The following is a 53394-nucleotide window of genomic DNA, read 5'->3' on the forward strand; positions in this document are numbered from 1 at the left end:
AAATTAAAAGCTTATAGTTGTGTTGTCGTTTCTCAATGGTCTTCATTTCTGCCCGTCCAGACTAAAATGTAGCCCTGCAGTTTTCAGTCAGTCGTATTTTCAACCTGCTCAGTGTTCAAGCATCAAAAGGGAAGTTAAGGCTATCAAAAATAATCGCTTCTATGATGATTCCTTGTCAACGTCATCGATTATAGTGATGTAACGTCTAACTGTGAATGCAGGGAAAATACATCTTACCGTTAATCACATAACTGTCCGACGGTTCGCTTGACAGACTTCAAACTTGGCTGGTGACTCTACTAAGGACAGCAGCGTGTGCAGTGCGTGCTTTGACGTTATTTGGATAAGAAATGTAAGAGATATCTTTAAAAATGTGACAGATATATCGCTAAAAGAGCCATTACTGTTTCTTGGCTGCAGAAACATTAGTTTTAACTTGAGGAGGGTGCATTTGTATAGAAATTATGAAATTCATATTTATCTGACTTTTAATACTGGAGTCTAATGGAATCGTGGGACCAGTGAAGATGCTCAGTCTAACAGGGACATGTGGACGGCAGAGCAGAGCTGTTGCGTTTTTAAAAGATTAAAAGATTAGTGTGGATGTAGCTTCGTTCTTCATCAGTGATTTGTGTGAATGAGTCCGGAGGAGAAAGTCGGAGGTCACCACTATGGCACACATGCGTGTTAATTGGCATGTAGGATGTGCAAGGTACGTGGTGCAGTGTTGATGTCGGATTGAACATCACTGTGCTCCTCAGGTCCCGTCACAGTTACGATGGACCAGTTCTCACGTTTGAACCGTCGCTCCGTCACTCACCTGTGAGTGCCTGTGGAAGAAATTCACTGTGTGTTTGTCTTTTGTGTGGTCGTTTCTAGTGTTCAGTGTGTGAATGAGTTGCCTAAAGAGTTATCACAGTGCCGTCCTCCTCCAGGCTCCTCCTCTCCATTGCTCTGTCTGGCGACGGCGTGGTGGGAAAGTTGCTGGCGTAGCTTAGTGACCCGCTGCTGCCGCTGTCTGGCAGTGTCCCGTTGGCATTGATGGAATGAGCAGAGGCGGACATGGCGGCTGCAGTGGTGCTGCGGAGGTTGAGGTGCGGCTCATACCGAGGCACTGGTGGAAAGCTATAGTTGGAGGATGAGAGTCTGATTGACTCGGCCTCTCCTCCCACCTCAATCACCAAGTCCTCGTCGTCCTCGTCGCTCTCCAGCTCCCCGATAGGGTAGTTCTGGATGATGTGCATTGGCATGGAAGGTGTGGCGCTGGCGCCGCTATGCGATGAGTAGCCATAGTAGCTGGCTCCACTGTCTGACGAGCGCCCTGAGCTGCCAGACGCCGCCCCCCCTCCTCCACTGCGGACGACATTATTCCGCTGGTTAGCTGGCTTCACGGTGATGATAAGGTTGTGGCTGTTGGCGATCATCATGTCCGTCACCTGGTCCAGAGACTTCCCCGCCACCTCGATGCCGTTCACCTCCAGCACCTCGTCGTTGACCGCGAGAAGGCCCGTGCTCTCCGCCAGCCCGCCAGGCACCATACGAGAGATGAATATCCCTGGAACCTTCTCCAGACCCTGGGGAGTGACACGTACGCTGGAGCCATCACGGATGTAGAAGCCCAGTGGTTTCTCCTGGCCGTGCTTGTACAGGCGAACACGTCGGTGCGTTTCAGGCAGGATGTCGACGTCGATGATGGAGGACACGGGGCGAAAGTCCTTGGGCAGGCTGATGATGACTGGTGGCTTTTTCCTGTTGGCATCAGGCCGCAGCAGAACGGCAGAGAGCACCGTGTTTTTCTTCCGGGTTAGCGAGTCGGTACCAAAGGTTGAATAATCAGCTTCCTCTGCAAAAAACAACAAAAGAGAGGAAGGAGGAAAAGAGAAGAGGAAGACAAAAAGCAGGAAGAAGAAGAAGAGGAGGAGGAGAAAACAAAGGATGGTTAATTTTCCACTGATGTGAAACACGGCTCGTTACACACTGAGCTGTGATTCAGGCTGACATTCTGTTGCATCATGGTGTTTGAGGAAGACTAAATAATGCTTTGTAACGGAGCAGCTCTCTCAGCCTCAGGTGTCACCGCAGGGTGTCTGTGTTTAACGCTCACACCAGACACTGATCTCCACAGCTTCCCCTCAGGTCGTACTGACGCACAACACAGCGGCAGCCAAACACTAGACCTGTTTTCAACTCAAAGTTCTTCATCGGCACTCTGACAAACACAAATTAGTCTCCATATGCTGTGCACAGTCTCGCAGGTGCAGATGCTGCACAGGCAAGCTGACTTATAGATTGTGTCTGGTTTGTTTATGTGGATCGTTGAATCTCTGCAGAGATTTTTCTTTAAAGAATTCTGGCTCCAATGACCTAACAATTTGTTTCAAAATAGATGGATCTGTCCATTATTTTCCAGATTATTCAAATAGTTCTTTGTAGGGCAGAAACACTGATCAACATTTTCCGTCATTTTATGGACCAACAAGCACTCGAATAATTGAGAAAATACTCGACAGATGAAGGGAGAATATGAAAATAATCATTAGTTGCAGCTCCAGAGGAAATGTTCCACATTTAAGAGTATACTATTAAAGGGAATTCACCACAATGAACTCGGTGAGAGGGCTTACTATTTACTACTATATTTGATATAATCCAGTTCTAGTCAGACTACAGTGGATTTACACAAAAACAGTACAAACAATATCCAGTGTGATTCACAATGACACTCACCAGAGGGCTGGGGAGGGAAAACCTGGACCTTGACTCCAACGTAATAGTTAACCAACATAATATAAGCAGCTAAACATTAACATGACTTTCTATTTATTTTTCTTTTCACTATTGGCAGCCTGATCAAATCAAGTCTCTGATGTTATTTGTAGTTTTCTACGTCTTTTAAATATAAATCTACTGAACTTTCATTTTTACATTTTTGCATCACTTTCTGTTTTTAGATGAAAGTGATCTATAAAAAGATCTCTGGCAGTTCTACCCTGAATATATCTCTCTTTGGTATGTGTCTCTCCCTCTTCAGTGTGTGATCAAGGAAAAAATCCACTCAGGTGGCTGATAAAGAGTCCTGGCTCTCAGGTTCTGACAGGTACGCACCCCACCACCACCACTCCTCCTTCTCCTCCATCCCTGAACCCAAAACAAAGCATCAATTGTCCAGACAAAGAGCGACAGTGTCACATTTCAGTTCCCATGAGGCACGAGTCGAGTGTATACACACATTTGTTATAATGTTTGCCCTGAACTCAATGTGGGCCAAATACAGCGCGGAAATACAGCAACAGTTAGTTCTGAAGCGTCTACATTTACATTTACATTTACATTTACATTTAGGGCATTTATTAGACGCTTTTGTCCAAAGCGACTAACAATAAGTACATTTGTCACAAGAAAGAAACAAAGCAACATATCTCGGCTTCTGAAGGTTTTATGAGGTCAGAAATACCAAAACATTAGTTTAATCTCACAAGCTTTGTTCCCAATTCAAATTACATGTCCATAAATATGACCATAAAAAAGAGCAGAGAGGGCGTAGAGATTCACAACAAAAGCATGTGCACACAGACACACAAACGTCTTTATACAGCACACAGTGAAGATACTCACAGACATAATGCGTTCACTTACTTTTACCATAACAACTAAATGCCTAATCCCAACCTAAGCCTTTTTTTTTTAACTCAAAACCTACCTGTTTAAAATAGCCTATTCTTTGTAATTCCTCTCCTTGAATCCAGGTGATCCAGTCAAGGCCCCTCGTCTCCAGTGAGGGACAATCTTAACACTTGGGTATACGAAGCCATTTTGGACAATGCTATACTTCTAACCTTTGTTGGAAAGCAGTTTGAGAAAGATCCTTTTCAACATGACTGTTTCCCAGTGCACAAAGCAAGGACAAAGAAGTGGTTTGACTGGGAGTTTGATGTTTGGTGGAAGAAATAGACTGGCCCACACAGAGCCCTAACGTCAACCCCATCAAGTACCTTTGGGATGAACTGGCCTCAGTGCCTGACCTCATAAATGCCATACAGAATGAATAGACACAAACTAACAAGGAAACCTCGTGGAAAGTCTTCCAGGAAAATCGTCCAAGAAGTATGGAAGCTGTTATAGCTGCAAAAGGACCAACTCTTTATTAAAGTACTGCATATGTATTTGAATACATCATTACACTCCATGTTGGTGTTATGGTCAGGTTTCCCAATACTTTTGTCCATATAGTGTAAACGTACACAGACGCAGCTCTTGGGGTGTAGACATGCATCAAGCCCTCTACATCTCATTTCACTCTTCCATGACTTCTTTTCATCTAAACCAACCCTCTATCTCGAGTTTATGAAAAGGCCGGACATTATAATAGAGTCACAGTTGAGGAAAAAAGAAAGTGACGTCCCTGAGGGCCACACACAAACACACACGCACAGGATAAATAGAAGGACTGGCTATTTCCTACAACCTCATGATACCAAACACAACAATACTGCACAAACAGATAAAAACAGACCCACACACAGAGGAGTTCACTGATCCTGTTGGACAGTGAAGACCATGTTATAAGATTTCAGGTTAGATCAAAAGATAATGTTTCTCGCTATAGAAGGTCACCATTGAAAATGGAGCTTAGCTTTATAGCTTTTTGTTTTATATGCTGCTCTAACAGGGATTATTATTATTATTATTATCGTATCCACCGCAAAACTGGTCAACTCAATAAAGTTAATTTGACGTAATTTAATTCCTGTGACTCCGTCTGTAGATATTTGACGTATAATTACAAAACTGAAAATTAGCAAAGTATAAAATTTAATTTTTTTGCATACCCTGTGGCCCACCAGGGGGCTGCAGCCCACACTTGAATGTCAGGATTAAGAAAACACTTTTCACCAGATAATCTGACTTCAGCAGATTAACAGGACAGAGACAAGTCGAAATTCAATCTAGTCTAAAATCCATGTCTTTATGGCGTTCATAGTTTGTTGAGGAATGCAGCAGTGTAAAAACAGATTGCACAGGTTTGTGGCAGGTTTAGCTAATGATTCATTAAAATACAATCTGAGGTCAAAGGTGACAAAAGGGGATATAAAATCTGTTTTAAAGAGTATATGTATCACAACGACTGATGTTTGCACTCAACATTTATGGGCCAATTTGTTATAAAATCCATGACAGGAAGGAACTGTAACTAAACAGATTATTATTATTATTATTCCAATAATAACAAAGTGACCACACAAACAATCTTGTATCAGCTGCTTCCAGTTTGCACCACGTTACCGTTACAGGGTATTTTATTCAGTGTTTAAATAATTTATTCTACTGTATTTTTAACTACCAGTCTACCAGTTTACTTTATTTGTATCATTTTATTTACTATATTTCTACTGCTTCCATAAAATTGAGTTAACACCAAGCTCAAAGAATTTCACAACTAGTGATTACGTTGCATTGTTTCTCAGTCCATAACAATAAAGAATTATTTTTGCCAGAAAAAGCTGCCTAACACCAAACATATTCTTAAGATAACATACACTTAAGCAGGTGTAGGTTTTGTTTAATGATACAATTAGGGATGGGACGATACCACTTTTTGAGTCATTTTAGACATGAAAGAATGAGGCCGTTGAAACACTGTGCCGAGTCATTTCAAAGACATAAGTCTACAACTGTGCAATAAATATTGTTCTCCCAAATAGGACAAATAAAAAGCTCAAACATGACCCAACTAAATTGATTTAGCTGACTTTTCTTTACATGTTTACAGTCTATGCAGAGTGAAGCATGCAATATATATAGGATTATTGGATTGTATCAGATTCATACATTTTTATCTGTCCAATATCCGATCCAGTGATGGACCGATCTGTGTCCCGTTGTTCTCTCTTTGATCTGTGTTCTCGCCTCAGTCTTCACCGCTCATCACTTTACTCAAGCTCATGTAGCACAGAGTTTGGAATCATCACTGTGTTAAATTAGGACTGGTGGTAAAGGTAGCAGGTAGTAAATGTGCTAATATTTGCTGCTTACATGAGTGAAGTCTTGTGTAATCTGTAAAAATATGTCAAACATGAATGCAGTTAAAAAACAAAAATTTTGTGAAACAAAACAGCGTGTTAGTAAGCAAGTGATTTAGTGTTATCTTCCCTTACTCTTGAACAATACTACGACCCCTGGCTCACTTAAAGGTCCCATATTATACCCTATTAACCCAAGTTAAACTAGGTCCTGATGCCCTAATGAACATGTCTGTGTCATGCTTTAGTCAAAATATCATAAGGATGAAGCACAATAGCAGTTCAATAACTCTGCCAAAATAGCCTTTTTCAAAACGCTCGGTTTTGTGCCTGATCATTTACATGTGAATGAGACCCAGGTAAATACACATCCACCGCTTCCAGGGGAGTGTCGATCTAACTGTCGCCACTTATCACCTATTGTCATGCAGCGTCGCCCTGAACGCACCAGTGTAACTGCTGCTCCAACTGGTGTGTGGATCAACAACACGAAGGAGAGAACTGGAAACACGACAGAAAGGCAGCCTTTGGTTGTGAAGAAATGTAGGACAACATCTACATCTTTCTGCAGTGCTTTCAAACGCGTGCTCCTCATATCACCGATCCACACACGCCACTCGCTAACCGCAGGCACGTAACTGGTGCATTCAAGGTGTCCCTCCAGCATAGGAATTTACATACGCGATCAACAACAAAGGGCTTGTGAAGCTTGTTCGTGTAAAACACTGTGCTCCGCATTTCCTACCTCGCCTGCAGTCTCGATTTCACAGGGACAAGGGGGGGCTACGAGCTGTTAAGTACTCTGCCTGGCTGGGTGCCAACATTCACGGTGAATTGTCCGCACTGTCGTCACTTGGTCGGGAGGTGTAAACATTGCATGTTTTATCGCCTATACTTACACAAAGTGGAACCACTAAAACATGACTGAGTCTTGTTTTTTCACATTTTGGGGACTGGTATGGCCCCCTGAGTCACAAATATCAGTACTAAAAGATCAAAAAGTAGAATTTTCACAATAGGGGACCTTTAAAGCTCACAGAGTGGTCCTGTTGCACATATATGTTAGTTATGGAGGTATACTTACATACATTAACTTGGCCAAAAACCTCAGAGTTGCTGTAAACGAGCCGATAGAAATCTGTCCTTATTGAAGCTCTTGTCAGCCACGCTGTTTCAGACAGAAATCTTGCCCCGAGAAGACTATTGACCAATACCCGGAAGTGACATATTCAGCACACCCGCTCTCAGAAGCGCAGCTCCCCCCTCTGGAACGGTGGATGCACTGCATCTCATTATCAAAACATTGTTTTAACAATGTTTAAAAATAGTTTTGTCACAACTCCCCGCCACAGTCCCTTTTATGACTTTGACCCGGAATCAGACCCAGAGTCAGAAGACACTGTCGCTCGTGAAACACCTCCACAACGGACGTTATTCTTCTGTGGTTCAATGTACGCAACCGGATGTGCCCGGACTAGTGCCCGGAGCAGGAGGATCTGCTGTTCAGGAGGATCTGCTGTTCAGGAGAACTGCTGTTCACAATAAAACACAGCGTTCTCAGCAATGGCTGAACTGTTTGTTTCGAAACTTCAGGGCTTCGTAAACAAGGTAATGACGCAGATACACACTAAAAAACAGCGTTAATTGTTAATTGTCTTGCATCAATATCAAATCGAATCAGTACCTACCTTGTGAATTGGAATCAACGAAATGGAACTGCTGAACCTGAGGCAAATCCAACAAAGGCCCCAATAACAACACACAAGGAATTTTATGTCACTTTCGTGCTCAAGACATCAGTCGCCTTCTATATTTACACAAGTAATATTTGTTTCCTATGAATATTGGTCCTTAAAAGGAATTATTCACAAGGTAAACTCTTGTCATAGTTCTACACAGGTAAGGGGATGCCAGCTTTGAAACGGCACCTTTTTATTTCCCCCACACACACTGAAAGTAACCAGTGAGGAGCGAAGGAACTGAAGCAGTGGTGGAGAAAATAACAATGCATTGTCACACATGATGCACTGTCGAGTCATTGCTCTGTGTACTGTGTAACTGAACACAAACAAAAAACACACACACACGGTGACCAACTACTGCATCTCCATCCCGACATGGAAGGGATTAAGACTTATTCTACGTTAGGAGAGGAAGCTATTGTGTGAAGTAGCATGGGTTGGTTAAACACATGGTCTCCTTCAGTGATCTGTGCTTCACACACTTTGGATGTATCACACTCAAGCTGTGGACTTTGACTAGAGAAAGTGGAACGTGTAGGTATTTAGACTAGAGCACACGGCAGCTGCTCGCTCACATTATCTCTGTCCAGAACAACCAAAACAATTTATGGTTTATTTATCATTATTATATTCATGATTATTATTATAACTTTTTCTAGTATCTAGGGCTTTCCCCCACATCCTCACACTTATTGACATTATTTATTCAGGCTGCAACGAAAGATGATTTTCCATTGTTGACTAATCTGTCAATTATTTTATCAATTAATTGTTTAGTTGTTTGGTTCATTAAATATCCATAAAATGTCGAAAAAGTGTGTATCAGTGTTTCCCGAACAGTTGTTGTGTTTTGTTGTTATATGGAGCAAAGACACCTAGAAAATTGGAGAACTGAACTAAATCCAATTACTAGGCAATTCATTTAGTAATTTAATAATTAATGATTGAATGTATTGGGCCAAAATGCCAGGGCCGATTTTCTGCCCCTGTCCATAAATAACTCCCCTCAACCAAAGTTCAAACAGATTTATTTAAGTGACAGCTCGAGTAGAGCCACACCTGTTTCAGGTGACAGCAGTGTACAGACATCTTTAACAACACACCATCAATATTACACCTCTGCTAATACAGTATCACATGTACGCTCTCAGTTTTCTCGTAATGCGATGACTCTTGATGACAATAATAACACCAAGAATCCATGACTTCCTGGTGCTTGTAACAAGGGCTGCCTTCAGGGAAAGCTGACACTGTGACACAACATGATCACCATGAAGCACTGAGACAGTCACTGTACTACTACTACTAATACGAGTACTACTACTGCTGCTGCTGATGTGAGGATGAACCCAACAGTAGAATATAACAATTCATATTGAAATGAAGGTTTACTGAACGTAGCCCGCTGTCATTTACGTTTTTAGTCTCCATTGAGTTAAGTTTCACTTCACCTGCCAGTCAGTCTGCGTGAGAAGCCACGCCCACATGAAAGAACAAGATAGGGAAGGAGGAAGAGAGAGAGAATGCTCTGGTGAAAGACAGTAACAGTTTGCTGCTATGAAATGACAAGTGCATGAAGGTCAACACTGCATCGTCATTGTTACATGACATTTTTTTCATTAATAATATGATATGACAAAGTCCCTTAAATCTGTGGTTCGCAAAATGCGGGGTGCATCACCTCAGGGGGCATGGAATCACAGTGAAGGGGGTGCCCAGCTTGCAAATATACCCACACAAACAATGTCATCAAACATCTGTAAACTGGATGAAATTTGGGTAAAAACATCATCTGATCTTTGGTAACAGAAAAAATTCCCTTATTTGGAATCGGTGCCTTCATACAAAAAAATAAAACAATATCAAAAATGGTTTAATCTGCGCTAAGGGGAGGGGGTCCAAAAGAAAAAAGGCCAGGAACCGCAGGTCATCTTCACCACAAGCAGAGTTGCCGTCATGTGACACACGTCACACATCACTATAAACTATAAACAATTGTATTGCAGTTTCAGCTGATTAACAACAAACAAAAGCCTCATTGTTTTTTGTTTTATTGTCAGTGTCGTCCAATTATTACAAATTATGCTTCTACATTGTCAGTTCTCTTTACTTTCTCAGAAAATATATTATTATTGCAAGCAGTCAATACTACCAACAATTATTATGATTATTTCAAATGTCTTAAATAAAAAAATTATTGAGTTTTAATGATTTATTTGTTATAAGGTGCAAAGTAATGAATAAAAGAAAATCACATTTAAGAAGCTTAAACAATCAGAAATCTTGTTTTAATCAGGAGAAAGCTCTAAACTGATTTATTGATTATCAAAATAGTTGACAACTAATTTAGTAATTGATTAATTGTTTCAGCTCTACTTAACATAATTATTTCACGAGAACTTGGAATGATCTTCTCTGAGTTCCACCAGTATCTAAGGTCTGGTGGTGGCGAGTTCTGTGGAGATGTTTCTGCGTTTAGTAATCTCACTTCAACAGGAGTTTAGGAACAACAGGCATGTAGTGTGAAACTCAGTCTGCATTTCGTTGTCCCTTTACTGCCCTCAAACATCCACTGACTCCTGTTTGTGATTTAGCTGTGGTTGCATTTTTTAAAGAATCACAGCATTAGCAGGAAAGAACAAGTTTAAGGGAAGATGAGGGTAAAAGAGGAGAATCTGCAAGACCCAAGAGGGACAGAGAGAGAGAGGTGGAGATGCAGAAAAGACTGCGATGGAGAGTGTGTCTGTGTCAGCATAACAGAAATTGATGGAATTGCTTCACGCCGCAGTGACGAGATGCAAACGTGTGCACAGGAAAAGTGAAGAAAACTTTTTTTTAATTTGTAACCAGTTGGAAAGTGAAGCTCTCCCGCACGAAAATCCATAAAGAAAAACAGGCTGTAAAGATTAATTGATAATTAATGAGATTGGTTTGAGTATTTTCAGCTTCTCAAATGTGAATATTTTCTGGTTTCCTTGTTCCATATAACAAAGAAATCATTAAAATATATTCGATATATAATTCTGATTTGTGGACAAAATAAGACACCTGAAAACATCATAACTTTGAGATTTTGGAAAACACTGATAAACTTTTTCAACAGTTTCTGTAGGGCTGCAGTTATTTATCAATTACGGAATCAATCATCAGCTATTTTGATCATTAATTCGCATGGTTTGAGTGTTTTTTATCAATTATTAAAATAAGCTCTCTCACAAAGAAATACAATTAATCAATTTTGGTTTGTGAACAAAACAATTATGAAGTTGTTGTTTTTTTCACAGGTTCCCAATTATTGGAGAAAGTAGTCAACAGATTTATAGATCATGAAAATAATCATAATTTTCTGCTCTACAGAGGATTGCAAGCAAATCAAAGTCCTAAAAGTGTGCATGTGAACTCAATGATGGAGTGTTTTATAAAAGCAACACAAACTAAAGTTTCCATTTGCAAAGGCTGTGTAACAACGAGATAAGGTATGAGTTGGCATGTATTTTATCAGGTGAACCTTTTGGCTAAAATCAGCATTGTCCCTTGAGTGCATTCTGTTCTCTGTGCCTCATACAAGCTCACTTCAAAACCCTCCTTTTGGTTTCTCCATATTTGTTTTTGATAAATGACTTTTGCCAAGACAGAGTAATAAAGCAGGAATGATGAGCTTCATCGAGAATTTATGAGTGAGATTATACGAGGAGGCCATGTTCATGACTGGAGTCTCTTTAATTATGGATTTAATTAGTAATTCATCAAACTGTCGCCTCAGCCACATACCAAGACTGTCTGTGCAGCTGCCACCCCTCTCTCTGACACGTCACTCATGTTATTGTTAACACTAAATTGGCTGCATGTATCTTTTCTCGCTGCTCTGGTTTTTGTGCATTCTTCCCTTTTGACCTCACTCCTTCCACTTCTTTCTCCTCTTATCAGCAGAAACTAGGCACTTTTTTTTATCTGGGCTCTGCCAGGGAGGTTTGCTCACCACACCAGGAATAGTAACCCTCTGGGAATGTAGTCCTTTGAAAGTATTTCTGCATTCTGCTCTCTACCTCTCATTCCTGCTTGTTCCACATCTTTTTCCTTTACTCCACCCCTGGTTTTTATCATCTGCACAAGTCCTCACTGTGACAGGTAGACACGCACGCGCGCACGCGCACGCACACGCACACGCACACGCACACGCACACACACACACACACACACACACACACACACACACACACACACACACACACACACACACACACACACACACACTCCCCCTTGTGTATCGTTCTGTGTCAGGAACACCATGGCACCGACTGTGTGTGGTGAACATCCGGGCTTGTCATCAACAAACCTGACTTTTTCCAGAACACCACAACCTTCAGCCGCTTGTCTCTCGTGTTTTTCTTCCCGTCATCGTTGGGATGTTGTGTTCATTTTGCTTGGATAATGTTAACTCATTCACAACATTTGTTATTCATTATAAACAAATTAATCTTTAGCACTTTAGCACACATGCGTACTAACTAATATGGAACAGGTTAACATACAAAGTTAAAGGTACAGTTTGGGTTATTCTATGGCTGCAGGCGATGACAATTTTTAGAAATCAAGTCAGCTGATGGCTGATAATCGAGTTTCGATATGAGGTATGAAGCAGGTATTAAGTTGTTCCAAAATAAATTGCGTAACTTTGATATCAGTAACCAGTTACTGAACAATACTAACACTCTGTCTCTCCAATCTAAATTTTATAACTACACTGCAGGGCAAATCACATGGGTATTTTCAACAAAATATCATACACTTAATGTTAAATATTTAAAAAATATCGGGGCAGGGATAATTTACATGATTAATTGATTATTTTGATAATGGATTATTCAGTTTTAGTGTTCTCTAAGGAATTAAATAAATCATTACACACAAATTAATTTGGTTTGTACGGAGCCCCTAAAGGGACAAGAAAAAAAAAAAAAAAAAAAACGTTTCAGGTGCTCACCCGATACGATCAGGTGCTCACCCGATACGATCAGGTGCTCACCCGATACTTTCAGGTGCTCACCCGATACTTTCAGGTGCTCACCCGATACTTTCAGGTGCTCACCCGATACTTTCAGGTGCTCACCCGATACTTTCAGGTGCTCACCCGATACGATCAGGTGCTCACCCGATACTTTCAGGTGCTCACCCGATACTTTCAGGTGCTCACCCGATACGATCAGGTGCTCACCCGATACGATCAGGTGCTCACCCGATACTTTCAGTGCTCACCCGATACGATCAGGTGCTCACCCGATACTTTCAGGTGCTCACCCGATACTTTCAGGTGCTCACCCGATTGTATCAGGTGCTCACCTGATACGATCGGGTGCTCACCTGATACGATCGGGTGCTCACCTGATACGATCGGGTGCTCACCTGATACGATCGGGTGAGCACCTGATCGTGTTAGAGGCTAAGCTAAGCTAACCAACTATGTGTGTGCGTGCGTGTGACGTCAGTGAGTGAAACACTGTCATTTTCACACAGAAACACAAACCGAAATGAATGCAGTGGATGATCTCACGGACATCATGCCCGCATGAAACTACTTTCTGATGAGCACGAGAAAGTATTGTTAACAACGCCAATCCGGCAGTTCCCTGAACCGCAGTAAAGGGACCGCTAACTCCTTAGCTTGGGTTAGCTCGTTCGGCAACAACACAACAACTGCGGGACTCCATCTGCGTTGAACACAGCACTTTATTTCATTACAGCAGGGTGATGCACAGCCTCTCTGGGTAAAATGAGTCTCTCTCGTAAAGGGGAGAACATAACAAAGCAACATTATGAAGCGTGACAGTCTCTCGCTGCGGCTCTCCAACATAAACAACCACACGGCGCACACACACTTCCTGTTTCACTCACTGACGTCACACACACGTACACACATAGTTAGCTTAGCTTAGCCTCTAACAGTATCAGGTGAGCACCTGAAAGTATCGGGTGAGCACCTGATCGTATCGGGTGAGCACCTGATCGTATCGGGTGAGCACCTGAAAGTATCGGGTGAGCACCTGATCGTATCGGGTGAGCACCTGAAAGTATCGGGTGAGCACCTGAAAGTATCGGGTGAGCACCTGATCGTATCGGGTGAGCACCTGATCGTATCGGGTGAGCACCTGATCGTATCGGGTGAGCACCTGAAAGTATCGGGTGAGCACCTGAAAGTATCGGGTGAGCATCTGATCGTATCGGGTGAGCACCTGATCGTATCGGGTGAGCACCTGAAAGTATCGGGTGAGCACCTGAAAGTATCGGGTGAGCACCCGATCGTATCGGGTGAGCACCCGATCGTATCGGGTGAGCACCTGAAAGTATCGGGTGAGCACCTGAAAGTATCGGGTGAGCACCTGAAAGTATCGGGTGAGCACCTGAAAGTATCGGGTGAGCACCTGATCGTATCGGGTGAGCACCTGAAAGTATCGGGTGAGCACCTGAAAGTATCGGGTGAGCACCTGAAAGTATCAGGTGAGCACCTGAAAGTATCAGGTGAGCACCTGATCGTATCAGGTGAGCACCTGAAACGTTTTTTTTTTTTGTTTTTTTTTCTTGTCCCTTTAGGGGCTCCGTAGGTTTGTGAATGAAACAAGCCATTTGTAAAACACTGATCATCGTGTTCAGGTTTGACAAACATTGATCAACTTTTTCAAACGATTACTCTTTTAATGGTGTAAATAATCGACAGATTAATAAATTATAAAAAAATAATTGTTAGTTGCAGCTCTAATGTTAAGGTCATAGACAGATGACTAAAGTTATCAGTCCTGGCAAGCTGCTTCTCAGAATGTGGGGTGATGTACGGCTATTACCGCTGTTCTCCTCAGTACTGACTGAGCTTCAGTACATTCTTCAAACAACTCATCACCGAGAGATTTCTTCACCAGTTTCCAAAACCTTGGTAACAGAAACCTCCTGAACAGATGTAGGTTCAAGTACATGACGGAGGTGGAGTCTGGGGTGTGGTTGTTAATATCTGGTTCTGATAAACCAAACCTTCTAAACTGCACTGCTATATAACCTCCAGGGGAAGACAATAGGAAGAGGGGAAGGAGCAGCAAAGTGGGGAGAGGGAACACAAGTCTGTCACTCATGAGTCTGAGTCAGGGATTTGGTTCTGGAATGGCCACCTGCAGTCAGATAGAGCCAGTGAGGCAACTTCCTTGTTGCCTTTGTTCAATTTAACCTGAATGCAGCAGAATGTGAAGCAATTCAATTAAAACATCAACACTCAATTTACAGAAGGTGTGTTGTAGAGTCTACAACTACAAATAATTGTTGGATAATACCCAGCGACATCAGCTGTATCAGTATTAACATTACAAAACAGAAGAAGAAGAGAAGTCTAAATTTAAGTGTTTGCCATTAGAATCAGCTGCTACACACTGGCCCTTTACAGTTTTGATTGTATCTTGTGTTAATACTCACATTTTGAACATATTCCAGAGTAAATACTGATGTGAAGCCGATTTACAAAAAACTAATTTATATAACACTAATCACAATATATGTCAGGAAAACAGTAATTTAATGTTTTTCCCCCAAATCTTTCAGCCCCACTGTTAAAAACAACACATTATTAAAGGCCAAATCAGCTTTAATGAGGTTAAATTACATGATAAACGCAGTATAAATTTAGCTGATAAAACTTTTAATTGTTGAGTCAAATGCATAACTCAGAATTTGACACGGGGTCAATCAATTATAGGCTTTGTCGGATATTGGGGGCTGTTATTGGGCATTTTGAAAATTGTCGGTGTCTGCCTTTTATTGTAACGATCATTAATATTATTACCGAAGCTCTGCTGCCGTCTCTTTCTCTGGGACATTTGCTTGTTACCCGCTGCTTCAACTGACAGCGAGTCACTTACTACGTTGTACCATAAGGTTGTAGCATTATTTATTGCATATTACATATAATAATTGGTATCAACATTGGCCTAGAAAACCAGAATCAGTCGACCCCATAATCACTTCCACTGGGAGAACTCTGGACTGAAAACAACCTTTTAAAAACATTTTTGGAAATCTTTATATGTAGAGAGCATCAGGGGCTAAACGGTTGCAGCAGTTAAGCAACAGTGTTTGGGAGTAGCGTGTCAGAGCCTGCTGGCCTCCTGGTTTGTAGCTAGCCAAGATAAATAAGCTGGAATGGCAGACTGAAAAAAAATCACAGATAAGTATATCACTAATCAGACATTCTATCAATATCTCTCTGCAGCACACGGCCCGAGGCCAGAAAAAGAAACAAGGTGTTTGTTTTTGATTAAATGTAAGCAAGAAATACTGTTTTCAAGTCAAAACAAAAATATATTACACAACCTAACTCTTTTAATCTATCATTAAGAAAGGTTGTTATCAAAGTGTGAAAGGAAACCAACTGTAACCAACCATGATTTTCACACACTTAACTCTTTGAAACCAGTCAAAATGCACCAACATGGCTACAAACAAGGGTCTAACTCTGAGAGTTTCCTCAACAACAACAAGATATCAGCTGATATTTATGACATGCTTTCGAGTTTCGAGGTGGCAAAAGGCATTTCCTTCACTCCCCTGTATTCAATCACTCACTTTCTCTAACTGATGAATTCTGACAAAGCAGCAGAGGCAGGGCAGAGGCCCCGTTCAGACCTGGCATTACCATCCGCAATGATCCGAGTGCAAAACAGTCGGTAGCAGTGTTTACACTTGACATATAACTGTATTCATCTCCTGTGACCACATGTGATGGTATCTCACTTCCCCTGCACTGTATGCAAATACACACACAGACATCATGTCTGTTCAATATTATGTTTTTAACCCGTTTGACTGGACAGATAGATACTATTATTCGGTATTGTGTTCAGACCTGTAGTTAGCACAGACCAGGTGTGAACAGGGGGCCAGAGAGCCTGGACAACCACCATGTTCTCCATGCTCTAAACTGACCTTCCTCCTTTTTGTTTCAGCCGGCATTAGGTATTAATGAGCCTCACTTCGAAGGAGGTGATGTTTTCATCGGCGTGGGTTTACAAGCAAGTTTGTCCTTCTGTTAGCAACTTCTATAGTTATTGACAGATCAATCTACTGCTGCTTTATCCTCCACATGAGGGCTGTGGGGCCACAGGAGCCAATCCCAGCTGACATAGGGTCAAAGGTGAGGTCAAAGCCTGGACAGATCACCAGTCCATTGTCGGGTCAACACAGACGAACAACCATTCACTTTTCATTAAAATTTGGTAAGAATCTAAACTGATGAGGTCACCAAAAATTATCAAATGTTTTTAGAAACCTCTTCTCCTTATAACAAATTGCAGAAAGAAAATTTGCACAAACACACTTTGTATTACCATAATTACATGACGGTTTGCGCCCTTCGGAAAAATGTTGATGGTTTCTGAAAGCTGAGAAGTTGCACATCAAAGCCGACATTAATTTCAATCGCACAGGTGAATCAGCATCAAAATATTATTTGAAATATGTTTTATACTGTTCAAATTTCAAACTTAACATGCAAATGTGGTTTTCTCAATAAAACTTTGTTTTTCTTCATTTTAAATTGTTAATACACTATTTTAACATGCAGTAAATTGACAGTTGTTCTAGAAAATGGGCAAAAGCACTTACTCACGGGACATTTTATGACACTTTTATGGTTAAAGTAAGCACAAAAAAGATGTTACAGGGTTAAAGAGGTGTGTATATCTCATCTAGACCAGGATGAACTTTGTCATGCAAGTTCTACAAACATCCAGAGGATTAAAACGTAAAAATGTCAGGTGCCGATGTGTAAAGTGCAGGTGACAAAGTGTTGAAGCGTTGGTGGAGGTCTGTGCTCTCCAACTAATGTGGTTTTAAATTTTCTGTCACTCTCCATTTCCTTTTTTCAACTTCACCTTCTTTCCTCTGTCCTTCTATAGCACTTGCTGACCGAGTGCAGATCTAGAGTCCAGTCTGGCCTGTTGTCCTGTCTAATCTGGCCAGCAGACGTGATCAGAGGCTGGCCACATTCCACCCAAAATGCTCCCTCCCTCTCTCCCTCTCTCCCTCCATCTCTTTATCTCTCTCACTCTCTTCCTCCCTCCCCAGCTTGGGCCTCATTCTGCATTCCTCCCTCACTAATGCTATTCCTACTATCCTCTCTCTCTCTCACTCTCTTTCTCTCTCTCTTTCTCTCTCTCTAGTTGCATTCCTATCACACTTACGCTCTTACACACTTATACATTACTCTCGTCTTTAATATGTGTTTACTTTTGTTCAGGGGCTGCAGATCCTTCAAACAACACCGTTTTCATTACACACTCATGACACTCTATGTTGCTAGTATGCACCTACATACAGTACGTCTCCACTTCATGAGTCACAACTTAGCAATGGCGACGGTTGATAAGTGTGGTCACTGTCAGCACTGACCAAAGATCCAGCTTCACGCTCGTTCTCACTGAAAACATTGTGGGGACACAAGGAAAAACAAACCTAATATAAAATCTAGGTGTATTTCACTGTTTGGTAAGTTTGTGTCACTGTAGAAAATCTGAACATAGGATTTCAACACCGTCACAACACAAGTCACAAAACAACATACTGTATGTGATCTCACAGGAGGAGGCAGCAGGGGACCAACAACAAGCTGTGTGTAGTGATGTAAAATTGTTGATTTTCTCTGTGGACTAGTGATGGGTCGGTTGCGAACGAGAGCCGGATTAGAGCTGGCTCTTGGAAGTGAACGACAGGAGCCGGCCCGTGATCGAGAGAGATTTTTTTTTGTATTGTCTTTTAAAGCCGCACATGAACAAGATGTGTCACAGCGTATGTGTGATTACAGTGAGCAGGAGGGAGGAGGGGAGGGGTTACAGCCACAACAGCACAGTGAGCAGCACACGAACAGGGGGGAGAGAGACGAGAGCGAGAGGAGAGAGCGCGAGATACGAAGTTGAGTGACAGGAAAGTAAAGTTTGGACACATTTTAACATGTTAGACTTGTCAAAGGCAGAATGTACGGAGTGTGAAAAGTAAACATTTCTTATAGAGCAAACAACCACAAACAACCTGCACAGGCACATGATAACTGTTCATCCAACAGTGAAATTAGTGGAGAAAAGACCAGCAAGGAAGGCTGCTATGAATGAAGTTGCTAGTATGTCTTCTGCAACTGTTGCTGCTCCTACTATGTCTACATCGTCAGCCAGTATACCACCACAACCACCTAGACCTACATCCCACCTGCACATTTAGAAACTAGAAAAGCACTCGCAGAGCGCAGACCTCCACCAAGTCAGCTAGTCCTGGAGCACAGGACAGATAGTCACTGGACTGAAATACAGCGGCAGGGTTTGTAATGCCACTCGCGATCGTCATTGCCGTCTCGCTACATACACCGGACTCCTCTGTTAAATATTGAGACTTCAGACATTTTCCTGGTAATTGTTGGAGATTAACCCACGTTTTTAGGATTGTTATGTCTTTTTAACTGATCTACAGTTCAGCATTGTTCGGCTTGATTCTTGTGTTGGACGTCTCTTCCTGACAGAACTCCAATCAGTGGCGGGCAGTCTAGCGACGTCACGCATAGTATTGCCTCAGCTTGAATGGAACCTCGCCAGAGCAGGTAGTAAAAAAAAAGTACAAGGTACCAGGTACTATGCTTGTGGAAATGCACCATATCTTCAATGAGCAGTGAAGTATAGGCTGTCTTGATTAGAGTGAAAAACTAATGATTAGCCATGGTCCAAAAAATTTACAGAAAACGTAGAAATATATTGACAAGTGTTTCCCAAACCTTGAAATGTTCCCAAATGTTTTGTTTTTTTCCACAAACCAAAATTATTATTATTATTATATTATTACCATTTTAATTATTTCCTCTTGTTATATAGATGTGGATATGGCACTTAATTAAGTTAGTGGGTTATTGGGGTTAGGGTAAGCGTTAATCCCCTAACCTCTGATAGCAAGATGAAGTGGTGAACATTCCTAAGGTGTCATAGACCTGTTGAAAACCACTCGAGGAAAAACCTTGAACTCTCCCTTTATTAATGGACTTTGTACAACTCTGTGCTGCTGTTATCCAGCTCCACTGCTTGCTTTGCAGGGTGGGTAGAGTTTGTCTATGTACATTTCCTTTTCTGTGGCTGTATGACTCACGCACTGGTGACTAATTACAAAGACAGTCCCTGCTGGGATATGCAAATATACAAGCATTCCTGGCCCCTCACTGTACCTTTCCCCACCACTGAACCGGTACTCATAAAAAAAGCTGATACTGACACACAAACTTGGAAGTCAGCTGGGAGTGAGTCATATGTGTGCAATCTCAAAATAAAATTAAAAAAAATAACAGATACAGGTAAACTTAATGGAATCACCTGCTCTGAGCCATGTGTACAGCCAAACACATACACGGTTGTGTCCAACAGTTTCCCCCAATGTCACTTCTGTTTGTGTCAGAAACTTCAACATTTCCTCTGAATGGGTTTTCAATGTTGACTTATGTATTCTACGTGTGTGTGCATATATGTTTGTGTGAATGTATTGTTTTTGTTTTATTTTAAAATGTTAAGATTTGTGGGTATTTGTATATATATCATGTCATTTGTTGTCATCATTTTATTTTGAATTTTTATTTACAAGAGACGGATATGCAGAAATGTATAGACATAATACTATAGGAGCATAGGAAATATGTCTCTTTTTGTCTTGATTTATACCTGTAAATAAAACATGTGCCAATCTTAACTTCCCAATTTATTTCTTATAAATGCGTTCTATTTATTGAAATTGTTAAAGCGGACCTAGACCGGAAGTTCCAATTAACGCTTTTTTAGTTTTTTAGCGTGTATCTGCATCATTACCTTGTTTAAGAAGCCCTGAAGGTTCTAAACAAACAGTTCAGCCACTGCTGAGAACGCTGTGTTTTATTGTAATCTCGGGCTCAGCAAGATCTCTAAAAAAACCTGGTCCGGTTACGTAAACACCGGTTCTCCTGAACAGCAGATCCTCCTGCTCCGGGCACTAGTCCAGGCACATCGGTTGCGTACATTGAACCACAGAAGAAGAATAGCGTCCGTTGTGGAGGTGTTTCACGAGCGACAGTGTCTTCTGACTCTGGGTCTGACTCCGGGTCAAAGTTATAAAAGGGACTGCGGCTGGGAGTCGTGAAGAAGCTATTTTTAAAAATTGTTAAAACAATGTTTTGATAATGAGTAGCAGTGCATCCACCGTTCCAGAGGGGGGAGCTGTGCTTCTGAGAGGGGGTGTGCTGAATATGTCACTTGCGGGTACTGGGTGAGAGAGTTGAGTCTCAAATCTCGCGGCTGGGAAACACCGTCAGAAAAGAGGATTTCTATCGGCTCGTTTACAGCGACTAAGAGGTTTATGACCATAAAAACAAGTTAATGTATGCAAGTAGACCTCCAACTAACATATATGTGCAACAGGACCACTCTATGTGAGCTTTAACATACTGGTTTTTTTACATTATACAGTATGGTCAATACTTGGGCTGAACGATTTTGTATAAATATATCATTTGTGCAGATCTGTGCGAAAAAAGATGTTCTCCTCAGTCTAAATTTATATTGTGACACATTTTGTCTTTAACAAATATTGCACCACCTGTGAGTTGCAGTAGGTTGTATAGGGATTTCACAAAAAATTTGGACTCATTGTTCAGGCCCAGTCAATAATATCTCTGTTCATACTTATATATACATATATATGATATTAATATCTAAATGTGATTAGAATATGCAGGGGAGATGCACAGCAGTGCAAAACAATGGAGACACCAAGCAAGTGTTAATTAAAGTTAAGCAATTTTTTGTATGACTTGCGATATTAAACTGTTATATTTTACCAGATTGGAGGGGGAAAAAATTAATCTGGCCAAATGTATCAACCAAAAAAATATAAATCATATTATGTAATTGTTATTCTGAATAACATTACTGCTGCTCAATGAACAGTTTTGTCTTTCACAGCTTATGCTAATGACGACTATGTTCTCAAGTTACGCTGAGCTCAGCAGGAACAGCGTGAACCAGGAAGTAGCTATTAGCAACTTCCAGTAAATCATCACCTGCTGCATGGATTTATGTAGATTATATTGTTTCTACTTCTGGAAAAAATAATGTGTTTGCTGTGTATGACAAATACACATTATAATATCACACATGCAGCGAAATGAAGCTGCACAGTGCAGAGTCACAGGCACACACACACAGCAGCACTAGTGCTTTCAAGACTCCCAGCATGCATTGCAGCTCTCATCATCGGCCTTAAAGAGACTTCAGCACTGTTAATCCGCCTATGAACGAGACTCTTCAGTGCCACCATGACAACCAGTAAACAGTGGACAACTCCATAGTCATTAACAGTGTATCAGTTGAGTTGTACTTATGTGCGTGTGTGTGTGCATGTGTAAGAAATGTTTAGAAATGACTGTTTCTTCAGCAATGAACAACGAGACATGAACGACAATGTGGCCATTATTCAAGACCCAGACCACAACAATACAACAACAGACACTCGCAGCTGAACATGTGCCTCTGTCAGTCCACCAGGCACAGTGACGAATGTTCACACCCACAGAGCGACTACCCTCGGACAAATAACCTCACAATGCGCATGGATTAACTGTCACCATGTCACTGAAACCATCTGTAAGACATAATGTTTTTACATGCTTTTTACTCACTTCTCCATGAAGGTCTGATCCTAATTCTAAAAAATTACAGGACGCTACATCTTCAGTTTATCATCAAAACAAACTAGACTTTTATCCGAGTGAATGAAATGTTGAAAATGAATATCATTCACCTCATCCTTCACTTCCAAGTGTATTGGAGAACCTTTAGCAGTCGGGGCTGGGAGATAAATCTATTTTATTGATTAATTCCCATTTGTAGCTTAGGGAGGATATGTTTTCTCTTTTACTTGCACCTCTGATGTTTCCCTTGGGACTCCCATCGTTAAGATAAGATGCCTGGAAGTTGGTACATTGTGGGATTTTTTGGTTGATCTTGTGATGTTTCCCATCAAAGTCAAAGAAAAGTGGTGAGGAAGGATGTAAAGCTTTGGGCGATACACTCTCATTTATCAAACGTGTGCACTCTTAAAAAAAAATTAGTGTACAGTACACTCATTTCCACATGAAGATCGACATTTATCAATATGGACATTAGCATAAGGTACGATCAAATCTCATGCCAGCTCAGATCAGGTGAACTCAAGTTTGAAATTACTGTGGACTGGCAGTGCAGTGTGCAACTGTGCGATTCCCAGACTTAAAGAAAAATTAGATATTGCATGGAAAATTTTTGAATTTTGTTATTGCTACAAATAATGATGATTGTAACCATAATAATAATCTACAGCCATATACAACATTTAAAAATATGTATCTAAAGGTGAAGGATTAGGACTAGGTGACATTAACAGTTTACATTCATTCAGTGCGCAATTACGCACGTAACAGTGGAGCTGCTGAAGGGTATAGGGCTGCGACTGTGATCGGGGGGGAGAAACCTGCTGTAAACACTTGAGAAGATGTGTGGCAGGTTCCTCTGCACTCGCACAAACTCAGCGGTCAGGAGCTTGAACCAGTGGTCAAGCTGCACAAGATGTAAGTCAGTGTGACCCTCCACTACTACCTTTCCCCCTATACTGCTGATAAGAAAAACCAGTTTAGCGTCACCTTCCTTTTGGTGAGGGGGTCATTTGAGCAGGTACCGCTACAAAAACAACAACCACAAACATGGTGACCACAAACCAATTATGACAAAAAACAAGTTTAACGTGGCACCGTCATTTGATATTCTGTCCGTCTGCCGTCATGTCCCTGAGACAGCACAATTTACATTTTCCAGATAAATAAGCTCTTAAGTGTTAAGCATGTTTGGAGCAGGTGCAGGCCTGGACGACATTCTTCACTTGGCGCCATTAACTCACAATAAAGCCATCACGAGAGCTAATAACTGCAGCTATATAATAAATGATCTAAGATGCCAATCTGCTGAATCTGCACACTGTAAAGCCTTTTAAGCTGGGACCAAATGGTGCTTAAATTAACCGTTAACTATCTTGATAATCAAGCTTCTTAGATCTGAATATTATCTGGTTTCTTTGCTCCTCACAACAAAGGTGGTCCCATGCAGCGCTACACAGTGACCCCACTAATCTCCTCCTGACAAAGTGGCTTAACTTCTATAGGGTCATATGGGACAGCAAAAGCAGCTTAAACACAACAGAGCGAGTGTGCGCGCGCTGGCCCCCCCCCGGGGGGGGGGGGGGGGGGGGGGGTTATTCCTACCAGCACTCAACAGGTCACATTGTGCTGCTCATTAGTTTGGATGCACTTCAAAAATAACTTTTAAAAGAAATAGACAAAAAACTAAAACAAAAAAAGGCAGCTTCAGTTTGATGTGTGTCATCTGACTGACAAAAAACAGGCTTATGCAACCACTTAGCATGTGCAAATACTAGCAAAGCCAATAAAGCAACCAAAACAATGACTCCCAGACTCTGCAGAGATAAAGCAACAGCCAAGGACACCGTGTACTACCACAGCAGGACGATCACTACAGTAATGACTGGTCATAGAAAGTCGGCTACATCAGGAGTATATTGTTTGTGTTAAATGTGAAACCCACATTTCAGTCCGCAGACACAGCAAAAAAAGAAAGAAAAAAAGACACTCCTGTGTGCAACAGTAGAACATTGACTCTCCACCTGAATTAACTTTCTAATTAATTTCTTATTAAAAGTATTTATTTTAGGTGCAAGTAAAAACGAATTTGTCAACAAGAACTCTGGCCTTCAATAGTACAGATTGAAGGTTTTTTTTTTTTTTTTCTCCCACATAAGGAGCCCAAACGCCCGCGGGAAGCGAGTGAAATTCGCGTTAAAAAGCGCCAGAGACAAGAGACGCTGGATGCTCTCCTGAGCAGATAGTCAGTGCACTGTGCATCAGCTTGAGACACAGACACTCTTGAAACATGGCTGCCAGTAGAGTCACACGGAAAAACTAATTATAGCCATTTAACAAAAGGCTCACCTAATTAATAAAATCTAAAGGGGGTATTTTTCAAACTTAAAGTTTACAGTCATGTTGGAGGGGCGTGCTCAGCACTGTTGACAATGTGCCTCAGTAAAAAACACTTAAAGAAAAACCTGAATTATCACTTAAACTACATGGGACATAAGTAAAGACACTCAGAAGCGTGTTTGTTAGATGAGGTAAAAAGTAAACAAAAAAACAACAACATGCTGCCTTAAGGTCGACATGGTCCTATCGCAATATGTTATACTATTATATACCTAATAAATTCACAGAATACTGTGTTGTTCAAGAGCTCATCCAATCCTTTTAAGCAACTAAAACATGAATGAAAACAGCAACTCTTTGCTCAAACACTTCATCCTCCTGTTCTTACCTTTCCTCTGCAGGAACAGCCTGAGCAGAGGGCTGGCGGTGGAGATGGCCTTGTGGTAGTTGTCGTCATTGTTGATGGGCAGCAGGTCGCCGTGTATGTCAGCGTAACCCACCAATAGCTCCACATTTGGGATGCGGTGAACGTGCTGCAGGAGGCCGTAAAACTCATCAAATCGGCCCGGCTTTGACCGATCCAGAGAGAAGCGACGAAACTCTGCACCAAACTGGGATGGAACAGGAAAAGATGATTCACTTGAGAGCATGCACGCAAACAGGCTAAATGCAAAGATTTAAACACTTTGTCACCTGTGTTTTACAAACCAGGACCAGACATTCTGGAAATGTAAAACTTTGCCTGCTTAAAGCGATAACCTAAATCTTACATAAGCATGACAAAATTCAGTATAAGATCTCGCTGAGATATAAACGTCCTAGAAATCCTAATGAAATGTAGTTTGCTGGTAGAGTGTCTGATCCTGTATACACATACCAAATGTTGTTCCGATTTGCTGAATTTAGACAAGAGATATGATGTTTGGCCTCATGGATCTCAAACTGTGGTGGTACATGTATATATACATGCCTTTGCAACACCGCTGGAATATGGGTTCTGTCCAGGTTCTCCAGCTTAATCACACAGTCCAAAGACATGTAGATTAGGAGATTAGGTTAATTAGACACTCTAAATTGTAAAATGGACTGGAGAACTGTCCAGGATGTACCCCACCATCCACTCTACGTCAGCTGGGATTGGCTCCATTACGACCCTCATGTGGAGAATAAAGCAAGTTCCAATTGCATATAACTTGATATATCATGAGATTTGAGGCTGTGACTCACATCTAGTGATGTCTATTTGATATACAGGTATATACCAACACCATTCTTTGAAAGCACTCAAGCAATGCTACTATGCTACCAGTAAGCTCTAGCACATGTGCTCAATCACTAATGTAGACTAAGTGACATGTGTGTCTGTCTGTCTCTGTGTGTGTGTGTGTGTGTGTGTGTGTGTGTGTGTGTGTGTGTGTGTGTGTGTGTGTGTGTGTGTGTGTGTGTGTGTGTGTGTGTGTGTGTGTGTGTGTGTGTGTAAACAAAGCTGTGGAACCAAGCTTCTGTCTGAATTTTCAGCTCGGGATTGTAGCAAGAGAAATATTACCACGAAATACATTGCTGGCTTCTTCTGAGTAATGCTAAAACCAGTGGTGATCTGGCTGCTAAGAATGCCTGATATCTGAAACAATGTCACATTGGTGGTGTTGATGGTAAATGTGCCAAGTGTTGTGGTTACTGTTGCTCAGCACCAACAAAAGAAGATCTGCCAACATTGGACACTGGTCAGATTATGATTTAGATAAGTCAGGGAGCAGAACTGCTCAGAGGACTGTGTCCAGAGGCCACAAGAAGACAAAAACTAATAGGTGACCTTGGACTGGAGCGGCACAAAGTAAAGTAATACAAAAATTAAGGTCACTAAGTTTTGGACTGTGGACCCAGATGCTGTCCGATCTGGATATATGATCGTTGATATTTTCCAGGTTTTGATAGAGTTTAGTTCTAGTGTTCAGCAGCATATTTTACCCATAATTTTTACAACCTGCTAAAAGGTTACACTCAGGATATTTACATAATATGTTCCCAACTGTAGCAATAGTACAGTGGTTTTGGTCAATATTGAACCGATATTACTTAATTTCACTTCAGTATTTATCAATGTTATATTTTCACAGTTATCAGAGTAATTCTGTGAATTGCAATTATTTTTGGTTTACTTTGTACTACACTCAATTTCTGCCACATAAAATCTGCTCTGATCTGATCAGAGAGGATCTTTAAATAACATTTTTGTCCCGATAATACTGTGAATCACAATTAGTTTGGTCAAAATATAGACGGTATGAAATAAGTATTTGTTTATCTCACTGTAATATTCATCAAGTCACATGTTTTTCTCCATACTTGAGGGTAGATTATATTTAACTTTTGCCATGAAACCACAGTGAATGTTTCCCACTTTCCATCATATCTTTTAGAACGATCACAATGATTGTGTGAATTTGAACCAAACATTTTTGGTTGAGCCATGAAAACGATTTAAAGGAGTGGATTATCTACATAATTACAGGAAGTAGACTCAATTTCTTCTACCCATAAAACTACTGAATGTAACAGAGAGGACCTTTACATAATTTTATTTTAAAACTGTTGCAGTAATATTGTGTTTTGCAATTATCTTGGTCAAAATTGAGATGTTTGACTGTAATAGTCTTCCAAGTAAATATGAATCACAAGTCTTTCTACAAAAGTATGGGTAGTTTTTATTCAGCTTCGACCAGAAGTACTTTCCATATATTTTCTGAATTATCACAATAATATTGTGAATCACAATTATTTTGGACTTAAGTCACATGTTTTTGTACATAAATATGGGTCATTTATGTTAAACAACGGCAATGTTGTACTTTCCATAATATGTTGTGATTTTTTAAATATTTTTTTTAGCAGTTTATCTTCATAAATAGAGGTACATTCAATGTCTGCCACATAAAAACTACAACTATACAACATCGTGAATCACAATTATTTTGGACGGTATTATATCATTTGGTAAAAGTGGCAGAAGAAACCGTGACAGGTGACAATGACTCACCTGAACCGTCAGATAACAATAACCTCCACCTTCAAACTTTCAGCAGCAAACTAACTATCAAATGTATCCAAAACTACGACCGTGTCAACGCCAAACTTATAATAATCACGTAATATGGCGAGCTAGCAGTGAGCTAGCAGCGTAACAAACACCTGTGTTAGTGTATCTAGGTAATTTATGTGACATCATCGTATCAGGCTACTTAGCAGGCTAATTTAGCCTTTAAAAAAACAGCTAACGGTCACAACTGGGAGAAAAGAGGATATAAAGTGACAAAAATAAGTACTGATATATATATTTATATATTTATATATGCACCTTGCTCTTCACCTCCACGGCACTCAGTGAACGGTTGCTCGGCACTCGGAGGTTCTTGTTCATGGTTCGCTAACAGCGGGACCGCCACCGAAGCTCTGCCACCGAAGCTCTGCCACCGGAGCACTCACTGTCGTCGCCGCAGCTGTGTATCCAAACACCGGGAGTGGAAAGTCCACTTATTTCCTCCTGCTACTGTCCCGCGATGACTTCTTCTTCGACGCGCGGAGCTTCACCGTCTTTCTCCACCCCCCGAAAAATATGCGACAGCGGCTGGAGCTCAGCCTGTAAACTTCTCTGCTCTCATTTTGACCGACGACAGATCCGCTTCTGCTGCTGCGACGCGACCGTTCAGTAACAGTCTCGGGTTAAACTCTGACAACCACTCTACCCCTGTTTGTTTGTGTGTGTGTGTGTGTGTGTGTGTGTGCGTGCGTGTGTGTGTGCGTGTGTGCGTGCGTGTGTGTGCGCGTGCGTGTGTGCGTGTGTGCGCGTGCGTGTGTGTGTGTGGTAGGACGACACCAGACTTCAAAATAAAAGATGGAGCTCCCACCTCCTACAATTTCAAAATAAGAGTCATATAACTTCCAGTCCCGTCAGAAAGGGCTGTGACCATAGATATAATATAAGGTAGATGTCTGAAGGCGGAGTGTTGAACGTCCGCACTGGCGGCCATCTTGCCCCAGTCCATCCAGGGATCTGTGGAACCTGAGGTAAGTTAGTGGTTAGTAGGTTAGTGATCTGCAGAAACGTATACACTCATATCTCGCTGAATTCTTGATGGATTTACAAACGTTTTGGTTTCTTACAACCGTTATTAACGTTGTTATAATTCTGGATGTTGAAATTGCAGCTTTTCTCTTCGGAAAATGACTAAATCCTGCAGCTTAGTTGTGTATCATTACAGGCTACATTATCTAGCCTACTTGCACAAGTTATTAAGCTTGATATTTTCCATTATATAACCAGGTTTTACTAACCACAATAACGGACTTAAGTTGCACATGATTTCCAATTAGTTTGGTTTGTTAAAAACATCTTAAATGTTGATTTCTACAGGAAATTGCCAGACTTTTGTGCAGCCTACGGATGCTCTTACTGCCTCTGTCTTGGAACACAGGAACAGTGTTGCTATGACAGTATAGTATAGTATAGTATTGCAAGATTGTTGTTGATACAAGGCTTTTTAGAATATGGTTGCATACATACAATTACCCTATAAATATGATCATTTAGGTGTGTATTTGTGTGTCTCTCTCTGTGTGTTTGGCTTTTTGTTTGGTTTTACAGAACTGATTTTTGCACCACACTTTTGGTTCCCTTCAACTTACTAATGTACACCACAGTCCCATTACTTCATATTCTTCTCTATTGTGAATCCTTATAATTTAATAAATATTATTTATTATTACAATGTTTTTTGTGTCTTTTTTTTCTGTCCTTCATGTGTATACCTCCAGAGTAGTCTAGTTCTCTCTACAGGGTGGGGATTTCAACATGCAGCATTTCTTGATGTATATCTGTAAAGGGAAATCTTGCACCTTTTTTGTTGCAAATAAATGTCACTTTTATAAAAAAAAAAAATATTACTAGTATAATACACTAATTTGAATTATTACTTGTTTAAACTAAAAAAGTAATAATTCAAATGATTTCATTATATTAGAAATATTGCTATATAAAAGTATACACATCTCATGCCATTCTGTATCCTGAGTTTTAGTAGCCCATATATTGATTTAACATAAATCCCTTGTGTGTGTGCATTCATTGCACCTGTCTGTTCTGTTTAATGTTATTTAAAGCCCATGGTTATAATTATTCCTAAATATGCAGTTTCATAATTAACTACATCTCTTACGTTTATAACAAACCAAACTGTTTGAAAATCGGTAGAAAATTGAGAAAGTTATGGTTATTTAAAAAGTCCATGTACCACTACAACACGTTATGGGTGAGCGAGCTGTGACAAGATGGCCACCAGTGCAGACGAGATATCTATCCTTTAATATCTATGGCTGTGACCTCCAGATCAGGACAGGTGCGTTTTAAAGGAATTTGTGGGCCAAAGAATAAGGGTCTGGGGAGCCCAAAAGTGAACAACCCCCCCAGACTCATAGAATAACAAATTAATTTAATTTGTTAATTCACCATAATTCATCCACACTACACTCTTCAGCTGCTGCAAGTGACAATTCTTCTTAATTATTTCTGGTCCATGATGTGTTGACAAATGTTAATCAGTGTTTTCAAAACCTGGAAATGATGATGTTCTCAAATGTCTTACGTTGTCCACAAACCCAAATGATTCCCTTGTAAAGATGTCTTTGTTATATGGAGCAGAGAAATTGGAAATGGTAGGCTAAATAAGTTGCTACCTCGTTGAGTATGAAAATATTATGTTGATTTTACAACAAAAATATGGGCACAGGGAAAAACATGTACATGTTCATTATTTTTTTTACATTTAATTTAGTTTATTTGAATAGGGACAATGCAGGTTGACATAGTAACGTTTCCACTCGTTACAAACAAGTCAATGTGACTAATGTTCTGCATACAGAGATTATAGCTAATGCTAGTTTCCAACTCCCATCCCTAGTTAGGCTTTTAGTAGAAGAAAGATATCAAAGTTACATTACAACATAATAAAACATACAATACATCTAAAATCATACCAAGTCATGACCCATTAAAAATGCACACAGCTCTGATTTTGTTTCAGCCAGACTTTAACATTTATATTAAAAATCTTAATGTCTCCAGTCAGTTTTTCGGTCGGTAGTGAATTCCACATCTGGGAACCCTTTATAGTAAAGGCTGATTGCCCAAAGGAGGTGTGAGATTTTACAGTTATCACTTGCCGTACCACTTGTGATCCTATCACTAGTGTCTGCTAAAAAAAGACTGCACCTCACATCTGGAGTCAAGTTCTGCAAACACTTAAAGACCAGTTTGACAGATGTAAATTTTTAGGACATGATCAAAACTAGGCCATTTATATTGCTTCAATATGTGACAGTGATGCCACTTTATTGGTTTCTTAAACATCATTTTTAGGGTTTGATTATACAAGGATGCAATTAACGTAATTGTAGTTGGAGAGGCCTGACTCCACACTGTAACACAATATGATATGAGCAAAAATCATGGCATGCATATAAAGTTGCGCTGCTTTGATTGGTATATGATGTCTAATTAGTTCTTATCTGGATCTGGACAGAAACACAATATGTACTGCTCAGTCTCAAATAGCCCAGAAGAGCAGTTTCCATACAGCATTATGGTGAAGTGTATTAGCACAAAAGCTAGTTAGCTATCAGCGTTACTTAAGAGTATGTATTTTGCCAGTATATGGACATTTTTTGCACTCTAGCGACACCTGTCGGTAACAGCTCTTCAACTTACAAAGCAGATATGCTCACTTCCAGGAACATACTGTACCAGTGTTTGTTCAGAATGTTTCTGAACAGATGATGGACAATATCCATCCATTTTCTACCGCTTTATCCTCCACAGGAGGACAAAGGGTGATAGGCGGGGTACACCCTGCATAGTTCCATCGCAGGGCCACATATAAACAAACAACCATTCACTCTCACATGCACACCTAAGGTCAATTTAGAGTGTCCAATTTACCTAATCCCCATTTTGCATGTTTTTGGACTGTGGGTGGAAGCCGGAGAAACCGGAGATTTCTGTTGATTAATGTGTGTCTGATATCTCAGAACATACCCAGCAGAAAAACGCAACAAACACTGCTCCATTTTTCTTATTGTAGGGCGACATCTTCTGGTCAAAGACAGGACTGCCCTGAGTGTGCATGAACATAGACTACTAGAAAATATTTTTTAAAAAGGCTCTCATTCATTATAACCACTAAAAATGTTCCTGAGAATCAATCCACTGGATATATTTCCATTTAAAGGAATTATTGTATGTTTTAATAACGTTTATTCAACAACATCATACTGATTTTTATACTAGCACTTTTCCAGTCAGTGAAAAACAAGTAAATTAATAAATAGTACAATTGCTTTAAAGGTACACTACCAATAAATATGTTTGTTATAATGTATAACTGCTTTGACATAAAAACAAATATTGGTTTCCATCAGCTTAAAATTAGGCTTTTTTTTACTATATGTACTAGGGATGGAAATCACAGTGTACCTCACGATGATAGCATATGCGATATATGGTCCATGATACCAATAATATAGCAATTCTGTGATTATCAATATACTGCAAGACAGTCATATGACGACTCATCACAATAGCTCTCCCACTGGAGAAAACAAAACGTCAATGTGAAGAGTTAAAAGTGCAGGATTTCTCTATTTATTCGCAGCATAAGGAACAAAGTGCATAAAGTGTATGTATTGAACATGGATGGAACATCTCTTCACATCCTGCTCTAAACTCCGTCTTCAGGTTTCCCTCAGTTTCCTGAGCAGCGCTGCTGCGAGGAGACATAAATATCAGTATTTGCCCTGGCGTATCAATTATTGTACTGCAAGAGGAAGGATGACGATATATCACGAAATCGATATTTTGACCCACCCCTTGTATGTACTTCCAGCAAAGGTCTTGCTTTTCAAAGGATAGCTTGTGCATTCTGAAGCAGAAATTTACTACACAAAGAAGAATGACATTCCTTCTGGGAAATAAAGGCTGTTGTAGTTCCCTGACACACTGACGAAAGGGAGCGGTGACTCTGTCTTCAGTTTGTCACTTAAGGGCTTTAACACTTCCCATTCACTTTGAATGGACGGCGCCAAGCGTGGCCTCATTGTATTCTGGGTCCATTGCTTCACGTTGCATGCCGCAGAAGTTGAGAAACTTTCCAAGTGGCAGTGCAAATCTGTCAGCAAATCAAAACGTGTTATGCCAATATGCAAATACAGAAACTACCCACTCAAACCACATTCAACGGTTTAGCTCAAACAGAGCTCTCAGACAAAGTTGTTCTCTCCTTTGCTGATACTTTATGTCACGGCAGAATTCAGCTACAGTCCCTCCTGCACCAAGCACTAGACCCGCCCTCTGTCAAGAGTAAAAGCAATGTGTAGTTGTGAGTGCACAGTAAGTGTGGCCAGCTTAAAAGCAAAGGTAACAAGTGGGTTTGAAAGTGCTGATAACATCTTGCTTAACCTTGTTAGTTTTAGTGACCCTTTAGTTGGACACATCTAAGTTGGTAAATTGATGGGTGAGTCGCAAGTCACAACCGTGCATCCAGTGAACAATGTCCTGGTGAAGTGGAATCCTTTTCAAAAGCCAACAGTATCCATGACAACAACGCCCTGTCCCTTGGACACCCTATAATTAGCCTACCACAAAACTACAAAGGAAATATGTTGTTTACCCGTGTTATTATTGTGTATATATACTGTATACGCTATAATAATACGCTCAACAAAAATATACTGTCAATGTACATTTTAAAGGTCACATAGAGTGGTCCTGTTGCACATAAATGTTAGTTATGGAGGTCTACTTACATATATTAACTTGTTTTTATGGTCAAAAACCTCCTAGTTGCTGTGATCTAGCCAATAGAAATCCTCTTTTCTGACAGTGTATTTCTGCTGCGAGATTTCAGAGTGAACTTTCACCCCCAGAAGACAGAGTCTTGTGATTGGCCAGTACTATCCAGCACATCCGTTCTCAGAAGCGCAGCGCCCCCCTCTGGAACGGCGGATGCACTGCTCCTCATTATCAAAACATTGTTTTAACAGTGTTTAAAAATAGCTTCGTCACGACTCCCCGCCGCAGTCCCTTTTATGACTTTAAACCGGAGTCAGACCCAGAGTCAGAAGACACTGTTGCTCGTGAAACACCTCCACAACGGACGTTATTCTTCTTCTGCGGTTCAATGTACCTAACCGGATGTGCCCGGACTACCGCCCGGAGCAGGACGATCGGTTGTTCAGGAGAACCGCTGCTTACGTAACTATTACGGGATTTTCAGTGATCTCGTTGAGCCCCGAGATTACAATAAAACAGAAATGGCTGAACTGTTTGTTTCGAACCGTCCAGGCTTCATAAACAAGGTAATGACGCAGATACACACCAAAAAAACAGCGATAATGGGAACTTCCGGTCTAGTTCCGCTTTAATTTTCACTACCATTTTTAAATTGGATGAGTCATCCAACATATTGGTGGTTTAGTGTTTTACAGCAGTTGGCATCTGACATGTCGCATCACTACCTCCTTCTGGATTCTCAGTCTTCTCTTTGATGCTCCAGAAACTTGACTAGCAGACTCTTCATCATTTGATGAGTAATCCAAGCTACTAGTGCATGATCCAGAACTATGACAAAGGCAGGTGAAGTTGCAGCATCAGAGTCAACACTGAAGCCAACTACGGCTGGTGGTTTCTATTTGGTGAAAGCAAATGATCTGATGAGTCATCCAGGGTTGATCCAAGGAATCAGCCAAGGAACATCCGCAATGCTCATTGTGACTAGCAGAATCAGGGATGCTGAGGTGCTCCGGGAAGATCTCATGGTGGTTCATCATTATCTGATGAGTCATCACATCAATTAAAGGCTGCATCTTTCTGAAACCTGTCAGATGCTTTTGAATTTCTTCAACAGCTGTGATTATCTTGTTTACTTTATCATTGCAGATGTTGGTCCCAATATAAGAACTATTGCTAGCAAAGGTGAATCTGATGAGTCATCCATGATGTTGGTGGATGCTCCAGAAACATGACTTGCAGAGTCAGGTATGCTGAAGTGCTCCAGAAATGTTCCAACAGCAGTCATCACTTAAGTTAACTGTGAGTGATGGTTTTTCATGATCTGATGAGTCAATTAGAGGTTGCACCTTTCTTGAAGAGCCATGGTGGAAACCTATCAAATCTTCTCGAATTTCTTGATCAGCTGTGATAGGAATCACTGCAAATATTGTTACTAATAAAATAATATTACTAGCAAAGGCAGGTAAAGTCTCATTAGTTTCTTTATCATCTGATGTGTCATTCGAGCTATTTCTGGATGCTCCAGAAATCTTGGAAGTAGTTTCATCATCTGATCCGATTGAGATGGAAACTCAGCATCAGTTCCCTCATCATCTAACGAGTTGTCCAAGCTTTTGGGTGCTCTAGAACCACGACTAGCAGAGTCGGGTATGCTGAGGTGCTCCAGAAAACGTCCCAACAGCAGTCATCACCTGAGATATCTGTGGGTGGTGTTTCTTCTTGATCTGATGAGTCATCCCATCAATTAGAGGTTGCACTTGCTTGAAGAGCTGTGATGGGGACCTACCTCTTCTTGAACTTCTTGAACAGCTGTGATAGGAATCTGCGGACCCTTTTTAAAGACTTTACCTTGGTTACCTCTTCAATGCTAGTTTTGTTACTAATATAAGAATAATCACTAGCAAATGCAGGTGAAGTCTCGTCAGTTTCTTTATCATCTGATGGTTCATCCAAGCTATTTCTGGATGCTCTAGAAATCTCAGCATTTGTTTCTTCATCATCTGACAAGTCATCTAAACTTTTCGTGGTTGCTCCAGACATCTCAGAATCAGTTTCCTCATCATCTGATGAGACGCCTGAGCTATTTGCAGATGTTCCAGAGACATGACCATCTGAGTGAGATGAACACTCAGCATCCTCATCATCCAATGAGTCGTCTAAGCTTTTATTGGCTGCTCTAGAACCTTGGCTAGCAGATTCAGGTGATGACTCAGCAACCGTGTTATTTAATCTACCTGTGGGTGATAGTTCCTCACTGGTGGAAACAACAGTTAAATTGTGAGGAGTGAAATCACTGGGAAAATGTTTCATCGTTATAAAAGGATGTCGTAGAGCTTTGTTTGGAGTGATTCTTTTCCCTGGATCTACTTGCAGCATCTTTCTCAGGAGGCTAACAAAAGCCTCCGTGTCCTCATGCCCAGTGGCATCTGGGCGAGCCATCACAATGTCGTTGAAACTGATAAATCTTTTGGATGAGGAGTAACGGTATGGTGGGTGACTACCATAGGAAAAGCTGTTAACTGACTGGAACGAACAAACGCAGTCTGTTTTCAGTTCCAATTCGGTCCCCGATTCTGCAAAGTACCTTTTTGTATGAATTCCAAAAAACAGCATTCGATCATCGGGTTGACCATTCAACAGCACAACATCTTCCATTTTCGCTAATTCACATTCTCCTGAATATAGGTCAGCCTCAATGTACATTCGGGCCATCAGGCAGCCAAGAGCCCACATGTCCACAGCCTCATTTAGACGGAGACCCAGTAGGACTTCGGGGGCTCTATACTCGAGGCGATACAAAGAATCACCACGGCTAATTTCAGAGACATTTCGAGCCAGACCAAATTCTACTAGCTTCACCTTAAAGGGCTCTAAACTCAACATTATGTTTTCTAGCCTGATGTCGGCGTGGACCATTCTTATGAGCTTGAGAGCATTCAGAGCCACCAGCATATGTTGTGTGATCAGTTGAATCTCAGACAGGCACAGTGGCCTGTTGAATTTCTTGATTAAATCATCAAGAGCCACATCCAGATTTTCAAATTCCAGAAAAATATTTCCATCAAGCTTAAAACGTCTCTTAATTTTGATCAAGTTGTTCTCTTCTTGGGCGAGTTCCTTGAGTTGTTTGTGTATGTACACCTCTCTTTTAGCGAACTTGGCAAAGCACTTTGGTATGGCCTTCAAGGCCACCAGATGTTTGGTGTTTGATCTCATGCACTGTAACATGATTCCGTAAGTGCTATACCCCAGGAGCTTCTGTACCTCATACCCAGATGATTGTAAAAGTGGTTTAGTGGCCTCCAGCCACTCGGTAAAATTTGTAATATCACTCATTTTGAACTTCTGCTCGGTCTCCTTCTCCTTCTTCTCCTCATGGGGTCCAACGCTGCCCCCCTCAGAACATGTCCTCTTCTGATACTTCTGTTCTGTCACGCTGTTCCCTAATGGGGTTTTATTTTATGCTTTGATGGCTTTTATCTTTTACTGTGGTGATGTCACCACTGCTTTTGTTTTTGGCAAACGTCTAATGCAGAACCCGCATCAAACTGGAACTGCATTACACCTTTGCAGGAAATTGTTAGAACTGACTCAGCATCAAGTAAATCGCACATTGTTCAGTGAAATGTTTGTCACTACTCTGCCACACTGCACACACTGGTGCCTTTAGTAAGTCACCTGGTTTTTAAGCCTATCAACAATTATACTTTGGTTACACAAAAAGTAAACATAAAGCCAGATAATTTAACACAAACACGACACACAAAAACGTGCTTATTTTTGCCTATCCTGTTTAAAACAAGGAAAAACAGAAATTGGACTGGACTGTCACTTCGCTTTGTAAGCAGTAATTATTTTACATTTCAAACATTTTTTGAACCCCGAAAGAGTAATCATTGTAAATTAATTCCCTTCTCTTAGTTTAAAGAATAAGACATCTGTGGTATCACATTTTGCCTCAAAGGAATTTGAAAACAATGCTTTGATGTTTTTGAACTAATCAGCCACTTCAAAAATTCTGGCAGGCTTTCTTTACACTGAGTGGTGTAATGCTGCCCTCTCAACAGTGTGACCAAAAATCTAACAAACCCTAACCCAGCTTCTCCCTTTCGGAGACACCACAGTGGATCATCGGCCCTCTTCTGCTACATCAACTGTCCTCATGACATCATGTCATGGATGTCACAATATCCATGTATCTTCTGTGGTTTTCCTCTTCTCCCCCTGCCTAGCAGCTGCACCCAGCTTGAGTTCATTCAAAAATAACCAGGTCCAACTGAAGAAGGGAAAATTGTTAACCCATATTAAAATCACTCAGTGAATTCCAGATGATTTCATGACTCCACTTCCACACTTTCCTCTCCCTATCACATTTTTCGCTTGCAGAATGATTTGCCTTCACCTTTAGTTTCCAAGGATCATTTTTTTCTGAGTGTGCTTTAGGCGGTAGTAATGAGATAAGTCTGCAACCTTCTCTGTCTCCCACTCTCTCTTCAGACCCCCCCCCCCACACACACACACACACACTCCCCCTACTCCCATCAGCCAGCACTGCAGAAGAGGCCTCTTGTTTCCCTCAGTCTGCAAGGCCTGTCTTTACCTACCCCCCATTTTTCTTTTTCTCTCTCCAAGCCACCTTTATTGTCCCGGCCTGTTCATGTGACATCCTGATCTCCATGACCCCTAAAGCGACGCAAGATTTCCATCGCAGTTTCCTACAAGGGGCTGCTTGCTTGTCAAAGACTCCACCTGTTATTACATTATATTCCTCCCTCAACATGGTGCCCTTCTTCTCCTTCTTCCTCACATCACCCCCTCCAGTGTAGTATGTCTCACCCTCCTGTTCCTCCCTCACCTCACCGTGGTCAGCAGTGAGGGTCAGGTGAGGGCAAACGTCAAACTGACCTGTGACCAGTGCAGCCAATTAGTTTCCTGCCTGTAAAGTACAAGGGTGGATTTGTCTCAGCAGTCTGAACCTCTTTGTGTCTGACAACACGCACACACACTGGGGCCTCAACATTTCCCTCCTCCAGCTGCAGGGGGCGCCATCTTCTGTACCACCATCACTGCTGTCACAAACCCTCCACTCCCCATGCATCCACACCTCCTCTCCCTCATCTCTCCCTCTCCTCCTCCCTCCTCTCTCACCCTCTCCCCTCCCCTCGACTTTTCTTCTCCTCCTGTCCTTCCCTGACTCCCCCCCCCCCCCACCGTTTCGTCTCCCTCCCTCTCTCCTCCCCCCTTTGAAAGGCAGTTGGGCGCTCCTTCTGCACACAACACTGCAGATGAGGCCTTCGCCTCCCCCACAGTCTGCCAGGCCTCTCTCCTTCAGCCTCCCCCACCACTCCTTCCCTCTCCTCCCTCCTCTCCTTCGCTCACAACAGCATAGCAACACTGACTCGCCAGCCAAGGAGAGTCTTACCCTCTCTCTCTCCCTCTCTGTCTCTCTACTGCACCAGGGTAATTTCCCTCCATTTTAGATTCCTCATTACTGGAGAGCAGAGTGCAATTTTAATGAAATACTACTCGATGTTGGCTTTGACCTCACTCTGTCTGGGTTGGAAGAGGAGTGCGACCCCGATCTGATTGATCCTTTTACTTTGTGAGCTTCCATTTAACAGCGCACCTCAGCAAAGGGTTAATAATGTAGTGTTCTATTTCCAACCAAGGCTTTTCCTCACAGGTAACATGCAGACAGGAGACATTTGGTGTATAAAACCTTATCACAAAGGAACATAGCGAGCTCTACGACAAAGCACATGGTGTATTGCGTTTCACGGGAAAAGGGTGAGTTGCTTCCATGTGAAAGTGGGTTGACGACGCTCTTCACACCAGAGATTCACCGTCTAATACCACTCTTGTATCACACGGCTCGACTGGCGGGCAACTTATTTTTGGTTACCAAGCAATGTCGCATGTTCCTGGAACTATTTTCGTCCACGCACAGAAGACAACTCCCGCATTAACTAGTCTCAGCTTCACATGCGATGAGTCAATCAAGGTGTTGGGATGAAAGGAGATGTATTGTATTTTCATAGCTACAAACAGTGAAACTCCGCTCTAAGGCCTTGTTTTCATGGCTGCAGGTCTGGATTTGGTTAATTTAATGGTCAACTCCTTCAACAAAAATAATTAGATGAACAAAAGGCTCATCAAATTAAATGTTTTTGCCACTCTATCCTGGCTTTTTATTGTCTTGAAGTTTGCGACCCACTCGCTCTTTTGCACTAAATCTCATTGAAAAAATAAGCATTTGTAGATCCCGTCATCCCAGGCGCTGCTGGTCAACCGCTGCTTTGTTTGGTTAGTTTATTTCACCGAGGGGAATCCTAGCAAATTCATTTATACACCAAAGGCAGCAGTGGCGCAACACCTCCTGTGTGCAGTGATGTAAAATCTGTGATTTTCTCTATGAAAAAATTTCAAACATCTTTTTATGTACACAACCCGAGTTCCTAGTGTCTAACTGAACATGTCTGTGACATGCTTTTGTCAAAATACCTTAAGGATGAAGCACCATAGCGGCTTACCCTGCCAAAACAGCCCTGTTCGGAACGCTCAGTCTCTTTAAATGCAAATGAGACACAGGAAACTACATCAGCTTCACAGAGGCTCCGGCAGCTAACAGTAGTTAGCATTTGGAAAAGTGTTCATTAAATGTATCCACTAGATATGTAAATCAGGGGTCTCAAACTGGCGGCCCCCCACTTAATATCATGTTGAATGAAAACATGACCCACGACCTCACCGTCTTTTAAATAGTGTATAGTTAAGGTACAGCTACCAGCAGGGTGATAGAATATAATATATGTTTGCTAGCAATGTTTTTTATAACAGTAATAATAAGATATTTGGTCATAATTATCCCATTATTAAATGTATCATATACAACATTCAATAGCATATGTAAATACACTTGTTAGGGCCTAAGCCACGAATGGCAGTGGCCAAAAGTCTCCTGGCACACATTTTAGTTACAGTTGTTCACACTATTATTCAAGTAATTTGAGATTACATCTGTTTTTGAAATCAATACATTAATTTTACATAATAAATAGTATTATTAAGTATACGTGTGATATCATGATGCAAAATTTTGTTTTTTTCCCCACCTTTTGTTCTCTAGGCCAGCCCCCTCTTGACCACAATAGATGTGCATTGGCCCCCAGGTCATTAGAGTTTGAGATCCCTGATGTAAATCCTCTGAGGCTGGAAGTTTGTGTACAACAAACATTATAAACAACTATAAAAACATTACATGTCTCATTGTGACGCAACAATGAGTGAAGAGGTCAACATTGCGTGTTTAATTTCCTGTACTTAGACTGAGGCAGACCACAAAACCATCATCTTTTTCTCACACTTTGCCTACTCATAGGGCCTCCAGAGTCCCATATATAAGGATTAAAATGATTAAAAAGACTAAAAAGTTGATTTTGCATAATATGTCTCCTTTAAGACATGGTTGACTTAAACAGGTGTAGATTTTATTAGGTTAGCCTTTCGTAAAGTGGATAAAATCTGTTTCTCCTGCTGGCAGCTGTAATATCAGTGACTGTCAGTCACTGATCAGTAATGTTTGGCTTGCAGGCAGGGCCACGGAAATGGTGTGGCATGAGGTGTGGCATGCTTTGTGGGGTTAGTGTTGATGAAGTATCGATACTTCAGAAAAACAAAAAAGTTTTTTTTTCCTTGAAAGAAGTTGGATTTTAAGGGAAAACAAGTGTCACACGTCACCATCAGTTGTGTGAGAAGCACAATTACAGCACTTTATTGTTCATAAATGCTTAAAGTGAAAAAAATTAAAACGTAAAACACACAATTCAGAAAACACATACTAAACAACTCAAAATTTGCTTTCACTTTTCCAGACGCCGTTTACAGTGCTCATTGTCCACTCCAGGAGAACAAAGCTAAAACGGTGAAAATAGAAAAAAAAATTCAGTACAGTCATGTGATGAAATGCTCCTTTATAAGCGCTCAGAATCACTAGTCTTTTTCAAAGAGTATTCAATTTAAAAAAGGGACCAAAAAATTATATTAAAAAAAGACAATTATAATCAAATCAACAAGCAAAAAACCCCAAACAAATCAATTCTGCTTTTCCTTTTTATATAGATATATTATTTTTGCAAAAAAAAGAGAGGGTTTTTTTTGTTAAAAAATAAACATACATGAAAATACCAGCCACCAATTGCAACACCTATCATTAAGCATATCAATATAGAACATATGAGGCTACCTTACACACAGGTAATAGCAAATATTCAATGGTACATGTACGGCAACATGTGTCCAAACATGTCTAAAAGACTGTACAAATTTACACTACCTATTCTTGGTATAACTACATACGTAAAACAGTGGATTATCAAGTCAGGCCTCACGACCACTTGTCGTTTGAAGCCACACTTGCAACCTCAGTGGCAGATTTGACGCGGACGTCTCCAAATCTCATTGTAATAAAGTCTATAGAATGCAAAAAAGAGGAGAGAAATAAAAGTTATTTTATTTGTTTGGTGTAACTTCGTTGTTGTCTTTGCTCCCACTCAAGGGAGCAACTTTGTTCTTTACATCAGCCATAGCTGCTAGACAAGTCCAGCCTTTGAATGTCAGTGAATGGCTTGTATTTTTTTTTTTTTTTTTTTAGAGTTCTCTCTTCACCGTTGCCACGGTAACAAAGAAGCGTCCTTCAACTAAGACGAGGCAGATTTGTTGGCGGGAATCAAACCTGATTTTCACATCCGTCCTGAGCGATCACATCATACCACACGTTCACAACTGAGACTATAATGGGTCCTTGGGTTAGTTTTTTCTGTGATCACATGAGATCAAGTCCGGCTTCACCTACCACCCTGTATTCAAACATTGGTCATGTCTGTTTATGAGAACTAAATTATGACACAGGTGAGTCTTTTGTTAACTTGTTATTATTTGGCCTCTGTTCAGTCATGCTGAACCGAAACAATTTTAACATTATTTGTTTGCCGTGTCCTTCATCTGGAAAAAGACTTCGACTGTCGAGCAAAACTATCAGACCTCACAGAGGGAGGGGTTTGTGTGTACAACACAGTATTTTTTTGAGCAAACTTTTTCATGGGCATTTTGTGTTTTCAGTCACACTCCAACGTGTCTGCTAGTGCAATGCTACTGATGCCTTTGTGTCCGTCTTGGTATAAAATAAATACATTCCTGTGGAGGAATGTTGCCAGGCAACAGGAGATTTAGGCTGTATCTTTTGCTTCTAATTTTAATTTTTTCTTTAATGTTTTCCTTTTACACGGCATTGAAGGTCTTTAAACACAAGAATCCTCACCCCTCCCATGCATGACTCTAAATGCTGTAGTTTCAATGCCTGGCCTGTATGTGGCCAGTGTGTTATGTCACTGACAAAACAAATCATGTGACGCCGAGTCTCAATACTGTGGCTACAAATAAGTTTGGGGACTGAGAAGTTTAACAATGTCAGATGAGGAGGCGGTTTCTAATCCACCTTGCAGGAAGGATTGCATTCATACATACAGGAATGTGTGTCCTCAAACCTCAAAATGTGGACATTTAGGACAGGTTGGGAGTGTTCACAGCTGAACTTAGTGCTGTCCACATGTGACTGGATCACTCAGGACAGATGCTAGTACCAGGTCTGAACGGTGAGCGGGTCAGACTTTCTGTTTTCCCAGCTGAGCCCCGTCTCTCCCGCTTCTAGCAGACGATGGTACAAACTTGGGAATAATGATGGGCAGTGCGTCTCTTCCTTTAGCAGCTGGTCTTCCTGAGCCCTCCGAGAGCCTGAGGCCATTCTCTACATGTGCTCCTTCATACACCTCATCATCATCATCATCATCATCATCATCATCATCATCATCATCGTCGTCATCGTCGTCCTCCTCCTCATCATCATCTGACATATCATCTAGATCTGAAATAACCCTGGCCTCTATCCTCTGCTCCACTTTCTCCTTAGCTCCAGTATGCTGATCGTTACCATGGCAATGTACCTCTCCCTCTCGTCCCTCGTCGTCTCTCCACTCCTCATCCTCATCACTGTCAGAGTCAATAGCAATGGGCTCAGAAAGGTCCAGAGGCATTTTCTGTACTGAGGTGCGGTTGATTGTCTTGGCTTGGTCTGTGCTGGCACTGTTGGTTTTAAAGGCAAAACCTCCTACAGTTGGCTTTTCCTTTGGTGGTGGTGCCACGCCACCGTTAGCAGCTACAAACTCCCGGTGTCTCTGCAGAGCCTTCTCTGACACACCCATGCACATCCTGGATGTCCGCCTCTTGCTGCATCTGCCCTCACACACCGGTTCATCGTGGGAGAGTGCCAGCTCGTGGCTCACTTTCCTGACCTCGTGCATGCTGAAGCCGAGCAACACATTGGGGTTCTGGCTTTCACATTCCTGTGTGCATTTCCTCCTTGTGTTGACAAAGTGGCTGGAGATGTCTGACTTCCACAGCCACAGATTGGCTGCCAGCTTCTCCACCTCCCGCTGCGTGGGATATGGCGCTTCGTTGAAATATTGCGTCAGAAATGCCTTTCTGGTCTCGTATGCCTCATTTTCAAGTCCTTTGGGGTCAAGAGCCAGAACTATAGGATCATCGGGATTTTCTACAAATGAACCGTTGACATCCCGCGGGTGGGCCCTCTCCCCAGGGGGTCCTGGCCTCCTTCGTTTTGGTTCACTCGTGTCTGAGTTATTAAAGCCGGCTCGTTTCAGGGCGCTGCTCTGGGCCTGGGTGACACGGGCAGATTGCGCTACCCTGGTGTCCTGCCCATTCGGCGTTTTTCCCACACCTCGACAATGCACCAGGTGTAGCGTGATGGTGGAGGCAGTCATGTTGCTAGTATAAACCCCCAAGCAGTGAATACACTTGTAGGTCAGTTTCTTTTCTACAGGATGGACCGTCTGAATCACCTGGTGCCTCTCTCTAAGGTGGTGGGCCAGCGAGTCGGAGATTGGACCCTTGAGGATGGAGAAGCAAAGAGGACAAAGTGTCTTGCCCACATCCCTTTTGTACGGCACCGATGTCTGTGGAGAACTCTTTGTTGGCACATTGTCAGCAGCCACTGGAGGTGTTTTGGGTGGGTGCTGAGGCATTAGCCTCTTGTTTGATAATAAAGAGGCGGACAAGGCTGATGACAAAGAGCTGCTGCTGTTGTTGTTGTTCTGAGCATGAAACGCCACAGACTCCTGCGGCGCGTCCTTCATGTTATAGGTAGTGACGATCAACTGGACATTCTTGGGATTACCCTGTTGCAATGTGAGGTCAAATGTTAGAGGAGAGTCTGTGCGTGGGCCTACACTCTCATCTGGATGCGACAGCCGCATGTGTGCCACCATCTTCTCGACGTCATTAAAGGTCGCCCGGCAGTGGGGGCAGGACAGGCCGTGGATCAACATGTGGTTTAAGAGTGTGTCGCTGGGGAGATAGCGGTTGCAGTAGAGACACTTGCTGGTGAAGTTGTGGATCTTCATGATGTAGTTGGCAACGGCAGGCACCTTCTCTGCTTTGTGCTCTTTCTCAAAATGAGAACTGTACACATTCTCGGGGAAAAGCTCATTGCAGATGGTGCAAATTTTCCACTTCTGTGTGTAAGACGTGCCAAGGACCGAGGACCCGCCTTTTTTGGCCGTGAGAGATGCTACAGTGGTAGCTGCTGCCTGTACGCGTGAACCCAGAGGGTTGGACTTGAGCGAGGAAGAGGCACTCAACACAAGCGGACTCCGCATGCCGCTGCCTGAAAGAAGCTGCTTTGCTGCATGCGACTGCTGGGGCACAGAAACCTGAGCGTTACCCGGTAAACTAACCCTCACCTGCTGGCCGCCGACAGAGAACGCCTGGGTGTTTCCTGTCTTTAACCCTAACGCTTCATGTTTCAACCCAGCGAGAAGGCTCTGAGCACTGAAGCCCGTCTTTGACGCCATAACAACCCGACTCAGGTGATGTGAACTGGGAGACCTGGTAGTGGCCATGACTGCACCTTTAGGGCCCATCCCAATGATGGTCCTGTCTCCTATAGTTTTAGGGGGCACCATGAGAATGGGTTTGGGACGTGGGACAATCACACTGGTGTGTCCAATCATAGCAGTCACCTGGTAGCCGATCCGCTCGTGGTCCTCGATGACGTGTTGAACAAGTGCCTCGTAGGTCCTTGGAACAAACAGACACTTCTTGCAGTGGATCTGGTTACTGTTGACATTGTTCGAGTTATTACTCTCTGTGCCGCCATTCTGTGCGCTTGTCTTGTCTCCCGGTTTCACAATATAGGGCTGGGCAACTTGCTGGAAATGTTCCCGGTAGATGTGCTTTCGCACCACATTGTACAAAGGGTCCCTATAGGTGCACTTCTTGCAGTAATACACAGCCTGTTCCACGCTGTCCCCGCTCCTCTTCAGCAACCCGTCCTTCATCATGATCCCACCAGTGCCTGCTGCCACACCACTGGGGCCATGCCGCACAGTGTTGTTGGGCATGTGGAAGAGTTTGATGTGCATTTCCAGAGTCTTTTTGTTGCCATTGTAAGTGCAGTAGGGGCAGTTCAGCAGGATGTTGTTCTCAAAGTCCTCACTGTGGACATTGCGGAAGTGGCTCTTGTATGCAGAGAAGTACTTGGATGAGAAGAGGCAGCCTGAGCAGCAGAAAGGCTTTGATCTGTAATCCTGGAGACAAAGAGGTAGAAATGGGAGAGAAAAAATATTAATGATTTAGATTAATAAAAGCTTTTTTCTCTTATCTGAGAGAATTAAAACATATAGTTACACAAGTACTTTATAAGCAGCAGATTCTGGTCCCATTTAAACCTGGTATCAAAATGTCCTGGAAATCTGATCACAAGTTCAGTCACAGTTCAGCCCCCCTCTCCCCCATAAGTGTTGTTGTATGATGTACTGACACCAGGATTACATGTTCTCATCTGTGGTCAATAATGTTAATAAAAGAGAGCCACACTCGATCCCAATCAAGATGACAGACTTGATGTTTCTATCAAATAATAATATCAGAAATTCAACAGTTTGCATTGACAAATGACTACTGTATGTAATATTATTACATTTTAGATAAAGAATTCAAAGTCGGGATTGCTCGGAGTGTTTATTTCATTCCACTCTACCGACTGACTGCTGTACATCATAAATACTGTTAATAATGTAGCAGTTATCGAAATTGTTCATAAAGTAAAGAAAACTGACGTTCGTGGAGTAATAGGCGAGTGGTGACGGTGGTGGGGGTTCAAAATCAATTCAAAAGAATTGGTTTGGTGCAAAAGACGGTCAATCAACTTCTAGTTTCAAGCAGTCATAGTCATATAAAATGGTAAATGTATTCCTGAGATATCATACATCATAAGCTGGTGTCTTGTTAAATGGCTAAAATCTGTATTTTCTGTATTTCTTGCATTTCCCGCAGACAGCTATGCCATTTAGCGAGAATATGATCAATATGCAACTTTGTGTAAATAATGATGTCATATACCCACCTCTCAACATTTACGTGCATGCTCCACAACGTCTTTTCTATTTTTGGTGGATTTCTGTGGTGGGACTATAGTGCCAGTTACATGCCTGGCGTAATGTTTAGAGTCATTTTGGGGGGTTTCATGTGTATGCAGCCACTTCTTGAAATGAAAGAACATTTCATCATGTCCTGTGGACACCTTCACATATGACATTTATGTGATCAGATCAGAGGCGCCATCTACTTTTATCAGATTGCTCAGGATGGATGTTAATACCAAATATGTGTGTGTATTGGTGTGTAAGAGAGAAACACACCTGGACTTTGGTATGTGATGGTTCCCACATGCACACATCATCCCAGGTTGTGTGCTTTATATACACCTCTGGAGGAGTGAAGTCTTTATAGTCCTAAACAGCAACAAATTACAAAAGATTAACACGTTAATGCACAATCATTTCACCAAACAAACACCACCTATACAGCTGCATGAGACACAGTTATAGACTTTTAAAGTGTTTAAGCCAAATACAGCGATGATACATGTTTGAATATGGACACAAAATAGGAGTTTGTGGGTAAAACAGAGGTAACAGAAGACTTTTTTGAATTGTCCTTTGTATCCAAAAAAAGCTGATTATATGAGCACAAAACACACGTTTATTTATGTTTATGTAATGAAACCAACAGCACAGCCTCAAAAAGACAAAGGCAAAACTGTCAGGAGACACAATCTCCTGCTGAGGTTGGCTGGATGAAAGTAACACATTTAAATAAAAAATAAAAACAATAACATATTCCAAATATAACGTAAGGTATTGAAATAAGAGTAAAATACTAAAGTAGCTTAAAGTACAGATAGTAATTAAAATACACTTATTAAAGGAAGATCAGATGAATCAGTAAAATTAGAGAATAAAGAGAAATAAAACAAAGAAAATACTAAACTAAAAATCAATACTAAACTGTATTATAAAGACATAATCAAAAGCCAGACTCTTTTGCTGAAGGACACAGAAACGGTTTTGAACAGGCACATATCTCAGTCTGCAATAATTATGTTGTATTCTATCCATATTTTTTATATTTTTTTTATAAAAGCTTTCATAGAAAATGACCCAACTTAGGACACAGTGTACAACCTCTAAACTGAATACATTCTGTATATTAATAAAAAATATTGGAAATATGTTGTTGCCTTTGTATTTCTCAAAGATAAAAAGGAAGAAAATAAAATAGATGTTTTAATTAAAGGGTCATTAAAAGCACTATTATGCTTTCAAAGAAAGACGTCTGATGCACCTGTAATCATTTCATAACCCCCTTTGAAACATCCCCACACTGTTCATTCTTCTTCTCGAGACAAGGATATTGACAGAAATGTGGACTGTATGGGTGCAGAGCTCACCTCTAGGTGATCTCTGCAGAACTCCAGGCCAATGTCTCCCAGAACCCTCTTGACATTTTTCCTTGCTTTCCGCAGACTGCCCAGGTTATTGACAGGGAGCTGGAACATGCTGTTCACCTGGAGACCAGAGACACAGCATAAAGCATGGTGATCAACAGGTGTAGGAGCAGATTGTGGACAGGCGTGTGTGTGTGTTTTTTTTTTAATAAATTTATTTTTTTAAATAAATACATTAATTTATGAAAATCATGATTCCTATCCTCAAAGATTCTTAATTGATTCAAAAGTAAAAAAAACAACTTAATTTTTGATTGCTATAGCATGGTTCATTTCAAAAATATGTGAACCATTACAACATTTATGATTATACCCTCACATAACTTTCAGGTTCTATCCAGTAGGGCTGAATAATTCATCGTTATGTTATCAAAATCGCAATACGGCGTAATATTTTTTAAAGCCATTGTGTGCCAAAGTATCATTTTAGATGAACTATTCTTGATCTATACACAACTCTTTGTTTCTCAAAGATCTGAACAAGTATGAAACAAATATTATCCCCTCTGAATCAGTTTGCATTTTGTTGGATTTGTGATGTTTACATTGCCCACAGAAGGGGAAATTCACTTGTTAAAGCAGCTCACAAAAAACAGTATAAAGTGCCAAAAAAACACAATACAACACAATACAGACTATATATAAACAATAACATTAGAAACTGCAGGGAGGGGTGATGGTGATAACATATGTGGGAGCTAGGGCTGGGTGATATGGCCTGAAAATAAAATCCCAGATTTTTCTATACCAGATCCGATTTTAATGGATCTTTTTTTTTTAACTACTAAATACAAAATAATGATTCATATGGGGTATTATGTGCAAATGAATGACATAACGCGTGCATGCACACACACACACAAAATGTCTTACCACCGAGCAGCAGTCTATACTTGTAATATAATTTTATTCCTAATAACTGCATGTTTTGGAAAGCTGTGCAAATATTTGGTAATAATGATAAAAAAGATGATGATAATGGCGAGGACGATAATAATAATAAACACTTATTAGGTGCCAATGGAAAGCATAATGGTTTGGAACACTCAGATTAAAACGTGACAACATCACAGCAGCTAAACCTTTGTCTCATTGCGATGATTGTGACGTAAACAACAGAACAATTACTGCTCATGAAAACCACAAAAAAACACACACACACTGATATAAATATAAATATTGATTAATGCTGTGAATGTGGAATGTAACGCTAACGCTGAATGTGTTCTACGTCAGTGGACAAATTAGATGTTTATTCAGCAAAACTCAGTGTCTACTCAATTATTGTTATCTGGTGCTGTATCATCTCCTCTCCAAAAACACTAGACACTGACAAGTACTTTTGAGTGAATGAGTGAGTGAATGAATCCAGGTGGTGAATGAGTCACTGCTGTGTGCTGCAGTGAACAGCGTGCGCGCACACACGCACACTGAAGCTGCTGCAGTGTAGCCAAGTTAGCAGGAACAAGCCAGAGTTTGGAGATTATAACTGGATTTACTGGAGTCTGCACTGCTGCGGAAGAGCAAGGACTCCCGTATCCATGGCAACTGTACACAAAGATGGCGACAGCTGTGGCCGCCTCAAAATGCAAAGGCGACAATTAAATAAAAATAAAATAAGACAAGCTCAGAATTATCATTGAGAACACTTCATTAAAATCTAACTAAAAATGTCCACAACTCGAACTAAAAACACAAGACAAACAATGAAAGCATCTAAGGTTTTTCACCAATTGATGCACAGTAATGCCTTAAAGGGATAGTTCAGGTGTTGTGTGCTGGGAACCAAACAGAATCATGGGCATCTGCCAGCTGGGACACATACAACATTATTTTATAAAGATTCACCGAACAGAATCCACAGAAGATTGTCTACACTATCTAAAGAATATGACAGACATTAGACATAACCTTTTTCCCTACGGGAATCTGAAGTTTAGAGGTACACTTTAATTGAGCAAGTGTGTGTGTTAAAACAAACACATTCATAAATATATAAATATTAGCATTTATATTTTAGTGGTCATGGGTTGAGGTAGGGGAGGGAATCACCATAGACAACACGATACGATATCGTCAAGATATTGAAGTCACAATACTAACAAAATACTGAGTATTAGTGAAATCATATGTTGCACATATTCTTTTATTATTTATTTGTAACATCAGTTCAAAAAGGATATTTTGCATGGCCTACTGCTGCTTTAGTCAGCAAGTTTGGGTCGCATATATAAATCCAAATTAAGAATTTCAAACAATGAAGTCATTAGGGCTGAACGATATATCGTTATCGTATCGATATCGAGATATGAACATTCAAGATATTAATATCGTAAAAGCGACGATATAAACGATATAGAGTTTCCCCCGCGCTCGCCCTGCATGTAAAGCTCCGGCAGTCACAATAAACATCTTTTTTACGATTGCCCATGAATGCACCACTACGGCCAGCCAATCACAAACCTTATTTCATGCTTGCTGTGGATCGACAGCTGAAGCAAACTAATGACAAACATAGGAGGGCGGGAGGGAGACGGAGACTGAGACGCACACTCACACACACGACATACAGTGGGAAAATCAAAAAAAAAGAAAGAAAAGTGACATGAGTGCGGAAGATAATGAGGCCGGTGGCGATTTTGTGCCAACACATAAATCATCGATCATTTCGCCGCAACCACGGACCTGTGGTCACGCCGGACAACCGAACTTTACATCAGTTTAATGATCTTATTACAACAAACTCCGAACTGAAGACCCGCTGTCTGCAGACGTCCTTCTTCCCAGGGCAGCATACAGGTGATAATATAGCGCAGGATGAGAGCTGCGTTAGCTGCTAACGGTTAGCAGACTGGGACTTGAAGTAGGACCAACAGGTTTGCGTGATGACTGATAACACATCGAACATTAAAGCGGAGCTGCAGTAAAAATGTGATGATGATGAAAAACGATTTTTGTATTTAACCTTTGGTAACTTTATGTTAATGTTGATGACTGGCAGTGAGTTCTCATCAATAAAACTGCACTTTCCATGTGGAAAGTTTCCACAGTCTTTTGTATAATGTTTTTATTTTTCTGAAAAATGCTTGGTTTTCACCGAACCTGTAGTCATATCGTATCGTATCGATATCGAGATATCTGGCATGAATAACGAAGATATGAAATTTTGTCCATATCGTTCAGCCCTAGAAGTCATAAAATAACACTTTTGAACTTACTGATGGAGGCAGCAAGGGATCAACAATCACTGATTTTCTCTGTGGACTCTGGTGTGGGGAATGAAAATGATGTCAGATTTTTAGATTTTATTGGGTGATCATTTTGTTATAAGCAGCCATTTATCCTTGTATACCTGTTGGCAGCCAGGATTTCAGTGACAGCACTGTCTCATACCAGCACATTTTATAAAACCAGGGAACTGCATCTTCACAATACTAGACCACAGCTCAGCGGCTTATTGAGTCAATTCCTCATCGTGTGTTTTATCAAATAACGTTGCTTTGATATCAGAGAAGTCACCTTTTAGCCTGAGGAAATTAAGACAATTTGATTCAATCCAAAATGAGGCTGGTCAAACAGAGCAAGGCACCTAGGGTCAAAGGTCAATGAGGACATATAGACGGATCAATTACAACAAACAACTCTGTCCCAGAACAATTCCAGTGAACACATCAGCTTCTAGAAGGCACTAAAGAGAGAGGGAGATGTGTGTGTGCGTGCGTGTGTCTGTGTGCGTAGCAAGTGTTGGCCAGATGACGAGAACCAAATAAGTGGATCCTCTCGTTTGTCTTCAAATCAGATATATATATATATATATAAATATATATATATATAAAAGACTAGACTGGGTGAAAGAGAGAGAGACACACACACACACCTCTGCCCACTTCCCCCTCTGCTCTACTTCATCCCATTACTGGTGGGTGGCGCTAGAGAGCTGCTCCATTATATAAGCCTCCCTGCATGCTCTGCCTGCCCCTTTTTCGATGCCATCACAGAATGGCGCCTCCTATTGAGTCAGCAGCAGCCTCTACAATATGTCTGCAGTGGAGGGGGAGGGGGAGGGAGTCAGGGGGAGAGGGAGTGAGGGAGGGAGTGAGGGAGAGACAGGAGGAGTGAAAAGATGAGGGAAGGGGGAGGGGAAGTGTGAGTGAGGATGGTTGAAGGGGTGAGAGAGCTGGGAGGAAGAGAAGGGGGTGGGAAGGGAGGGTGGGTGGGTGAGTGAGTGTGAGGGGGGAGATGAGAGAGATAGAGAGAGACGGAAGTGGAGGGGGTGTTGGGAGGCATGGAGGTCGGCAGACAGGCTCAGAAGAGGGGGGGAGGGAGGGGGGGAGGGAGGGGGGAGGCAAGGAGGGGAAGAGGCCGAGAGGGGAGGGAGCAAATGGAAGAGGGTGAGAGAAAGAGGGGGCGATGGATGTGCATGCAGGGGAGGGGTGTGGGAGGAAGAAAGGGAGAAGGGGGGGGGGGAGACAAGGAGAGGCTGAGCAGGAGGGAAGGGAGGGAGAGAAGGAAGAGGAGAGGGAGGAAAGGCGATAGGAGGCTCAGCTCTGCTCTGCTGAGAGCTGCTGGCACAAAAAAACATGTTTCCTTCTTTCTACATGTGGTGTGAAACTGAAACAACGAGGAAGGCCTAAAAACCTGGTTCCTGCTCCACTGGGACATGCTAACCTGTGTCCAGACCCATGACCAACGCTCACACATCTACACCGTCTTTTTATGCTCGTTTGTGTGTGTGTGTGAGAGAGACATGTCCTAACACCCATGTTAACAAAAACACCAGAAAAGTTTGGGATGTTTGAAATGCATGAGGGCTCAACACC

General features: G+C 41.5%; 2 protein-coding genes across 2 annotated transcripts; both read right to left on the reverse strand.

Moving 5' to 3' along the window:
- Positions 1-902: 902 nt before the first annotated feature.
- Positions 903-28235, reverse strand: pard6b (par-6 partitioning defective 6 homolog beta (C. elegans); the record flags this gene model as incomplete). Its single annotated transcript, XM_083894749.1, has 3 exons — positions 28171-28235; positions 25204-25426; positions 903-1843 (listed from the first exon to the last, which is right to left on the reverse strand). Exons 1-3 carry the CDS (start codon positions 28231-28233, stop codon positions 903-905), a joined length of 1227 nt encoding a protein of 408 aa, XP_083750875.1. The 5' UTR covers positions 28234-28235.
- Positions 28236-43313: 15078 nt separating this feature from the next.
- adnpb (activity-dependent neuroprotector homeobox b) lies at positions 43314-48625 on the reverse strand (the record flags this gene model as incomplete). The annotated part of the gene is made up of 3 exons (XM_083894572.1): positions 43314-46313; positions 47427-47519; positions 48518-48625. 3 exons carry the CDS (start codon positions 48623-48625, stop codon positions 43314-43316), a joined length of 3201 nt encoding a protein of 1066 aa, XP_083750698.1.
- Positions 48626-53394: the final 4769 nt, after the last annotated feature.

Source organism: Microchirus variegatus (assembly GCF_963457635.1).
Source record: "Microchirus variegatus genome assembly, chromosome: 9".
In the NCBI taxonomy this organism is placed as follows: Eukaryota; Metazoa; Chordata; class Actinopteri; order Pleuronectiformes; family Soleidae; genus Microchirus; species Microchirus variegatus.